The sequence below is a fragment of the Tyto alba genome, unplaced genomic scaffold (genome assembly GCF_018691265.1).
Source record: "Tyto alba isolate M040663 unplaced genomic scaffold, T.alba_DEE_v4.0 Super-Scaffold_9, whole genome shotgun sequence".
Lineage (NCBI taxonomy): Eukaryota > Metazoa > Chordata > Aves > Strigiformes > Tytonidae > Tyto > Tyto alba.
In genome coordinates this window covers 37,876,795-37,937,742 of record NW_024881330.1, presented here as the reverse complement: position 1 = coordinate 37,937,742, position 60,948 = coordinate 37,876,795, and the positions used below count along the sequence as shown (strand labels likewise).

General features: G+C 45.2%; 2 protein-coding genes across 6 annotated transcripts; one reads left to right on the top strand and one right to left on the bottom strand.

Moving 5' to 3' along the window:
• Positions 1–242: 242 nt before the first annotated feature.
• On the top strand, positions 243–41,159 carry TRIM55 (tripartite motif containing 55). 3 transcript variants are annotated; one of them, XM_032995100.2, is made up of 12 exons: positions 243–286; positions 2,478–2,711; positions 3,153–3,325; positions 10,805–10,970; positions 12,683–12,778; positions 16,777–17,010; positions 18,057–18,079; positions 18,179–18,303; positions 20,497–20,714; positions 22,586–22,873; positions 25,224–25,314; positions 39,951–40,011. In XM_032995100.2, the coding sequence occupies exons 2-12, from the start codon at positions 2,523–2,525 to the stop codon at positions 39,959–39,961; spliced, it is 1,614 nt and encodes a 537-aa protein (XP_032850991.2). In that variant the 5' UTR covers positions 243–286; positions 2,478–2,522; the 3' UTR covers positions 39,962–40,011. The 3 variants fall into 3 exon arrangements, with proteins under 3 accessions (XP_032850991.2, XP_032850990.2, XP_032850992.1); XM_032995099.2 differs by lacking the exon at positions 25,224–25,314 and having other exon boundaries at positions 39,951–41,159; XM_032995101.2 differs by lacking the exons at positions 22,586–22,873; positions 25,224–25,314 and having other exon boundaries at positions 39,951–41,159.
• A 1,119-nt stretch (positions 41,160–42,278) lies between these two features.
• CRH (corticotropin releasing hormone) lies at positions 42,279–44,272 on the bottom strand. 3 transcript variants are annotated; one of them, XM_042786031.1, is made up of 2 exons: positions 43,898–44,272; positions 42,279–43,307 (listed from the first exon to the last, which is right to left on the bottom strand). In XM_042786031.1, exon 2 carries the CDS (start codon positions 43,290–43,292, stop codon positions 42,759–42,761), a length of 534 nt encoding a protein of 177 aa, XP_042641965.1. In that variant the 5' UTR covers positions 43,293–43,307; positions 43,898–44,272; the 3' UTR covers positions 42,279–42,758. The 3 variants fall into 3 exon arrangements, with proteins under 3 accessions (XP_042641965.1, XP_042641963.1, XP_042641964.1); XM_042786029.1 differs by having other exon boundaries at positions 43,902–44,272; XM_042786030.1 differs by lacking the exon at positions 43,898–44,272 and adding an exon at positions 43,691–43,868.
• Positions 44,273–60,948: the final 16,676 nt, after the last annotated feature.

Sequence of the window (60,948 nt, the reverse complement as noted above, 5' to 3'; positions counted from 1 at the left end):
ATTTGACAGAAAAGCCTGTACTAATTTTTCATGTGTCTGAACTACAAGTTCCTGCCAGAAAAATATTTCTGCTTAGGTCTGGCTGCAGAAGGTGGGTTTATCTTTATCAGCTCCTTTTTGTGGTTGTGCTGTTTATTATCTGTTCCATGTTAGCGTGCTTCAGCACACGGGAAGAGAAAAACCAGCAGCAGAGTGTCCCTCACCTTGTTGCCATCAGATGTCCTCTGCAGATGAATCAGGTGTCACGCTCAGCCTATTGACAGAAGGCTTTCATGGGCTGCCACAGGTAAGGATAAATTCACCAGAATTACAACCCAGAGGCATGTTACACCCTGAGAGGTGCCTCAGTTCATTGTCCAAAGGGTCGGCACAGCAGCACAGTCCCCCAGCTTTTTTCCATGCTGTGAACACCCCGTTCCCTACCTCACCGCCCAAAGGTGTTTCTGTGCACTGATGTTTCCAGCTTTCAGCTTTTCCTCCCAGAATTTCTCTCTTTCTGCCTGTGAAAGTGCCTGCCTCACTAAGAGAAGGACAGTTTTCCTCATCTAATTCAAAGCCCCTACTTATTAAGGCAGGTTTTGGTGATCAAGGGGCAGCTGACTCAGAGTTAGGAGGGTAGGAATGAGGCATTCAAATTCCTCCAGACACGAAAGTCACCTCTGACCTGGCCACGGAGGGGAGGGGAAGAAGAGAAATATTTTCTGTCTGCTGCCAGGAAAGTCTCCCCGCCAGCCCTGCCAAAGCCCCAGCTGTCCGTGGCTCAGCTGCCAGAGCCGCTTCTCCCGCTCGGCTCCGGGCTCTGGTCTGCACCAAGCAGTCAAAGCGAAGGTGTGATTTCAGACGGGTTTAATTAAGCTATCACAAATTTCCCGTGAGTGCAAGACTTCAGAAAAATCTATTTGTTTTTATGTGACTGCTGAGAAATGTGTACGTTTACGTAGGGGAAATTCCAGCTTGGTGGGCTGCAAATGGGTACAGGATTTCACCCAATCACTTAAAAAGTATGCGAGGCATTGAAAATAAAGTAGCCAATAATACATTTAATGTGATTCATTGCCATTGCATGCAGAGAATAGTATTAATTTTAATACGGAAATCAATGAAAACCTTCATTTTTATGTTTCCCTGAAGTTCACATTTCACAGACTGATGTTGCACGCAGACAAAGGGCCCTGCTTTGGAGTCGGGATCTGCCCCTGGACACGTAGGGGACTTGCTCAGCCACTCTACAGTATATTTCAGATGCAAGCCCTCTACAGTCACGAGGTAGAATAAACATGAGAGCTTTCTACGAGATATTTAGCAGAGAAAGTATTGTAGTTATTGATTAAAAGAGAAGACAATATTCTGATTACATGTACAGTACAGTGGCAAAGTGATTTTATACAGTACATGCAGGGACTTTGGCTTAAATTTGAGGATGAGATATTTATTACTTGTACAGTTGTGTGATAAATTATTGGCAAGTAGAAGCACAGATGGCTTTCCCTTAAGATCAGGCATCACATGCCACAAATTATCTGGGAAATTGTCATTTTAAAAATAACTCTGGAACAAGTGCCAAGCTGAGAGGGATATCAGTGTCTAATAAACAGATATAAACACAGCAGTGCCCAAAACCAAAATATATTTGAATTAAACTATGCGGGGAGAGAGCATATACAATTAGCACCTATTCTCTTGCAGTACAAATGAAAGCTTTTCATACTGTATTTCTTCTGCCTCTTTCTCATCAGGAAATTCAAATACTGATTTCGGTGCATATTCAAGCTGCTGGGGAGTTAATGGCTTGAATTGTCTTGTTAGATTCTTATGTTACAGCACCTAAAAAAAAAAAAAAAAAATCATACCGGAAGAAACTTAAGCACAGTTATAGGCAGGCAATTTTTTTTTAAACTGGTTTCCAAGGTGGTGAGATGTTTACGCCCTGAGGTGGCTTAGCTCCAGCGCAGCCACCTCTCCTATTGTCTTCTCCATCAACCTGGTGTGCTTCACACCCTGGAAAGGCAAGGTCCTGGACCCTGCCAAAACGCACAGGCAAAATTACATCCTGCATCTCACGGCTGTGGCTGCTTGCTCGAAACAGAGTATTTGTTAGGCTGCAGCGTGTGGCTGGGCAGATCGGGGCAGCCCCACACTCCCCGCCGCCGTGCAGAGATAAGGGGGGGGGGGGGGGAAAGCGGGTTGCATTTGCTTATCACTCGCCCTCCTCCTCCTTGAGGGGTGAAGGCTGCCATGTGCGAGTGAGGAGAGCCAGGGCCCCGCCGGCCGCCCCCCCGGCCCCCCCACCAGCCGTCACCTGTCCCAGCCTGTCCCCTTCTCACGCGCTTATATGGGCACGGCAGCGTGGCATCTTGTGACGCCGCGCTGCTAAAAACAGCCCCGGCTCCCTTCGGCCCCTCGTTTAAACAATGTCCTCCGGCCAGAGCGACACAGGGAGCCTCTGATCGCAGCGCAGCCTTGGCCTTATTTCAAAGGAAATTAACCCGGAAACCCCTCCGCGAGGCCGTGATCCTGAGCGTATGCCCCTGGAAAAGCTAGGGATGAGCACCTCCCTGAACTACAAGTCCTTCTCCAAAGAGCAGCAAACCATGGATAACCTGGAGAAACAGCTGATTTGCCCCATCTGCTTGGAGATGTTCACCAAGCCTGTGGTCATCCTGCCCTGCCAGCACAACCTCTGTCGGAAATGTGCCAGCGACATTTTCCAGGTAGGTTTCTTCCCGCACAGAGCTCTGCTTCCCAAGCAGCACTGGCTGAAATGAATGAAAAGCAGATTTTTTTAACATGTGTCGGTTGATTGCTTTCAATAGTAAGGGGGGGGGGGGGGGGGGGGGGGGGGGGGGGGGGAGAGGGGGGGTAGCGACTTAAAGCAGAAGTTGAGTGTCCCCGGGAGCCATGGCTGAGCCCTCAGCAGATTAAAGTGTCGCCTGTTAGCTGTGGGACACGGCCACCCGTGTGAGCTGAGGAACTGGCCCCTCACCCAGCAGCTACCGGGTGCTTTCCTGGGGGTTGGCTTGCTGGAGCTACCCTCCCCTTGGGCATATTGACAATTTCCTACAAGCACGTTTTTGCCCTGGTGCTTCTGAAAGAGGTTTCCGTGGTTTTGCATGGCCTTACTCACCTCTCCTCGTGCTGCTTGGCAAGAGCAGGCCTCCAACCCTTACCTGCCGACAAGGGGAGGCACAACCGTGGCGTCGGGAGGCCGCTTTCGCTGTCCCTCCTGCAGGCACGAAGTGGTCCTCGACCGGCACGGCGTCTACGGGCTGCAGAGGAACCTGCTGGTGGAGAACATCATCGACATCTACAAGCAGGAGTCCACAAGGTAACGAGTGAATGCGTGCCCTTCAGAGGAGGTTTGCCACAAAAGCAGGCGTGGCTTAAGAGACCGCTGGCCTTTGGTTTTTCCATTCGGCACATGTGAGGTTGATTTAGTTGTTTTCTTTCTCGGAAATGTGGAAAGGGATCGTGCTGCCATGCATGCCTATCTGTTGTCTGTGCAATGAAGTCAGCTCTCACTGAGCACAGAAAACCGTTATCCAAATAGATGCTGGATTTTCCTGCTTCCACTTATAGCAGAGGATGGTACCATGCTTATTCACATGAGCAACACTTACCCATGCAAGCAAAGCCCTTGAGGTCAGCATGGCAACCACATGAATAAGGGAAAAGTAGCTAGGTTCACATCGTTTACTTTAAAAACAGTTCAGATGATTCTTATTCATCTTTAACCTGTGTGTTCTCATGCTAAAGAAGGATAAGAAATTTCAAATCTTGTTAGAAAATCCTAAGGGACAGGCAGTGCAAACAAGAAGAAAACCAAATTTCACACAGAAGATACCCTGAATCATAATGTCAAATCAAGACTCAATAAAAAAAAAAATCTCCATTGCTGTCAGCTTGGGAGATGAACCCATGAAATCAAGTCTTATTTAGGACTCCATAAAAGAGAAGGAATAGCCAGAAATAATATGTATCAGTGCTGTGTGTCTGTGTACAAGAATCAGAACCTCAGGGCAGAGGAGGGGATTCATCCTAAAAAGTAAGGTTACTCCTGAGTGTTAATCGCCTGTATTGGATGTGTAATGGATCCAGCAATAGAAAGATGTTGTGTTCTTGTCTCTCTTGCCCTGGGTTGGGTCGGATGCATGGTACCACCATCGGGAACTTAGTAAGGGAGAAGCTAACTCTGGCTTCGGGCCACCAAGCAAGCATCTCTCCCCCAGGGAAGCTGCCTTTTGTCACCAGCGTGGATCTGTAGGGCCAGCTTTGTATGGGAAGGTGTTCTGTACACCTGGGATGGCTCAGAGCACTTCTACCCTCCTCTGGCAGAGGAGGACAGCCACCAGCACAGAGAACATTTCAGACCTTGACGGCAGCTTTGGCTATTCTCAGCTGTTTGAATCCCTTTGGGGACTGTTGTAGCTGGGCATAGGTTGGAGCTCCAAAGCATGGAAGAGCACAAAGTTGGCTTAAAATTGTCCTTTCTGCTGCCCTTCACACTCAGTGCCAAGGGAAGCTCAGCTACCCTTGTATGTGTCATTGATACCCAAATATTATTTTAGTCAGGAAAATCTCGGAGGAAATGAATCAGCAAAGCTACAGTGCCGGACTTTGCTTTTGACCAAATAAGCTGGACAGTGTGTGGCCTCATGTCTTTCTTGGGTTTGGGATTTTTTTCAGCCCACAGCTGTATTTAACTTAAAGAAATGCAGTTCCTTTTCCCATGTAGTTTGTGGGTAATTGGAACAAAATTCAGTTAAACAGAAATGTAAGAGATTTAGTAGATTTTTTTAAAATTTCATGAAAATAAACCACATAATGAATAAAAGGGGAGAACAGAAAAAAAATACAAATATGAACATATGTTTGCTTAGATATTTGTCCAAAAGGTTCCTTTATTTAGTTTGTTAAGGTGCTTATTTAACCTTCATCTGTGTCCTCAGAATGAAAGTTATCGTCAGGGTTATGTAGCAGCGGCAACGCATTGCAGCATTATCTAAGCTATTTGGCACTTTGTAGGCCTCAGCTGCTTATCTCCCTCTGCCTAATGTTCCCCAGGCTCCCACCAGAGTGTGAGCAAGATCTGCCATGGCTTTATCCTCTGCTGTCCCACTGAAACCAAAAAGTCAAAGGAAATCAGTTCTTCTCCACTTCTTCCTTCTGTACCCGTCTCTTCCAAACTGAGGGCTGGGGTCTGGCAGAGGTACATAAAGGAAGGGCGAGACGTGACCTTTTCCTCCTTGCTTCTTCCCAAGACAACCTTTCAAACTGGCAGCACCTGTGATTTCCAGACAGAAGCCTCCTCCCCTCAAGTCATCCTGTGCATATAATTCACCATAACTGTGTAAGCCAGAATGATGCCAACTCCCAGCTTCATTGCAAATTAAGTTAGGAGAGTGAGGGAAATTCAGCTAGAGAGCAAGCTTTGTCTCCTGCTTAGGCAAAAATAATTTATTTCAAAAATATTTTATTTAAATTTGAGTTTCTATTTCAATTAAGGAATTAGGCTTTTTGAAATAAAAGCTAGGACAGGAGCTGGGCTATAGGGTTGGGAAGTTCTGCCCAAGCCCTCACGTGCAGCCCCTCCTATTTCTAAAAATCACATCGTATGGTCTTTTATCCCATTGCTCATCAAATTCCAGCTGATGACAGTGTAGCCTGTTGCCTAATTTAGAATCTATTAGCAACACAAGGAAAGAAAACTTCAAGCAGGACATGGCTCCTACAAAGCTTTAAAGGACAGCAAAGGACTGAACCCTGTGGAAATAGAGTTGGCTAAAATACTAAACCAATCTTTGAAAGTCTGTAGGCCACTGATTACCTGAACTATATGAGGAACATCAGGGCGCCTGCTGCCACCAGGGAAGGGTAGCAACAGTGGGCTGTGACTTCTCGCAAGCTCTGGCAGCCTCTAACAAGCTCGGCCGGCTATTCCTGATCAAAAGGCACTTTGGGCTTTGTTACCAGCTGAACCCTGATCAGGGAGGGCTGAGCGCTCTTTCTGCCTCACACCTACCCGGGAGAGCCCTAGCTACAGGCTGTCCCCACGGCCCCGAGCACGGATGGAGCACAGCAGGGACCGGGCGCTGTGCTGAGAGCGTGGTGCGTGGGCTCTGCAACGGTGGTGACGTGCTGCGGGACAGGGTAGCCGGCACTGCCAGGAGAAGCTACCCCTGACACCTCGGAGGCCTCAGCCAGAGCTCCCAAGGGAAGACGTGGCTCTCCAGGGTGGGCTGCGGGGATGCCTGGGGATCTCGGATAAGGTGGGCCAGAAAGATGGGCTCCCTGCCTACAGGTCACCAAAGCAAGGCAGCTTCGGAAGGAGCCGTGCAGACTATGCAGCAAAAGAGATGAGGAGAGAGATCACCTGGATGTTCTCCAGCTCCCCATGGAGACAAATCCCCAAGCTCACCTGCACCAATGGTTTTCTTGGGCCAGACATTCACAACCGTACTGGCGTAATGGAGCTGCAGGAATCCCTATGTCCATATGAACTTCTATGGTCTTCTCACTTTTCAAGCCCCATTTCTACCCTGGATATGGATGGGCTTTTCATTGCTTTTGGCAGAGTCCAGCACTGGGATTGATTTTCAAGGACCATCTTCTCCAAGCTCAAGAATGGTCTGTCCCCATATAGAGAAACTCAAGCAATGGTGGCAGGATACCTGCATTGATTGACAGGGAGTTCCTGATAAAAATAAGACAAAAAAAGAAGCAAAAAGAAGTTGAACATGTGACTTGGGAATGTTTTGAGACACTATCCAAGCGTGTACAGATGGAGTTAGGAAAGCCAAAACTCACCTGGGACTGAATCTGGTGAGGGACATAAAGGCTAAAAAGAAGAGCTTCTACAGGTACATCAGCAGCAAAAGAAAGATTAGGGAAAGCATAGGTCCACTTTTAAATGGAGCAGGGGCTCATGTGACAAAGGACATAGAAAAGGCCAAGGTACTCAGTGGCTTCTTCACCTCAGTCTTTACAGGTAAGATCAGTCTTCGAGAATCCCTGGCCTCCAAGACCAACAGGAAAGTCTAGAACAAGGAAGACTTATGCACAGTGGAAGGGGATCAGGTTAGAGAATATTAAAAAAAAAAATGGATATCCTGATGGGAGGCATCCATGAGTGGTAAGGGAGCTGGCTAATGTCATTGCAAGACCACTCTCAATAATCTTTGAAAGGTCGTGGTAATCGGGATAGTTTCCTGAGGACTGGAATGGAAGAAAGCAGATGTTGCTCCAATCTTCAAGAAATGCAAGGAGGAGAATCCAGGGAAATACAGGCTGGTCATCCTCACACTGGTCCCTGAAAAGTTGTTCAAGCAAACCCTCCTGGAAAGCATTTTCAAACATATAAAAGATAAGAAGGTGATTAGAAATAGTCATCACAGATTTACGAAGGGGAAATCAACCTGACCAACCTGCTAGCCTTTTATAGTGAGCTGACTAACTCAGTGAGTGAGAGTAGTGGATGTTGTTTACCTAGACTTTTGACACTGCCTCCTGTAACATCTTTATTGACAAACTGATGAAATAAGGTCTAGAGTGGACAGTGGACTGAAAATTGGCTGAACTGCCAGACACAAAGGGCCATGGTGAACAGCATGAAGTCAGGTGAAGGTGAGCCATTAGTGGTATATGACCGAGATTGATACTGGAGCCAATAGAGTTTAATATCTTCACTAATGGCCTGACTGTGCCTCATATAGTCATGTAGATTCTCTCAATTCCCTGACCAGGTGCAGGCAGTAGGTGATGCGATGATACAGGAAGGGCTACAGCTATCTTAGGGTCTTCAGTAGAAACACTATAAAAGCTGGATTCAGGATATCAGTAGAAAGATTTTGGGATTTGTAAATATCCTGAGGAACACATGCCTTCTAACTAAGCGTCAATTTTCCTAAGGTCTTACTATGTCCTTAATTAAAGTGTGCTCCTTTATGTGCTCAGCAACTTTGCATTTCCTAACCAGATCATGTAATCACAGAATGGCTGAGACTGGATGGGACCTCTGGTGGTCGTCTGGTCCAACCCCCCGACTCAAATAGGGCCACCCAGAGCCAGTTGCCCAGGACCATGTCCATATAGCTTTTGAATATCTCCAAGGATGGAGACTCCACAACCTCCCCTGGCAACCTCTGCCAGTGCTTGGTCACCCACACAGTGAAAAACTGGTTCCTGATGTTCAGAGGAAACCTCCTGTGTTTCAGTTTATGCCCATTGCCACTGGTCCTGGTACCGGGAGCCACTGAAAAGAGTCCTCGTTTCACCCTCCATTCAGGTATTTAGATACCTGAAGGTATAGATAAGATCAAGGTCACTGTTAAGATCCCTCTGAACCTTCCTCCCAGCTCTCTCAGACTTTCCTCACAGAAGAGATTTTCTAGACCCTTAATCATCTTCATGGCCCTTTTCTGGGGTCTGTCCTTGTCTCTTGTGTACTGGAGAGCCCAGAACTGGACCCGGTACTCGAGGTGTGGCCTTGCCAGTGCTGAGAATCCTCCTCTCCATAAAACATGCACAACACTCCACGTATTAAGGTCCGAACCAAATTTTAATGGAAAAGAATAAGCCTTTAGCAGTCGAACACAGGCTTAGCATCTCGAAGAGCAGAGTCAGAGAACAAGAGCACAAAGCTGTTAGGCCACTTCTGCAACCTGCTGCTTCTTTGGTCACAAGCCCAGCTGTGATGGATCTTTTCTTCTACTAAAGACATGCTGTCATTTCCCTATCGGCTACTCCATAAACTCTTGGTTCAGGAGCAGCCACCATTTAAACTTAGAGGTTGTGTTTTGGCCTTTGCTACACCAACACAGACCTAGAGGTTCCCTTCTGAAGTCAGGGAATGTTGTGCTAAAAATCTTTCCTTTTGTACAGCCTAGGAAGGAGACTGTAGATCTGTTTACTTCTAGTCCTCTGTCACTGTCTTCAAGGCCCCACTAGTTCAGGGAGTTCTGCCAGGTTTCTTCCAGCTCTTTGCGGCACCTTTGAAGGTTGGCTACTTCTGGCTGAACTTGCTTGACACCATCACCTTTTTACCCTGTGCTATGTGTCTTTCATGCTAGTGGCACCATTCCAGTGTCAAATAACATTCTAGTAGTTTCTGGTTCTGGTCTTGTAAATATTTGCAGGAAGAGCAGCTATTTCAGGATTAATTAATCACTTTGAAATTCATTGTCTGTTATTGCCCTCACATGCAGGCCCTCCCACTGGTGCACTATAACATGAATGTATTAGGGGCTGTTTGCAGTCATGTTCAAACAATATAAAGCATTTTTTTTTTATAGTGGAGACACACCTCTCTTGACTATCATTGAAATAATGCTGGATTTAACACACTGAGTGCCTTATGTAAATCTGACCCAAATAATACAGGCTTCCTTCAGAAGTGTCCATCCTGTTTTATTCTGGTATATTGTTATATTTCAGATTACAGACTTTCATTATGAACCCTTTAAATTCCAGTTGCCTCTTGAAATTAAAAAATATGAATGCATGAGACATTTTCTTTGCTGCTTGATCTTTTTTCAAATGCATCTAATTGATTCCATTCCCTTCAGAAGAGAAAATCTGTACTTTGTAATTTAAAAATAAGTGCCATGTCCACTCTAACAAACTATATGGAAAAACTCTGCTCTAATATAAGCTAAAATAATGATTTTTTTCCATACAGTTTTAAACTTGAATAGAATGGCCAGCTGCCTCCTTACTACAGAGCTCTGTGGAATGGCTTTAAAAAAATGTTTCCATGAAATTCCATTAAATTCTATGATTTTGGAAAATATTTTCTATCTAATGATGAAAATATATATTTCTATGATGCCACTGTTGCACTTGCTACAGGTAAGTAATAATTCTCCTTCGAACTGGTAGCAGAAGGGGATAATGGCTAATGTTGGGAATATCTAACATTGCCACAGTAGGAGTGGCAACCTTTGGAGGCTCGAAGCTACAACTGAAGTAGTTCCTGATATAGCATGGATTGCCTTGTGGTATGTATGTGGCTAAAGCATTTTGGTGAAGAGAAGATCAGGACTGAGCTATAGTCTTGTGACAGTTCCTTGTTTAGCACAGGAGAGGAACACTTCTTGTGTGACCCATGCCCTTGGAGATGAATACAATCGAGTATTCATCTGTATATACTGTTAAAAAGTTTGACACTGTACAGGCTAGACGCATGCCACCTATCTAAAATTAATTTGTGTGAGACCTTATTTTGGTTGCTGGCCTAGTGTAAAGGCCATAAGGACCCAACCAGTTTGATATTGACAGTCCTGACCTGGGCCTCGCAAAGCTCATCAGCAGAGTTAAAGAGTTAAGGACATAAAGGTCCATCAATATCTACAACTCTTGCTTCAAATTAGTCCACTGCGTAAGATCTTTGCCGCATCAAGGCCAAGGGCCCAACATTTTGAGTGATGAAACCGAAAGAAATTACATACGTTTCGTATTTCAGACAGATGTTAGATAACATGCTAATTAAAGCACACGAGTAGTCTGAGATCAGTCTTAGTGAGGTTATTTACATTTTTAAATATGAGTGAAGGTTCAGCCACACTCCCAGCTGGAATCCCCATATGAAGTCATGTTGCTATATTGTCATCACAGCCTGTTGTGTCAGGACATTAAGTTGTACCGCTGCCTGTTTAATCATCCTGTGTGGCGGGTTTAAGCCTACGCTGCATATTCAGGTCAGCCTTGGACACTGCGATATGAATGTGCCGTATTTCCTGCTGGTACCCTACGTGTTGTTGTCAGAAACTCATGAGCATCAAGTTTGTTCTAAACTTCTTTTCTTTTGCAGACCCGAAAGGAAGTGTGACCAGCCAATGTGCGAAGAGCACGAAGATGAAAGAATTAATATCTATTGTTTGAACTGTGAAATGCCCACTTGCTCCTTGTGCAAAGTCTTTGGTGCCCACAAAGACTGTCAAGTTGCTCCTCTCACAAATGTTTACCAGCGACAGAAGGTAAATATCTTCTTGTATCTCATAGTCCTCTCAGCAAATGACGGGACTATGGACAGGAAAGCATTCCCATGGGCTTCCTGTGAGTTTACAAAAGGGCCTGAGGGTGCCTTTGCCATTTCTGTGTGTGAGTGAAAGGCTCATACAAATCTGTAGGAACTGTTTAGAAACACAGGAAAAAAAATTTATGAGAGGTCACACAGAAAGATATTACAGTGTTCCAATTTTTGTTAGTATAGTGAGTAAACATTTTAGGGAGTGATTTGATGTGAAGCTGAGGTTCTCTCTTTCAAGGTTCCTAATCTCTTTTTTTCAGTGCTTTTAGACCAGAAAAACAAGTGGGGTTTCCAACACATGAACTGGAAAGAGAACAGACCAGTACAAATCAAATAGTCATCTATCAGGCACTTCTGCTTTTAAGCATCCCATTTTTAAGAAAAGTTAAGTGAAAAGCCTCCTCCTGCAAGTGAATGCAGGAATATTCAATAGTTGGCAGCACAGGATGTACCTAACATCCTCTGCCCTTGCTGTCACCAGTAAAAGACTTGTTTATTTTTAATACAGTATTAATTTAAAACCTGACTCACTGGGTTATCCTCCTGAGATAAACAGCTCATTTTTCTGGAGGGCCTCAGTGGGGCAAGCAATCAGACAGGCCAAGTTTGCAATCCCAGCGTCCAACTTTGTCACACAGATGCTTGTGTGTGGAAACTACAAATGAGAAGTCGCTTTAGGAAAGTAGTTACAAACATCCTTTTTAATCAAAAAAGGAGGGAGAAGGGGGAGAAGTTTCTTGGACTGAATCCATGCCCCTGACCGCTCCCTTTGCAAGCAGTAGCTTCCTTCCACGAGCACCTGTGGAAAGGGGCTGTCGTGCCCAAGACTGGAGGTGTAACGCGGAGGCTGCAGGATGCATGCTTCAAAGGATCCTTTACAAAGCTGTGGAGGCCACGGACAGGGCTGCTTTGGTCACTACAGCTGTATGCCCAGGGCCACTTGCCCTCCCCAGCACGCTCACCAAGTTTCCTAGGGACTAACTTCTCTGTCTCTCCTCTTCTAAGGATACCTCACAGTCATCCCCATCCCCACACCCGGGTCATTTCCTTCTTCCACTCATTTCACTCATGCCAGTGGCTCAGCCTCCACCTTCTCCCCCTCCCGTTCTCCCTTCCCCTCTCACCACAGCCCCAGACCCACTGCCCTCACGCCAAGGGCTCTGTAGCACCCTGGTCCCTCCAGGTCCATAGGACACCTCTTCTCCTCTCCAAGGCCAAGAGCTACGGTCCTCAGGGAGATAGCACAGTGGTGTGATTAGACTCAGACACTAAAAAAAAACAAGCCTTCAAAAGACAGTCTTTTCTCTCAGCAAATCCAAAGGGAATATTCTGGGTCTATTGAAGCATAGTGCTTCAGACAAAAGCATCTAGAAGAGCCTCCTAGAACAAAGTGCTTCCTCCTTTACAAACCACAGTTTCCTCCCCATGAAAAGTTTCAAAATGTCTATGTTTTTGTAGTGTTGAGAGAGGAAATAAATGTCAGAGTACTGGCAGGTAACTTGTAGGCAGGTAAAGCTCCAATTTTCCTCAGTTCCGGTGGGAAGAAGAGGTAATACCCTGGTATGGCTCGTTTGTCTCCTGCTCCCCGGTGTTAGATGTGCCACCCTGAAGTGGGACAGTGTCTAACACGCTCCTGTTCACTCTCCCCTTGCTGCCTAGTCCGAGCTGAGTGATGGCATTGCAGTCCTGGTGGGGAGCAACGACAGAGTGCAAGGGATAGTCACGCAGCTGGAGGAGACCTGCAAGACGGTTGAGGTAGGTACCACCTCTTTAAATTCAGCTATTTCAGTGTGAAGTCGCATCTTTTAAACTGCTGGTCCCAATAATTCTTTACCAGGCCTCACTTTACCCAAATGCATTCCCATGCTGTTTCACTAAACGATTACCTGTGAATTTGTACAGTATCAGCTGTACTGCCTCAACCAAAGGATACATCCTGCTCACCACCCTGCCTCGGCCATGTGGTCGAGGACAAAGAGTGAGGATATCAGCACATCATGTCCAGCATTCTTAATGCCATAGGATATCACTGAAATTAAAAGCAGATCCAAGAAAATGCAATGAACTCCCAGCTCACTTAACACCTAAGATTAGGTTCTAGAGCTGTCAGAGACCAGTCTAAAGCCTGTGTAGTCCTGTGAACAGAGCCTTAGTCTCAGCCACACTGTAGCCACAGCAGAGCTCCCAAGTATGTCAGTGAGCTCCGTATTTAGCTGTTTTTCCTACGGTGCAGAAGTAGTTTTTTGATATACTTATGTTGTCTTTTAAGGAGTCTTGTTTTGTAGCTCATGGGAGGGAGGAGTTTGGGTTCTTACTGGATTTTCTGGTAAAGGACTTACTCTGGCTGGAATTAGTTTTGTTCATTCAATAGCAGAAGTGGCTTTCATTTCCTCCAAGAGGTTTGCACCAGCAAAGCAAATATAAATATCAACTCTGACCAATTTGAGCATCACAGAGCAATAAGCTGAAAGGACCTCATGTGAATTGATTTTATGATCAGAGTTTGATGAAGCATCTAGTGAAGGAGTTGCATCCCTCTCAGCCCAATTAGAATTATATTGACCCTTCAGAGCTGGAGCAGAAAAGAGAAATGGCAGAGAAAAATAAATTAATCCAAGATGTATAGATTCTAATTGGTAAGAAAAATGGATTCCACAATCTGTGTACACAATTGCCCGAGGCTACTATTTCCTCAGAACAAGGAAGAACAGAAAATGTCCAAGTTTGGTTCAAAGAACATAAAACCATTAGCCCAAGTAAATGAGAGAGCGCGTTAGCAGCAGTCAGAACTTTGTAGTCAGGAAGCCTTCACGTTGCAAGGATGAAATTGGCTGCTATCAGGACTTTGCAGACAGAAACAAGCCTTTCAAGTAGGTTAACTGCAGAAATTTGAATGATGGAAAAGCAAAAGCTTATACTCATTTAAGTTGAACTAGCTGAACCAGAAACAAAACTTCAAACACCTACTCTGAAGTATGGAGCAAACATTGTGCTAAAAATACCTTAAGTACAACAGTTTCTGAAACTAGCTTCCTCAGAGTCATCCACTCAGTTTAAAGTCTAACCTTTAAACTCAAAGCCCAAAGAAAGTGCAGCCATTTTACCTTCAGATGTTTTAACAGGCTTTTCACCTTTAAAGTCAAAGATTGCAGAAAATAGATCTTAGAGCTTACCTTGGCACTTCCATGTTGCATTTCAAGCAAATCACATTTCCTACCATACAAGAACTTTGTCTGAATTGACATCAGTTTGTCCTTGAAGATAAAAAGCAACAGCTGGAGCTGAGAAATGTGCACACATGGAAATAATGCTTACAATCCAGGATTGTCTCTTCTCTCTGCTCAACACTTTGCAGAGAACAATAAATATCTGCTTTAGCAGAAAATGCATGATCATTTTCCTTTCAGCTGGAGTAAGCAATAGCCTACAGTTCTACGTTTAGCTATTGCTCCTATCCAACCCTAAAAAACAGAAAACCAAAAAACCTGATTAATACTTGTATAGCTTTTAACTGATTGAAAGGTAAACCAAATTCACGTATTATACTGAAAATAATAAAAAAAGGAATATAAAATGCTAAATACTGGAAAACCAAAATAAATAATTAATCAGTGTTTAGCCCTGTAAACAATATGAGTCAAATAATGAAGGAAAAATTAGTGTTTCTTTCAAATGCTAATAGCGTAAACCAGTCAATACAGATACTTCAGAACAAGCAGTGCGACTCATGCTCAGTGGTAAGGGCTCCCTTCTTTTTGCTGCAGCTGTTCTTTAAAACACAAAAAGGCTGAGAACTTTTTAGAATGGAAAGTCATGTATTTGCTAACCTTTTTCATTACTCAGAATCTGATTAGGGTAATTCCATCACATAGAGACTTCATACAGGAACATTTTATACAGAAAGAGAATATTTCAGAAATATTTCAGCATTTGCAGTTAGGAATATGTTTTGTACTCTCACTCTAGAAGTTCTCAACTCTGTAATATCTGCTGGCAGGAGATATTATATATTAGAGCTTAGAAATAGGGAAGGATCTCTCAGGGCACCCTGATATCACTCTCTTGCTCTTCTTCCCCTACCGCTTGTCCTGTGTCAAATGGCAAAGATAGCACACACCTGTCTTGTAATTAAGGTTGTTTTACAAGTGATCTGGATGACATTTCAGAGGAGGTCATGGCAGACTAAACCGAAGAAGTCTGGAGCAAGCGGAAGTGCAGGAAACCCTGGGAGAAGGCTAGGAGAGAAGTGGAAGACTAGAATAAGATTATTTGAGATCTGAACAATAGAATGACACCCAGGAACCATGACTCACTTGGTTTGAAAGCTGCCTTGCCCGTCCCCACCCTATAATTCACTAATCAGGAATTTCTGGGAAGCAGCAAGGACCTCCAGAAGAGCGGGACAAGCCTGCCCCCTCCTCCCCTGCCCCCCCGCCCCCCCCCCCCCCCCCCCCCCCCCCCCAAGGAGTTTTAAATTAGGAGTGCCTGTTTAGCCTAGTCTTTCTCATTGGGAAGCAGAGGTGGATACTTGGGTCACTGCAACAAGATCTGTATTCTGCCCCCACCCCTCAATGTAGACAATGATTTTTGGCCACACATCCATCTTCAAAAGGTTTTCTCCTTTTGAATGATACAGAGCAGACTGTCACCACTTATAGGAAAGAGCTCTGGCAGAAAGTCAAGAAAAAAGTGGGATTCTCTCTGGCCCAGTGCTATGAATAATCAGTCTTATCACTTCCAAAAGTACTGTGGGACTGTTAATAATCCTGTGCTGCCAGGATCTCAGCATTACGCCTCAAGGGATGAAGATGAGGAATTGATTCAGCCTCAGTTCCTAGGAAAGAGATTTAAATAATCACCACCATCCGCAACCATATATAACCACAATAAGGTTATGCCCATCTGTGTGCCCTGGGGCATGCAGATGACTCAAGTACTTTTATTTGGTAGACCTCAGACATTATAGATTACCTGTCTCCGATTTCCTCCCCATAAATCCTCCCTTGCAAGTGCAGTGTGTTCTTGTTAGAGAGCACTCAATGAAGCAGGCATCAAACCCATCCGCCTTACTCAGTGAAATATGCTGTGTTGTCTAGTTGGAAGGACAATAAAAGTGTCTCAAAAAATGATGTGAAAATCAGTGCTTGAAGGTAGAGTGGAAACCTGATTCCTCCTTCTTGTCTTCGTGCTTTTGTCACACACCATTTTCTTCATGGTACCTTTACCGGATTCAGTGCACAGTAAATGGAACATAATGGACACCTATTGTCAAAATAGAGTCTAAGAGGGTGTATGTGAAAATCAAGCCCAGCCAGGACAGTTCCAGGTTCTCTGGTAGAAAAAGAAAATTGTCCAGAGCTGATCTGAGATGCTCACTCCTTTAAAAATCGTTCTGTTCATGCAAATGAACCTAGCTGCTAATATGGTGGGGATTTTTACTTTTTCTGCAGACTTTCGTGTGTCTCTACAGACATCATAAATACCTTTGACAATTTTTTAGCAGGCTAACAAGTTATACAGTAACTTGTTTGGGGGCTTTCAGTGGCTTGAAACTCAGAGTTTGAGAACACTTTTAAAACTTTTGTTCCAATAGCTCGGACTTTGAAAAATTTTAAAAGTCTCTGGGGTCATTCAGAATCCTTTGCACTGTTCAGAAAGAGGAATCTCTTTGATGAAAATGCTTCCAAGTAACTGTAAAAATAGAAACGCTTTTAAGAACATAACATGTTTAACATAAACCAAATGATTCACAGGAATGCTGCAGACGACAGAAAGAGCAGCTGTGTGAAAAATTTGATTATCTCTATTCTGTACTGGAAGAAAGAAAAAATGAGATGACACAAATAATCACTAGAACCCAAGAGGAGAAACTGGAACACGTCCGCTCCCTGATGAAGAAGTATGCGGATCATTTGGAAGCTGTGTCAAAGCTGGTTGAATCAGGAATCCAGTTCATGGAAGAACCAGAAATGGCTGTGTTTTTGCAGGTATAAAGTCTATAAATAGAGATAGAAAAAGAAAGATGGATTTATCAAAATACTATTTAAGCATTTCTCAATTCTAGGCACATTAAGAGTTTGGTCATCTTTGAGTCAACATTTATACAAACTCATTTTTTAAACACTTGCATCAGCACAGATAAATGATTAGCCTTCTTGTGAATAGTATCCAAACCAAGAATGTGAGTATTTTCTATTTGCACCGAAATATACCATCCTTTGTATGAATTTCTAGTCCCCAAAGAAAAAACCAGGAATTTTAACATTTTCCAACGTACCTTTTTTGTCCCACCACTATAATATATGTGTATATGAAGTACTGTGAGTTATAGGTTTCATTTGCACATCGACAGTGATTAACTTTCCAAGACTTAAATATTTATGTTCTGAATCAAGTTTTTATGCCTTTACTTCTTCCTTTTTTTTTTTTTTTTCCTTTTTTGTTTTCTTATTATAAACTTAGGAGAGCTGATTAAGAAACCATTAGCAGCCTGTCCAGTGAATTCATTGGTGTAGAACTTCTGTCCTGCAAGTTTACAATTGCTCTATATTAAAGGCTGGACGAGTGTTTTCTATTAAAAAAACTCTTTTATTTCCATCAAAGTATTGCCTCTGAAGAATACAATATTCTTTCCAGACAAATAAAATTTTGTGGCTCCAGAAGTATGCCCTTATGGATAGCCAAAGACATGGTTGCTGTGACTAAAGATGGTAACAGAACAACTGCTTTTCATCACAAACACACAAAAAAAAAGAGCAAAAATATTTCCTTTTTTTTTTTTTGTAGAAATTGTACGTATTTCCCATCATACTCAGATTTCAATAAAAAGTCTTCAATGAACTAAAAAGTTTGCTCAGCTGTGTACTAATTACCATCCAAATTTGATCTCATTCATAGATCTCATGGCTGTCATTTATGAGATCCATATTAGTGTGTTTAGAAGCAGCCAGTGTAAGAATTAGATCTCAATGCATAAAATCTCTGAAAAATGGAACCATTTAAGAAGTCAGTTATTTCCTTTTTGTTTTCACAGAATGCCAAAACACTGCTACAAAAGTAAGTATTTAAACTTGAAACTCTTGATCTTTATAATGAATTACAAATTACAAATTTATCTGCAAACCCAAATGCCAATAACCAATTTCTCTGTTTTAGAATTACGGAAGCATCTAAAGGATTTCAAATGGAAAAAATAGAGGATGGGTATGAAAACATGAACCAATTCACAGTGAACCTCAGTAGAGAAGAAAAGATAATACGAGAAATTGATTTTGACAGAGGTATGTAATTTATTTCACCTAAATTGCTTTCTTAAATTGCAGCTGTGTGTGATTTACATGATGATACTGAGTAGGAAAACTTGAATCAGATATTTGTTTCTATCCCAAAGTATAACTAGGCCATTTTGTATAAATTTTGATCAAAAGCAAAAATCCATCACAGTTAAAAAATTACATAACTTGTTGACACCATTGATCTTACCTTTTACGTGGCCTCAACACTTTCTTCAGCCCATGATTTTTGCTGACTCCTCATGTCAAGGGACCACAAAACCAAGGTTTTATCTCATTCTGTAAAGTCCTTTTTTCCCTAAAAAATGTCATTATTGCATGGCCTGTCTGCTCTAGAAAGTCATTAAAGAAACAGAATGCTTATTACTAAAAGAAGTACTTATGAAAGATACTTTTAAAAATTCTTTTATATAATAATTGAGAAATATAACAAACATAATCAAAATTCAAGATCACAGAGTTATAGCAGGAAGCAGAAACTTTCATCATCCTTCATACATTTAACATCTTGTGTCGTGTCATTTGTCATGTCATCATGACTAAACATGACATGACTAGACATTAATATGTCTCTGTAATAATGCAGAGTTGTAATTCTACATTTACCAAAGCAGCCTGAAATCTAGGCTCACCCATGCTTTACCCTACGGAATAAGCCACAGGAAGTTAATGGAGATCAATGTCTCAAATAAGCAGATCTCAACTATTAAAAGGCAGCAGTAACAGTCATCTGGATATCTCTAATTTTCTTGCTAGCGCTGGATTTCACTAGTAATTTTACATTTATCTTTATCAGCCTGGTGAAGTCTCATGTGGACGCCACCCATCGCTTCTCACAGTCTCACGCTTCAGAGAGCGTGGCTGCTCCCCACGGGGGACCCCGCGTGCCCGCTGTGCTGATCCTGCTCCGCAGGCCGGGCCCCGTGGGCTGGCTGTGCTTGGCACGGGGTCCGTGTAGCGGGACAGCAGCTGTGGCACCGGTCAGCAGCAGAGGAGCAGGTGCCATCTCGCAGGGCCGTGAACCCCCAGGGATTTGTCCTGGCAGGGGACAATCCCCAGTCACAGCCTCGTGCCCGCTTCGTCCCTGGGATCAGCCACAGCTGCCACCTCCCTGCCACACACGCCCATCTGCCAAGATCGTGGCCTCGTGCTCCCGGGCACGCACCCCCACCACGTGATGGGGAAAGTGACACCCCCCTCTTGGGGACAAGGCGTTAGCAAGGGCTCTGGCAATCGGGAGTTCAGTCCTGCATTTGAAACTCCTGCTACAGTCAGCGAGGTCCTCTGCAGCCAGGGGACGTGGAAGCAGAGGTTCAGCTCTCTGCTCATAGGACTGTGTTTGCCTGCAGAAACTTTTCTCCGTTATGAGGGCGTTACTTAATTTGCAGATCTACATTCCTTCTACATACTCGGGCAGAACCGTAACCTGTGCGAAACGCACAGCCAGTTTGGAGCTTGGGTTAACGCATCCATCTAAGTTTATTCCTCTGAAGTGCTAGGGTGGCTCAGGATAACGCCCGACGTTTGTGAGGATGGGTAGTGTGATGATGCAAAAAAAAAAAAATGCATTGTTAGAGGGCTCCCTCTGGAAACAAGCCAAGCCACGAATGCTGACAACAGAATGTCAGATGACACAAAAGTGACAGTTTGACCAAGTTTGACAGGCTGGTTTTAGGGAGGTTGGTATTCCAAACCTCCAGTCATGTACTGTGAAACACTCACCTGGTAAAGATTTATTACGATGGCTTCAACGGGGTTTAAAACAAGCATATATCTCAAATTGCAAGAGGGACTTTTTTCCCTGGCAGATTGTGCCAGACCAGCTGTCCTCTCCCCAAAAGGTGCAGAGCCGTGCTGCATATCCCTCATGAGATAACTGCATTGGCAGGACTTTTTGTCCTCCTTCCCACGGAAAGGGCCAGCTTAAGATTTTAACAGGCGTGTGTGCTCGGTGTCCGCCCTGCTGCGAAGGGACTGCTGGCAGCTCCATGGCAGTGCCCAGGCCAAGCTGGTGTGGGAGCAGGCTCCTCACCAACACCCTCTCCCCAGCCTGCGTCCTCCGCCAGGCAGCAGATTATCAGTAGCTTCTCCAGGCAATTGTAAATGTCTTTTTAATTACATAAAGACTGTAGCCATCTTCACGTGGTGTTCAGCCCTGTCCTTTTACGCGTGTCCTATCAGAGGAGGAGGGAGAAGAGGAAGAGGAGGAGATGGTGGATGGTGAAGATTTGGATGAAGTCCACACAGAGTCATCAGGAGAGGAGGAGGAAGAGGTGGAGGAGGAAGGGGCTGAGAGAGCATCACAGCCGCCTCAGCAAGACCCCGAACCACAGAGCGCAGCCGGAGAGCCCCCAGCCGAACCTGCTCCGGTGCCGCTGCCCGCCGCCCCGGCTGGTCAGGTAAGTGTCCCTGGTGCCCCGGTGCCCTGCTATGCTGAGCGTGCCCTGGCAGAGCAAGAAAACGTTCCCCCGTGGCCCGAAGGCGCCCTACGGCAGGAGCACGCCTAAGGGAGTCGGTGCGCTGGAGAACAGAATTTTTTATTGCCCCTGTGCACATATATGCAACTGTACCCTGTCCTCTTGACCTGCGTATGCATCACTCGATAAGCAAAAAGCTATGCTGCTAGAGAAATTGAGATATATGTGGGATACAGAAGATATAAATAAAAGAGATTCAGTTTGGGAGTTAAGTGCATTACAATGGATGTTCTGCTTGCTGTGATTTAACGCAGACTAACTGCTATAAATGAAATGGTTGTTAAAATATTTATACTAAGAGAATTTGGCATTCCCTCTGGATTTAGTGAGCATTTCACCAACAATTTTTAGATCATACTTCTAATCTGTTTTCTGTGAATGGCGGTTTCCACCTTCTGCTCTGGTCATCCTAGGGATATTGTCTAGGTGGATACAAGGATATCATGCACCAAACAGGAGAGGACACTGCCTCACAACCTAGCAGCAAACAGATTCAGGGTGTGAATAACTTAGGCCAGCACTTTTTTTTAGGGAATGCGATTAGAATGAGACCATAATTGCTGCATCTTCTAAAAGTTACATAAAAAAAAAATACACTTCATGTGCTACTTTAGCTGGCCTTACATACAATTAACTTAGCAAATTCTCCTCTTATGCAATTTACCCAGTGAAGTTGCTGAGCGGGTAAAGGCTGCTGTGAAGCTATCTGAGGTGTGAAAACAGGAGAGCACATAAAGAGTCTTTGATTGTAGCAAGCTCCCCACATAAATCAAGGGAAAATAAGTACCATAGAGTCATTCTTGCTTTGATTTAAAAATGTATGTGTGTTTGCACCAGTTGTATGAAGGTACTTTTAAATCAGGCTTCATTGATTTAACCAAAGTTTGTCTTTTGAGGATTTGCACTGACTTACTAAACTTATGTTGCCTAACTGAGGTAGGTTTTTATGCAAACAAGAACCAGACATAAGCAATTCTGCCCACTAACATGAAGTCACTCACTTCTACTGCTAAAATGGGAAAGGTATGGCATGCTGCTGTAGCAACTGTAAAATGCCATGAGGAGATGGTCAGAGGTGGCATCAGACATGGCATGTGGGTGTTGCAGTGTGTGGGATACCTGTATTTCAGCTTTTGCCTTCTGGTGTAAGAGAGGCAAAGCAGAAATGCTGTGGCGATACCAGGTACCGTGCGGGTGAGCCCTGAGAGCCTGATGCAGGTAGAGAGGTGCAGCTCAGCCGCCTGCTCCTCTTCCTGGCAGAGCAACAGTGCTTGGCTTATAGCATTGAGAGCAAGACTGGTGGGCAAATGTTTCTCTCCAGTGTCTTTGTATTCCCCTTATTCTGACTGCTCATATCAACAGACCCATTGGAAAATGCGTTGTTCTCAACTCAAAACCCAACAAGCTGTTCTAAGGTACCTACACCTGTTGTTCATGGCTGGTACCATTTCATGAGGTTCTTATGCAGAACTGTTGTATTTTTAGCATCGAACTGGATGTTTATCTGAATTAAGGAACCACTTGCTCACTGCTTTCTCAGACAGCATTCCCTTCCCAGCTAATTCTACCCTCCTATTCAATTTTTTGGGTAACTTATTTTCTCTCCCACATCTGTGTTATTCAAATGATAGCTGCTTTTGCTTCGTGTTTTGATTGTAATTCTTTCAGACCATATATTAGGACAATTCTTTGCAGTGAGATATAACAAACATGGCATACAGAGCGATGTGGCTATGGCAGGAAGGTAACACGGTGCACTCTGCTTGTTCTTCTCTTTATCTGTCCTGATCAAGGATGAGGTTGTGACACCAGGTGGTCCTCAACAGACCCCAGAGTCTGACATTCCAGTGCCAGCCACAGCAGAAACCATCGATCCCTTGTTTTACCCTAGCTGGTATAAGGCTCAGTCGCGGCAATCAAGCGGTCCAAGCTCAGCCCCGGTGAATGGGTTGGGGAAAGTAGGGCCTCCTGCTGCTCTGGAAGCAAGTGCAAAGAAGGCAGAAGCCCCGGCAGCGGCAGCAATTGAGGAGAGTGCCCTGGGGAGTGGTAAGGAAAGTCATGCCACTGCAGCGACGTCCAAGGTCAGTGCTACCGCGGTCACTCCAGAGGGCTGTGACGCGCAGCAAGGCGGGAACGGCAATTGTTAAGGAAAATGTGACTTAATTTTCCTCTGCATGCTAAAGAATAAGAATACTTTCAGAAGTATGGAAACAGCATAAACCGTAATTTCAGAAACATCCACTGGATTTACAGGTGGTTTCAGTGCGTGACAGGCTGACTTTTCAGCTTCAGAGTAGCATGCTGACGGCTGCTTGTGCTTAACTGCCAGCGCACCTCGCTTGTGCGAGCTGTTATCCGAGGTGCTCACACACGCGCTCAGGAGCTGTTGGAGAGGCTGGCGGTGTCTCTGCCCGTCAGATATTTGCATGCGTTAGTAGCAGCCAGATCCCGTGCATGAGATCATTCTCGTCACCTGTTGAAAGCCTGTGTACACCACAAGCCGTCCTACCACCACCGCGGGCTCAGCAGCTGCGGCTTGGCTTTGCCTTCCGCCGCTCTGTGGCTACACCTGGATTGTCCCACGCGGGCACGAAGCTATGCAAATACCCGGAGCCTTCTCGTGCGATTGATTGCCTCTCAGTAAGCAGTGTGACTTACCGGGTTCAGATCTGTTGCAAAGAGTTTCCTCCAAGGATTCTTGGGACTTGATTGAAGGCGAGCATGAAGATAATTATATTCCAGTTCTGTGTTAGACTACCAGCAGCATAACGGGATAAGAGAGACTGATGTGTTGGGTATGGGAGGCTGTTTTCCTTAAAATTACAATGATAGAGTTGGTATAACCCAAATCTGAATATTCCTTCTTCTGCATATGTGTACAAACTCCACATGGGTCAAAGATCCAAGGAACAGAGCTGAGGGAGCTGTGTGTGAAGGATTTGCATGCTATACCAGCTCCTGCTCTAGTGCCTGGCTACCAGCCCATGAGCAGCACCCTCTAAATTAAACCATCCTGATTTACAGACTTAAGCCATATGTTTTAACAAAGCAATTACCTGTATGCGTGTGATGAGAAGAGGTTGTGTGTGTGTGTGTGTGTGTGTGTGTGTGTGTCAAAAAGCACAAGTGGATAGTATTTCATGCTGTTTCCTTTAAAGTTGAAGTCGGCCATCTAGCATACATAAGCAGCCCTACCATGATAAACCATCACGTGGCGGGCAAAAAGTTAGAAGAGTTCATACAGATATGCTAAAAGGGACACTTATTTTTTAGCTGGAGGATTTAGTCAGTGATATTTTAATTAGGTGGTGGAGGGATTCTCGCTGACTTCAGTCTTAACAAAAGCAACATCTGACCCCCAAATTTCCGTAGCTGTTTTTCAAGTCAGGGTTTCATTTGAGAATATTTGAGTGGAATTAAAAAAAAAAAAAAAAAAGGCATTTTAAAATTATCAAATATGCTGTGACCTTGTCTTCTTAAGTATATTCCAAACAAGCTGGCTAAAGCAGGTAAATTCACGGTGAAATTAATTGCTGCTGTTTCTTTGTATCAGTTCCACTAATGACTGGGCAGCCCAACCTCACCACAGGCAGGTGAAATCCTTACTGGGTAAACTCTCTGGGAGCTTGCCTGCCTGTGGTCTTCTTCCCTGGACCCTAATTTACCAACAGCAACTAAAGGATCAAAATTGAGGTTTGATCTGGCCAACTGTCTGAAAAAAAACAGTGGCGATGGTTTTCAGCCACACCAAAGCAACAATTTGGTACCCAGCTCTCTTCATCATCAGGTACCAGGAATAAAAACAAGCGTGTGGGAAATTCCTGTTGGTATGTGAATTTGGGGGTGCTGGGTTTCAATATTTTCCCAGATCATGAGTGACACTGACACTGTGGGAGGAGGAGGATGTTGAGAAGAGTAGCACATGGTGCTGGGGATGGGGGGAGGAAGTTAGCAGGGGACGCAGCTGAGGATGGGGTTGCCCCTGGGCTGGAGGCAGAGGAAGGGATAGAAAAGCTTGGGAAGCAGGACGGTGCTGAAGAACAGAAAAAGCAGAGTCACCAAGCTAGGAAGGGTGATGGCCACGAGATGATGCCGTGGTCAGACTTGCAGATCTGAGCTGAAATGTGTCTATGTCACAAGCAAAATGGCCTCTGTCGTGTGACAGTGATCATTTTTAAGTATGTGAACTTCAACTTTTTTTTTTTTTTTTTTCCTGCATGTGATTTTTACACAACCCACTCTGAAATTCCGTATTTGTTTATTTTCTAAAAACCCCGGCTGATGTTCCTCACACCACTGTTTTTACTCCCTCCAATTAAAGGATATTATGGAAAAGTGCTGTGGAAACAGAGCTTTTTCATTGAATGTAGTGTTATTGACTAGTTCATGTCATGACAACACTGTTGAAGCACTTTTCTTATTTTCTCACAGGAATTAGCATTCTGCATATCACTTTTGGCATTTCTTATCATACTACATCATCTTTGGAATCTGATTCAATACATGATTTGTACTTTCATGGGTAGGAAATATTTTGTTTTACCATTAACTAACAGTTAAAATAGTGTCTCTGGTGATGTCCCCACATGGTTTTAAAGGATTTTTCTCCCCTTTCTTCCAATCCAAAACCATCATGCTAGTTCACAATACAGGCTGTCTAAAATATTTCTTCCTCGCACCTTTGAAATGCCACCCTTCAGCTTACTCCTGCATGGTTAAACATTGCATTTCCCTGGTTCAAAATGAAAAGAGCAGTTACTCCCTCAGATATATGGGCTTATATTTCAGTTGCTGTTCAGGTGACCAGCAGGACGGAGAACCTGTGGGTTGGCAGGAGATGTGAAGAGCCCCAGGTTTGTTCAGTCCAACAAATGGGGGAGGAAGGTCTGGACAGTAATGGTTGTCATCAGAGGGGTTAAACATCAGGAAGAAAAATCCACTCAGTAATCCTGCTGCTGGGATTCCCACTGCAAGCAAATCTCGGGTGCTCCCTCAGGGGGATGGCTTGAGCCCTGCTCCTGGGGGGTCCCCGTGGAGAGAGCCGAAAGAGTCCCCTCACACCTCAGCCCGCACAGCACACCCCACACTCTGGAGACTCCTATTCAGGTCCTTTTTCCACCAAAGGGCATCCAAATCCATCTCCCCCATGTTCCCACTGAGTGTGGAGTACCAAATGTGTCCCTGAAATGCATCCCCATGCAGCTGGGCGGGATCCCAACCATTTAGACACCCGAGGTTGTGTGTGTTTTTAAATATCTGTGCTTTAAAAATGTTTTCTTGTAGGCAAAGGCTTTTTTCCCTTAGGTCACAATAATTAAGAGCTGAAATATCTACAAGATCAAGGACTAAGAACTTCACTACCCAGTGAAGTTGTCCTGAATGCAAATACCGTAAATTAAACCTTAATTATTCCATAACATCTCTTCTGGAGTAGCTTCTTTTTGGTAGATATTGTCCATGATTTAGTTCTTCCAGCTGTGAATTCATACCCCTCTTATGTAAGACGTACATGTATATTCAGTTTCCAAAGTGATATGGCTGATCTGCAGAGAATTCGGTGTTACCACTGGAGCGCTTAATCTTCTTTATTGAAGAACAAAGACCTCTGACAAAAACCACCTGTAGTTACCTTTGGGTATTTTCTTTAATGACAGAAGAATTCAACTTTTGTCTATTCTTCAACATAAAAATGCTTGGTTTTCCCTGCTCACTTTCTGTACTGCTCTCTAAGCACTGTACAACGTGATATGGTGCAACTACAAAAAAAATGGTAAATTATTATTCAGCTTTTACATGCAAAAATTCCAGTACTATGAGTGAAGTATATCTCTCAATAAGAAAAGGGGAGAGGGGAGAAGCTATCACCTATGCTTTAGCTGAATAAGTTATGCAAAAAGATGCACTGTCTGGTGGTGATTTGAATTTGAAAAGCATCAGACACTGTGAGTCTCAGTTAAGTTTATGGATCACAGTTTAATTTTCATTTATTTGTGTTTAGTTTTGAGAAATCATTTTATTGTTACAAGAGGATGTAGAAATTGTTTATACTCCTGGGAAATCAGGCATGCAAATAGCATTAGGCTCTTTTTTTCCCTCTCTTCCTTTTTTAATTCAGAATACCTTTTGAAATTAAAAATAGACAAATACAGAAAGCCCTCATTTCTATCATTTGAGACCTCTTTCTATGTGGTCTCTAGTGACAGCTTTATGATTTATTTAATCATGAACTAGAAAGGAGGTGAGGGAGAAAGGCCTTTTGGTCTCAGACTCTATTTGCATAAAAATTCTTTTCTTCTCCATCTGTAGCGAGGCGGCTGTTTAGACAGTTTATGTGTCTTTATCTTTCATGTGAGATATCAGGTCACTGCCCTTTTTTCTTTTTGTGTGATAAGCCCCTGAAAGTCAAATAACAATATTGCTTGAAATAACTGTAGTAATAATAATTTATAATAATAATATAAATCACCATGACTGCCATCATAAAAGCAGCATATAATTTATTTTCAGGCTACTTGAATAGAATGCACTGATAGGGATTTCCTTGTTTTTCGGCAGCAAAAAGAGGTTAGTTACACCTATGAATCCCCAAAATTTACTTTATTTAAGGACTGCTTCACTCTAAGAAACCGTATCGATGCATGAAGAAATTTTCTCCGGAGTGCAGGAGGGTGTATCAGCAGGGATATGGCAACAGGAGGTGCAGCCCACAGGTGTACAGATTGCTTGGTCTAAAAAGGGATGGCAGGAGATGATTCAGCAGGAACAAAATAGGAAACTCTGCACTAGAGAGATGCATCCCACTTGAGGGAGTGCCTAAGTCAGAAGTATAGTCACCGCAGGCTGCTTCTGCATCTGACGGAGGACGAGAGGCATCGCCAGTGAGACAGTTCACCAACTGCTGCTGGGTCATACTTGGCACCTCTTCACATCTGCCTGCTGAGTGTAAGGTGACATTGCTCTCAACCCAAGTGCCTCTGCTCAGTGTCTAAAGCTGGGGAGGTCTTCTGAAGCAAATCCGAGCCTCTGCAGATGACAACAGGGAGACAGTGATTAAAACACGTGGAGCGGGAATAGCATCAATGAACTGCCTTGCCACCACAAGGAGTAATATATTAGTGGAGGGTCACACAGACATTAACAAGCAGCCCTTTCCAGTGCATGGAAGAAGCAGATCCTGCAGTCCAAACCAGAAACTTAGAAAGCTTAGAGACTGTGCGATGGGTTACAGAAGGAGGTGAAGCAAGCCTTAAGTTGTCTTCTTGTGTTCAGTCTCACAAGGCAGTCTAAGTGAGCTAGGAAGAAGAATACGTGTTTTGTGCATTAGACTTCAGAAACTCATGCACCCATTTGGCATTTCAGGACTCAGGCATGTGGTTTTGTGCTCTTTATACCCGAAGGATGCAACAAATGGCATATAGGTGCGGAGCCTTAGGCACACAAAGAATGATGTGTGCGTTTTGCAAATGCTCGTGGCACCTAACTGTCAGAATGGAGCACTTGAAGGGGCATATGGCCCTTCAGGCTCCAGGAAATCTGACTTCTAAATATGCATTGAGTCATCGTTAGTAGTAAGATTAGCTTGCAGGAGCTCTGACCATCTATCCCTTCTAACAGTGCAAATGCTCAATACTCCCAGCTAACAAGTGAGGGATGTAAGCCCCTCTTGCTGCCCAGATTTAAGCAACCAAAAGTGAAAAGTTGGCCCTAAGTTCTGCTCTTCAATTCCCTTGTGCAGCCCTCTGATAGCTAGAGAAAGCCATGCACATCAAGAACGGTAAAACCACTTTCCAGGAATGTGTAGTCCTTAAAAATGTCTTCATATGCCGAACCCTCTATCCCTTGGTTTGCAATAGAGGAATCCCAAAAATCAGCAGCAACAGGTACTTCATAGCAAAACTTACTTGTGTTGTCACTGGAAGAATGCAGATCCCAAAATACCTTACACCTGCTCTAATTATTTCAGTCTGGTTAAAATATGAAGGGCAGTGGATGCATGAGAAAAAGTTTGATCAGTTTTTTCCCTAATCAGATTTTTGTAGGCAGCATCTCTCATGCAGTGACACTATATACATTTGTAAGAGTATATCAAAGTCTTGTATTCACCTGGGTCTCTGGTTATCCAGTTTATTTCACCTAAGGTGAAGTACTGGACCCTATATTCTCTTGCTTAAATTTCCCGTCAGTGTCTGGCTGTGGTTCCGAAGGACTCAAGCTCATACATTTAGTTTGAAAGGAAATGCAAGTTAATCACCCACAAACAGTATTCTGAAATAATTTCCCTTTGCTGCCAGTAAGTACAGTGCTTTAATTCCATGAGGATATAAAATATAATCAGGACTGAGCTGTTTGGAAGGAGAAATACTAATGGAGTGGCCTATGTTAATCTTGTTTCATTGGTTTTAAAATTTTCTATTACTTGCTTGCAACCTTATGCCATCTGCCAGAATTACCATAGGGACAGTCCTCTCTGTATTCATGTGCTGTAGTTCTATTTGCCCTGCTGCTGAATGCTTCAATTTCAGCTGGTGATCCTTCAAATATTTTTCCATGAGACAGCTTTAAAGCACATGTCAGAGAGGTCATACTTATCTAAGTTTTAGCCGATTGGTCGTCATGTCAATATGCAGACAACACAGACAAAATATGATCATTTAAAACCAGAATTAGCTCGAGAGAGATCACACAGTGCTTGTAGCCCATGTACCTCTGCTTCTTCACCTCTCTATAAAAGGTACAGTCCCACACTCTAGCTCAGCACTGCTCTGGGATGGTTGCACGAGTGTGGCAGTGGTACGCAAATAATAATTTCCTTTCTCCTCTCCAGATTGGAAACTCAGTCTTGCCAATCTGTTCAGGTAAGAAAACTAAGTCCCCCCTTCAAGCCAACTGCACCAAGAGAGGGGACTGCTTGCTCGACAGAAGGCAGTCTTGCAAGGCTGGATCTTGTGGGAACTGTGCTAAGCAAGGGTGTCCCTCCCTCCCTCCCTCCCTCCCTCCCTCCCTCCCTCCCCTCTGGCCCACCCGACACGACATGGGCGTCCCAGTTTGCCCCCAGTTTGTTAACATCAGCAGGGGGCACAGCCCAGGCAGCTCTCTCCCAGGAAGCCAGCCTCTGCTCCAAAAGCTCTCTGCTCCCTGCAAACTGTCTTTAGTGCTAGTGAAGGATCCGAGAATGAGGAGAGCAAAAGTCAACTTGATATTTACCATCTAGCTCTTAACGTGCTTGTACTGTGTCTTCACTTAGGTAGAAAACTGGATGGGTTTATTTCTGTACCATGAAAAAATCTGCAAGGTTTGACTGAATGAAAAATGGGTCAGCTCCGTGAAGCTGAGCCTTTTGTAGAGAACCATGAATCAGCTAGCATACAAGCCCAAATAAAATTCTGTCTGAAGCTTCTTCCTAAACATCTCTTAAATTTTACTTGGAAAAAAGGAAGTGTTCAGCATGTAGCTGAAACACAGGGCAAACACTAGATGCAAGAAACTCAGTTAACGGTCAAAAAATTCTGCCTTTGCTTCCATGTAATTTGTCTTAGTGAGTTGGGACTTGATTACAGAGGCAGGGTCTGAGGCCTCTCAGGCTGATGTTTAGTTGTTGGCAAATTCCGCCTGTAAATTTCCATTTTGCATTTTTGACTTTGTGCTTCAGGTGAGATTTTTTTTTTTCCTCAGTTTAGCAAATACATGCATAGAAAATCAGGAAAGTCTTGATTGTTCCTCTTTTAACACCTCTTTCCCTTGCTTCTGAGAATTATCTGGGTGATTCAGAGTCAGCAGTGATGAGTCGTGAGGGCAATGCATTAAGACCAGCTTTCAGACAACAGTTTCTCATAATTAATATGAGTGGCAAATACTTCACCTGAAGTTTTACCTTGAATAGTCTGCTCTGTGATTTGTCTGGTGAGTCATAGATACCATCTGATTTATGTATATTTCATTTTTTTCGGTCCATTAGTAGCAAAAGGACCCCCACAATGAGAGCATGGACAAAATTATTTCTCCTGATCAAATGAATCCAAAGCCAGGCTCACCTAGACATTGTTTTTCTGTGACTAGCTCATTTAAATACTTAATTCTACCTCCACTCGACCTCCTCCTCCAAGCATCGCTCGTTCTGCTCATTGTTAAGGCGTTTGGAAAGGAAAATAGAGTGTAAACAAAAAATATTTCTTAATCGTGGATGAACTGTTGATGGTTTACATCACATTATGTTAGATTTATGTCACAACAACACAAGCCATCTGTTTGTGAAATACTTGGTTAGTTGTCATCCTACTGCCTTGAGACAGTTCAGGCTTTCAGTGCAGCCGTACGCTCATCTACGGAAAGCAGAGCTTGTGGTCCTGTAACCATGAGAGGTGGATCAATATTTAAATACCAGCCTGTTTGACTGAAAATCCCGCTGGCGGTAATTAGTAAACTGGGCCTAAATCCTTGTGTTTGGATTTTGTATCATGTCACTTCCAGGTTTTCCTGAGCTGTGAGGAGGCGAGGGGCTGGACCACAGCACCCTGCAGGATTCGGTGCCCGGCCACCTGGCATTTGAAACAGAGATATAGGTTGGGGGGCTGCAGGTACAGCCAAAATGAAAGGGGAAAAAAGGAGAGGGACATACCAAACAGCATCGATCCAGTCTTAGATCCCTTTTCAGGAGATACATATTCCTGACATCTTTACAATAATCTTCGGGTCATTAAGTGAGACACCAGTGACTAATTCAGAAAACCTGTTGTCCCAGGCTACCGGCCAATGCAGATAGGTAGGCGCCACGATGTTCAAACCATGCTACAGATGTCCAGCATAGATGTCACACCTTTGACTGAGCAGAGAATGAGGATCTCACAGTCCCAGAGGATAAGTGATTTGAATTTCTCATGACTCTTTTTAATTGAGAGAGCACCCTATAAAATCTGCCTGAGCCGTTCTCATCCACTGAAGGCAGTGATTGAAATACAGACCCCATATCTCTTAGAGCACTCCTGGGTCAGCACTTCTGCATACAGAAGAAGTGGCTTTTTTTCATGATGAAACACTTGCTGTATGACTTGGTCTATTACAAAATGCTTTACTGGGGAAAGGTAGCTGTTGTTTCCCTCTATCAGTGTTAGTGAGCCGTTTCAACGTCTGGCACCACAATTATTTTTTAAATACATTCATTTTCATAGTTATGCACAGTTCCATAATTTAGTTTTATAAAATAAATAGATTCCTTTTTTTTAAAAAAAAAATGGAACTGGTGCCTGCCCACATGCAGGTCAGTTCCAGGCTTGTCTCTGATGACAGTTGCCTGTGATCTGTGCTTTATACTCCATAACAACCTGGTCAATAACTGTGATTGAATCTGAGGCTTTAAGAGCACCATTTATCACAGCTTCCTTAGGCTTCATCTGGGAACAGTGCAAGATGGGCAGAAGGAAACTTGATTTAATATCTTGCACATAGGTTGGCTGAGTGCTGTGCAAGCAAGCCAGCATTGCTAATGGGCAAGCAAAGATTACAGTGTGAGATGAGATACAATAGACATCTGTCCAGGAAGTCATGGTGCTGCTTACTGAGCAAAGTGTTATTGGAATAGAGTAATTTCTTGGCTACTGGCTTCAGTTGCTGTGGCTGTAGTAAAGGAGAAGATTCAGGCAACTGAAGACATGGAAAAATGAGCACACAATGGAAAAGGGGCAGCAGCAACGGGTGATGAGGGAAGAACTGTTTTAACTGTGGCCAAGACTTTCTTCTTCTGTTATGTGTTGGCTTTAAAAAATAGCAACTGGTTGCTTTAGCTGACATTCCAACTTTTCTTCCTGCATCTCCATCAGCGTGGGTTTTGTCCCTCAGGGAAGGTGTGCTGTGTCCACAGCTCACATACACCACCACCCCCCCCATACTTACAACAGCCCAAGTCAGTCAGTCACTCTGGATGTGAGCAGTGCTCCAACCCCCAAAGCATGGTATGTGTTTACACACCTCCCAGCTATGCTGGCTCCGTTATCTGATCCTGTGAATGGAGCTCTGGGGTGAGTCACAGTCTGCACTGGCACTCTGTCTCATTCATTGGATTTGCAAAAATACCATTTGCAGAGGAAGAAAAAGCTTTCATTTACAACAATCAAAAGAAAGACTACCTGACAAAGACAGACATGACGTTAAACCATTTTTAGGTTTGCTGCTTCTCCCTGAAAGCTAATAGCAAAGTTTTTCTCACATGGATTAGATAGGTTACTGCCACAGAGAAGTTATTGGGAGGTCTTCATGTTTAACTTGTTGATCTGAAGCCATATCTGCTTGTCTGATGAAGCAGCAGGAGGAGGAGGAGGGGAGAACTGGTAGCCATAATTAGCTGTCTGGCACTGGTGGCCAGCAGGTACCACTTATTTGTACAGCCTCTCGAGATGATCCTTCTGTTGCTAGACAGTTTTCTAGCAGGTCTAGAAGGGCGCAGAAATTATAGATGGCTGGTAGATCAGGAGGTCCTCAAAAACTTCACTCTGAGAGGAATGAAGAACGATGTGTGGATAGATCCAGAAAAGACTGTTCTGATCATGCAGCCTTAACATTCACATGTTTGTAAGACTCTCCTCTTGTGTTTCCTTCATTTCCCTGGACAGTGGAAGGGCTAGATTTTATGCAAATCTGTAGTTAATCACTCTCAATAAAAAAGTAATGCCAGTAAGGTGCAGCAGTGAATGAAATATTACACAACTGTATTATTTCTGGGGGGTTGTGTTTTTAAGTCATGAAGAAGATAGATGACATAAATAAGGGAATTGTATTTCCTTTGATTCAAGTAACAGTTAGAAAAAAGCTGCTCTCTCACACCTTTCTCTAAAACCGTTTCCACCACTGGTTCAAGTGCCTGGACCTTCATATCACATGGGAGATGTGTGGATCCCATACCAAAATAAATTAGTTGGGCTGTTTTCCTCTGAAATATATTCAGTCTCTTTAAAGTCATTATGTAAGAGACATTGCATTAGACATTATCCACATAATGTTAATTGTAATATGATGAAAATCTATTGAAGAAAGGCATTTCCTCCCAATGGACTTTTAAAATTCGTTACTGACCACTATTAAGAGAGTCATATATCCAGTACTGACTGATGGATCTTGCCTGTGCATATTATTTTGTCTGCTACCATATGTATTCCTGTGGCAGGTAATAGTAGCAATTATTTTAGAGAATATTCTGTTGGTTCCCACTATTAAAAAAGAAAAGATCCATACAAAATAAGCAGCCTCTTAGCCTGAAACAATATTGTTGTGATGTGTGTGACAGCTGCCAGATGTTATGCTGAAGGAGCTAGACTGCATAAAAATATGAAAACAAAATGCTTGAACTAAAGTTTAAACTATTTAAAAATAACCTGTTGTGCTCCCTTTGTTTCCACTGCCTGCAAGTGTTGAGTGCCAAAAGTGTAACACTTGACATTTGAGGCAGACAAACATAGCCTACAGATTCTGTGATTGCTTTGCGATCAGCTAGCATTTTTTAATCATGCCTGTTCTTGTCAACACCGGGGGTTGTTTCTAAACAAGCCAGATAAAATATGGGCATTAACTTTTATTTCTCACTCGGTTTTTGAGGCTACAGAAACTGTAGAGGAAATAAGTTTGTATTTTCACTGCTTTTCTCTCCAAGACCCACATTTTCTAACAAATTCACACTTTTGATCTCCTGCTGGATCAGGAGGAAGCAGCGAAGGCACTGGGTAGTTCACGTGCCTCTAAGGGTGTCGATCCATTTTTCCCTCTGGCAGCAGAGGTGATCTAGGAGCTGTTTGCCAAATGGCCCTGCTCCTTAATCCTGCCCAGATGCCACCACTCACGTGGCATTTGTGCTGAGGCAGCTGTTTGTTGGGCTGTGTTGGAATCAAATCATTCAAATGGTGCAGGTTTAAAAATTCCTTCCTTCACCTCAAAAAAACAACAAAAAATTGATGTCATTCCAGCGACATTCCCATTTTTAGCACAACCCTGCAAGCAGCTGCAGCAGTGCAAATGGGCTGTGGACCATGGAGGCAAAGTGGGAAGAGGTGGATGGGGAGCCAAGGGGCAGGACCTGCTTTGGCTAGTGCTGTTGTTCCAGAACATATTCATATAGCTGCACAAGAGGGCTATTTGTAGCCAAACATCCCATCCATCTGCATAATTGTGAGAAATAACCCCCTATCCTACTGACTTCTAATAAACCACGTGTATTCTTTTCTTACTTATTTCACTGTAAATCTAGACCTTTCTCATTAATTCGCTCAAAGCTGAGACCACGACTCCACAAGATGGTAAACACAGTTTTGGAGAATTCAGCAATAGGTCAGAAATAACACACTCAGGTGACACAAAGTGTTCAACTACTACACATTCACCAGGTAGAACAATATGTGTTCAAAAAATGTGAGGAGGTCGTTTTTGCTTTGCCAACAAAGTTGTCATCTGTTCTTTTGTGGCCAGTGTAAAACCAGCAATCATTTTGGTTTTCTGATTAATTACAAGAAATTGTGATCATTTACTTATGATCAATTCAGATAAAATATACTGCTGAGTTATCTGCAGCCCTGGAAGAAACAACCATTTCAGCAGGTGTGATATAGCCCCTGAGAGGGATGTTATAACAATGGTTCCTCCAGATCCTACCTCACCAGAAGTCACCAAAAACAAGCAAAAAATTGCCAAAACAAAAACCAAATAAAAGAAGACTGTGAGGACTCTTCACCTTTCCTCCCCAGTTCCTAAATTTAAGAGTTACTGATCTTGTATAAGTAATCGTGCAGTCAAAGTTCTTGATTCCTATCAAGCAGTTTTCTGATATCCTGAAGTATTTGGCTGGAATCTTTCTTGTGTAATTACTTAAAAGCCAGATCTAGTCTAACCTGATCACTGGGAGTGTCTCTAGAGTCAGTAGATGAAACAGGTAACTCCAGAGGGCAATCCACCCTATAGACACTTCTTTTAGGATGGGACAAATCACCCTCTGGTTGTACCTTTCTCTTATCACTCCCATTAGAGGGGATGAATGCAGTTTGCTTGAGTGAATATCTCATTTCTGGATGACTCAGGTTTGGTAATATGGATCCCAGTCTTTGTACCTAAAGGCTATGGAGATTAGCGGTGGTAAAGCAGAAAACGATGTGTAGACTTCATCATGTTTCAAATATCTAGAAGGCCTAGACTAACTATTTTTCGCCAGCATAGACAGAATAACTGCTGGGCCCTGATAAATGAAAACATTACAACAAAGCCATCCCACTCACCCCTTTCCTCCCCTCCACACCCTTTACAATGAGCCTTACACAGTTTTAAGTAGTGCTCTGCTGAAGGAAGCAAATTCTGAAAGATGCTGAATACCTGCAACTTTGATAGGACTCATCAGGTTAAACTCTGAGGTCCTTATACTGTTTATTCATGCAAATTCTAGTGTGCCAGATGCTGAGGACTGCTGAATGGCTGCTCAGTGGGAGTTGTGGTTACTCAGCACCTCCAAAGAATTGGCATGTATACTTGAGCCTGGACTTTGCTTATGGGAAAAACAAATCCAACCATCAGTCATGCAGGGTGTGCTTCCCTCCCCACTTCATGATCTAGCCTGGTGAAAATTCCTGGTGCCTATTGAAAGCATCATCTGATGTCACTCGACACCACAGGGGAAAATATAAATCAAAGTGTAAGTATTCAGCACTCTCTCAGCGTTGGCCTAATGTGATTAATGTAATCTGAGGTAAACACTTTAGTTATTCCTTATTACTGTTAGGGACCCAAATCAAGGGCTGGGACTTGTTATTCTAGGTAATGTGAGAAACAAGCCCTACCCATGAGATCTCCAAGACTAAGATAAAGCTCAGGTAGAAGCTTGACAACAGTTACATAATAGCAGTGCACAGACACAATGAAGTGTTGAATCTGAACTGTCTGAAAGGCCTGTGGCAAGGGCTGTGCCGTGCTCAGCAGAAAGCTTTTCTCTGGCAGCAGAGTAGGGCTGCAGGGAGAGAGAGGTGATCCGGGATTAGACTGGAAGGACCTACAGAGGGGTCAGATGCCCAAATCCCGTTGACGCTGAGGAGACCTGCTTCTGCTTTCTGCCTTTCCGAATCACTTCCTGGTTCAAAACAGTTGTTTTCTGTAAAAGTCTGCCGCTGAAATCTTTGTCTCAGACAATCCCGAAACAGCCAGGAGCAACCGTGAGTTGTGTGGGCTGACGTTCAAAGGGGGGAAATGGACTTAACAACGTGGGCAGAGTTGCTCCTGGCACCTTTTGATGGTCTCTTGCCTCACATGAGGGTAGCGTACCTCAGTCACTGCATGACTCAGGGCACAAATACTCAAGTGTCACAGGTGGGAAAACACGAGTCTAAAAGCCGAGGAATGGCACCATTGTCAGTTTGGGGCTTGCTTCACTCCCGGCCAGGTGTGATGGCAAGCGATTGCTCTTGGAAAGGCCCATCGAGGTAGTGCAGACTGGCAGCCTGCTGAGTCCAGCGAGCAGCAGGGAGTAAATGCTTCATCCAGCCAAACCCACTGGGAATATGTTGGAGCTCTAGCATTGTTTTGCTGACACAGGAAGATGTCATCACAGCAGAATATGAAGGAGTTAACACATTATGAAATATTTGGCAGTGATGCAGACAAAGATTGTTTTGTTCGAAATGCAGCAGCAGCAGTGTTGGTTAACAAGGTAATGCAGTCACCTTGCCAGTCTAAGTCATTACGTTGAGCTTTTTTTCTTCTAACATGTTAGGTCCAAATCCTATGAAACAAGCTGCTTAACCTTAAGCCCACAGATACTTCCTTCCTTCAGAGTTAAACGTAGTTTAACGTATATTTTGGGATAGTGGATGGTTGGATTAGCAAGTGGAAGTGCTAAAGGAAACCTGTCTTGCACAGGAAGGGAAATGACAAGGTATCAGTGTGGTTTTAAGTAAAAAAGAATAAAAATGAAGGAAATTATTTTTTAAAACTCTTGCCAGTCCTATTCCTTTGCAGGGTGGTAAGTGAGGAGGTCTGTCCCATGCCTGCTTACACACACTACTGAGGGCTCAGTGCACAAAATTGCACAACCAATTTCACAATGACTCTTAGGTAGTCCAGGCACTCCGACTGTTCATCCAAAAATAAAAGGCAAAATTTTCAGCACCGCAGAGGACTCATAAACTGCTCAAGCTCCTGCATCTACCAAGATCAAGAGAGCACAGAATCCCTTACAACTCCGAAAGTGTAGCCATGTATTTACTGCTGATACCTGACTTTTGTAATTGGGTTGGAAGGTTTGCATTCAGCACTTTCCAGGGCTGAGAGGCAAATCTTCTGTAATTGGGACTCAATTAGCTACCTGCCTTTTCAGCTGAAGATCTGGCCCTGTGGGCCTGATTCTTTACAATACTTCTGCATAAGCCTGGGAGACAACCCTTCTCACCAGCATTCCTGAAAATGGACTTTTGCACTCAAGTGAGCAGCTGTTTCTCCCAGATTTTTCACCATGCGTGTGCTCTCATTAAAGTACATGATACAGTTAGCAAACAAAAGCTATATTCTTTTGCAAGATCCTTGTCCATAAAAATCCTTCCTGAGCCCTGTATTTTGCTGTGAGCAGCAGTGAGTGCCTTGCTTTGAAAATATGAATCTAAACCAAAGATTAGTCCACATTTCAAATATTAAAGCAGAGTCTCAAATAGCATTTCATTGGAACAAGTAGGGCTATTCCAGTCTAGAGCAACTGAGGATCTGGGTCTAAAATAGGAGCTATAGAACTCTAATTAGATATAAGTAAAGAAATAGGGAGCTACTGTTTTCAGACCTCCATGCTGTCTTGTTTGTTGGTGTCACAACACTTAAATAGATAGTAACTGGAATGAAGCCCAGTAGCCAATTTATACTTAACACACCATTAGTTCTTACTAATTCCTGTGGTACACTTTAACATTAAGCACTTACAAAAATGCTTAGGAAAACCATCCATCCCATGCTTCAGTTCCTCACAAACATCCCTGCTTCATTGTTTGTTCCTGGATATATCTGTTAGCACCACTGCTTTGGTAACTTTTTATTTTAGGGCAATATTACAAATGATTGAGATGTTAAAATTCAGAGGACGCTACTCTGTCATTTTCCCTCTATCAAGTAGTTTCTTGACATCAAATAGTTCTCCTGAGCTCATGCTGGAATTCCCAAAGTAAGGTGAAACTCTGCACAGAGAAGGCTGGCTAATTTAATTTTAAGAATGTACAATAATGTACATGCATATCTAGGAATATAGAGGGAAAAAAGTATCCTGTATACTGCAAGTTAAACTGTGGTTTTAACGATGAAGACACAAGGCATCCCTTAGCTACTAAATCACCCATTTTAATATATTTATCTTTAACAGGATTTCTGACACTACTACAAAGCCAATCTTAATTTTCTGCCAAAGGGATCTGAAAACACTGGAATTAGTAAAATATTTCTGCATGTTATACTGGTCTGTTAAATATTCAGCTAATTTTTAAAAATAGCGATAATACCTGTGATTAGCAGCTACAGCCTATCATGTCTAGATTCATTTTTTTACTGCAAGCATAGGAGACCTGTGCAAACAAAAGCAGAATTTGGCCTGATATATAAGCAGAAGCTTATATCTCTGTATTATTTATTTCCTGTTCTTTGGCTGTGTGAAATAGAAGTGAAATAAATATTAAAAGACTTTAAAGGGAAAGAAAAAAAAAAAAACAAACAACAACAAAAAAAAAAAAACCCAAACCACATCTAAGGCAGATTTCATGACAGCAGAACAAGTATCATTTTGAGTGGCACTGCACTGACAATAACTTTTGGCTTTGGTCCACATCAATCTGGAGGCCCAGCTACACAAGCCAAGCTGGCTCAGGATCACTTCTAAACAGGCAGTTATCACCTTCGGTGCAATAATATTCCAGAGGTCCAAATCAGGACTAAGCCCTTTGCACAGGTGCGACACACTCACCCACCATAATCCTTCCTCTGCCGTTGTCCATAGCAAAAGTCCCCGTGACCTCTGGCAGTAGAAGTCTGGCTGGCCTCCCCAAATTTTCATGCTCCCTGCCTTTTCCCCCTTTTCCCACTTCATTCTGTTTTTCTGCATGTTGTGAAACCTTAAGGATTTTAATGCAATTCATCTTTTCCTCTTCCATTTGTCAACCTTTCCTTCCTTTACAGACTGGTTCTGAACCATCCCCTCAAGGTCGAGTGGAGGAAACTCCCGTGAGCAGTGAGAGGGGTGATGAGCCGGCTCGTCATGTCTTCTCCTTCTCCTGGTTGAACTCACTGAATGAATGATGACTCACTCCGGCTGGCTTCTGGGGTGCCTCTCCTCGGAGGGACCGCGAGCGCAGGCAGCCTGGCTGCCATCGGCAAAGAAACTGGCCTGGAAAGGGACATCCGAGCAGGTTTATCGTTCCCAGGAACTCGGTTGACCACGTCGTACCCAGCCCTTGAGATGACAGTCCTGAGAGGGATGGGAGCAAGGGGAGACATTACTATCCTGTATTGTAGTCAGAGTGTTTTCCAGTAATTTCTTGTTTCCAAGGGGAAAATAGCATCTCTACAGCTGTAGGCTGAGCACCGCTAGTGTTCTGTTACTCACTTTTTGGCACATCCCCGTGTAGGTGTAAATGCTTCACCGATGTTGTTAGCTAAAATGCTGGTATGATATTCACTAGTAGCATCCTTTGCCAAAACAGCGTTTCTCCTCAGTACCCTCCTGTGTCCCCGCTCGTCGGTGCTGGTGGCTTCAGTGAGAGTATCACACCCGGGGTAGCCCCAAGTCAGGGGCTGTGTCTGAGCACCTCCCTGCAGTCACTCACGGTCCCCACGGCACCGGCACCTCACCGCCTGTGGAACGCGGGAGAGGAGAGGGAAGCTGCCATTTCTTCCTTTGCTCTTCCTGCTAAACCACAACAGAGAAACGGATCATTTGTAGGGAAGGTGCCCGGTGGACGAGGGAGCTGCGCACGCCGAAAGCACTGGCCAAGCCCCCGCGCATGGATGCGGGACACAGCTCTGGTGCACGTGGGGCAAATGCCAGAGTCCTGCCCACGCCCGTCCAGCTTTAACCTGTGTCTGTGTCTTCTCAGTCATCCGTGCATGTAGGAGAAGGGGCATGTTCTTGCACGAAACCAGACCGCGGTGAGGTGGTCACAGGTATTCATTCCAGGTTTAATTTGAAGGCCCTGTGGCGCGCTGTAGAAAAGGCGAACGCCTGTTCCTTGTGCCTGGCAGGCTTTGAGCGGCCTAATGAAATCCAATTCGCGTCTTAAAAGAAGCTCCACGAGTTGCGCTGGAAGCGACACGGCAAGTTTTGTCACCGGGAACAGGGTGTCAGCACGCCGTGTTTGAGAGAGACCGGCGGGTCGCCGGGAGCGCGCGGTGCCGTCAGGGACCAGCTCTGCGCTCGGGTTAAGCCCGGATCTCTCCAGGAGCCCCGAGCCAGGCCCCAAACCCACCGGTTTGTCAGGGGACCACCGGGCCGGGCCGTAGGGCTGCGCCGTGGCCCCGGCAGGGCTGGCGAGCTGGCAGCGCGGGCGCAACGCGGCGCCCGCCTAGCAGGCTGTGGGGGTGAGCCCCAGCCCTGGCCATCCCGCCCTGCGGGGCTCGCTCACACCAGGCCCTCACGTCCAGCTCTTTCCCCTGGAAAACCCACCCGTGGGAGAAGTTTTGGAGGGCTGCAGAGGCGAGCTCTGTGCCAGTGAGACTTGCCCAGCCCGGAGCGGGGGCCGCTCCGCACCGCCACTGCCACCGCGTCGCCTCCGGCTGCTGGAGCAGCTTTTCGCCGGGATTTGGTTCGGGGTGAGGGATTTCCTATTTCCTCCCGGTCATCCTGGAGGATTTCCCTCAGCTCCTTCCCGGGAAGTTTCTCCACATGCGCCACCACCTCACCGGTGCCCCTGGGAAGGACCCGGCTCGGGCACCGCCAGAGGGACGGGGAGAGCCGATGCGGGGAGGAACCTGCCCTTTTTGGGGTGCGGGGAGGATGAGCAGAGCTAGAAAGAAAAGAGGCAGAACACAAAAGAGTCCCGGGAGCACCTCACTGGCTTCCCATCGCTGCGCTCCGGCGGGAAGAGGCTGCCCGGTCCCGGTGGCAGCGGCAGGAGCCGGGGAGCTCCCTCGGGGGGGGGGGGGGGAGGGTGTGTGTGTGGGGGGGTGTGTAGGGGGGCTGCTGGGGGCTGAGCTGAGGGCGACCGACCACCCCCCGACCCCACATCCCGCCCCGTCCCCGGGAGCAGCCGGTGCCGAGGGCGGCGGCGTGGGGAGCCCCTGCCCGGCGGCACGTCGGGGCGCGTCTCGGGGAGACCCCCAGGAACGGGGGGTCCCCGCGGCGGGGAGGGGGAGAAATAGCCCCCGGGGTGATTTAGGGCTCCCTGCGGCTCGGGGTGTCCGCGGGTGGATCCCCCCTCCAACCCCTCATCCCCGCCCCACCCCGGGAAAGCGCTGAGGGAGGCGGAGCAGCCCTCAGGCGTCCAGGCAAGAAAGTCTATCAAGCCATCGTTACTTTGCAGCTTTTATTAAAAATATAAATATTAAACATTCTCTTACACAACAAAATCGACCGAGCGCTGAAAAGATGTTTTATTGTGAAAATGTTTACAGGAAAAAAAGTGGATTTAAAGTAGCTTACAGAGATTCCCCCTCCCACCTCCCTGCCCCCAGCAGAAAAGTTATCTGTCTCCTTGGCACCATTTCTTCCAATGCTCACACATCCCTACGTAGCGATGGCACTAGAATAACTGGGAAATGGAGAAATAAATAAAGGTAGGGGAGGTTACGAACGACACTCGTGTTTCTGCACTTGGTACACGGTTGTGCATGCTAGTCAAGGGACAGAGGCTGTTCGGAGTACACCCTTCTAGGTTTAAAGCTATATAAAAATAAAGAGATGACATCAGAGCAGCACTATGGTACATCGGACGGTGTAATTATTCTTGTGCTAACTGCGGAATCTCTTTGGCAAGGCGGGGAGGGGCCGTTTCATTTCCCGATTATCTCCATCAGTTTCCTGTTGCTGTGAGCTTGCTGCGCTAACTGCTCGGCTCGGGCCATCTCCAAGACTTCTCGCAGGAGGTGGAAAGTCAGATCCAGAGAAATAGGGGGCTCCTCGGATCGCTTCTCCCTCTCCACGGCCTCACCCTCGGCTTCGCCCTCCTCGGGGCTCCCCAGCGAGCGCTCGGGCAGCGGCTGCAGTTGTTGCACCGTCGCTCGCAAAAAGTTGCTGGCGGAGGCTTCGGGCTGTAGGTGGCTGGTGCTGCTGGAGGAGGCGGAGAAAGAGCCAACGGGTCTCTTATTGAGGTTGCCCAGGCGGAGGAAATACTCTTCTCCCATGCGGAGCAGGACGGGCAGAGTTTGCTGCTGCTGCTGCTGCTGCTGCTGCTGCTGCTGGAAGAAATCTGGCTGGTGCAGAGCCCCGTGGGCGGCTGCCGGGCTCTTGCTGAGAGCTCTGCACTCCTGGCAGGGCAGGAGGGCGACCAGCAGGATTCCCGTGGAGACCAGCAGCGGGATCTTCATGGTCGGGGCCCAAACCTGCGGGGCAGACGGGGCGGGGGACGGGGGAGGAGGGGGTGCTGTTAGGGAGCCGAGCCGCGGCGGCCGGGAGGGAGGCGGAGGGGGAGCCCCCCCGCCGCCGCTGTCCCGGTGCTGAAACGCGCCGCTCCGCGCCCCTCCGCGCCTCTCCGCGCCCCTCCGCGCCTCTCCGCGCCCCTCCGCGCTCCGCACACCGCGGCCCGGCCGCGCTCAGCCCCGGCCCGGCCGGGCCCCCCCCCCCCCCGCCCGTCGAGGCGGCCGCCCCCCGCGGAACGGCCCCGCGGGGCTGCTCCGGGCTGCGCCGGCACCGGTTCCCGGGGCCAGGGCTGCGCTCAGCAGCCCCTGCGGAGAGAGTCCGCGCGTGTCCGCGCCTCTTCACCCACCCCGGGGCGGGGGGGTGAGAGGTGGGGAGCGTGGGGTGCCTGCGGCGGGGCGGCCGTTCCCAAAAGCTGCGGGGTGCGAGCGCCCGGCTGCTCTGCGCCTCCCCGCTCCCAGCCCGGCCGGGGGAGCTCCCCGCCTCCCTCGGGCCGCCGCGCGCAGCCCCGCGCAGGGCCGCGCAACCCGCTCCGCGCCCGGGCGCGGCCCCGCACCTACCTGGGGCGGCGGTAGGACAGGGCAGGGCAGGGCAGGCGGCGGGGCTCGGCGTCCCTTCCTCTCGCTCTCCCTCGGAGCCGGCTCCTGGCGAACTTGGGATCAGATTTGGTCCTAATCAGAGCCGGGGCGAGGGATTTTTATAGCTTAGACCCTCTCCTGGAATCACGCAGAACTTGCCTAATAAGCTGACGCTCTCCTGACAGCCCGATTGCGTGCCCCGATCCACTGCTGAATAAATCATGGGGGCCCGTCGGAGCGGCGATGGGCCGAGTTTCGCTATCGCAACCCCAAATCTCACGTCCAATTATATCAACAGATATTTATCGCCTCTGCAGTGACGTCAGCTGGGCCGGGGGCCGGGGAGCAGGGTGCCCCCCTCCCCCCCCCCCCCCCCCCCCCCGACACACACACCCCATTGACAAAAATACTTGAATGAGATTTCCTAGCGGGCGCGTACTATGAGAGGTCAATCCGGGGAAACTTTCCACTCGCGGGGGCCGGCCCGCGGGGAGGGACCCGACCCGCCCGGGACCAGGGCTGCTACCCGGGGCTGTCTCCTTCCCCCCTCCCCGGTGCTCCCCCCTCCTCGCCACCTCCGTGCCCGCCCGGGGCGCGGATGCGTCCCGCCCCGTGGCGGGAGGCTCCGCGGGGCGCGGGTTTTGCGCGGAGACCGCTTTTGCTCCGCGCCCGGGACCAGCCCGGCCCGGGGCAGCTCTTTCCCCTGCAAAGCGGGCGGGTACCGGTGCCGGGAGGGCACCGCCGGCACCGTCCCGTCGCGGGGGCTGCCCGGAGCCCCCGCCGCCGGGCGAGGGGGCGGAAAGCCCTCGGTGACCGCCCGACCCCCCCCCCCCCCCCCGCTCCGGGGCCGGGGGCTGCGGGGAGGGCCGGGGGGGCCGGGGCCGCCCCGGGAGCATCTGCCGGGGCAGGGACCGCAGCCCCGGGGGGGCGACCCGCCCGTTCCTCCCCCTCGGCCGGCCCGGCCAGGCCAGCTCCCTCTCCCTCCTTCTGGCCCTTGCTTCCCTCCATTGTCTTCCCACTTCTGGCGTGGAGGTGCCAACTGCTCTTTTTTCCTTTTTCTTTTTCTTCCCCCCCCCCCCCCCCCCCCCCGACACTACTAGCTGCTCCTTCCCCACCTCTTTGCCCCCATGGCCATGTGTCTCCCCGTTCGCCCTTCTCAGCTGAGGCCCTACCCTCCCCCTAATCCCAAATTGAGGTCCCTTTGAAGCGCTCTCCCGTCTCCACTATGTCCGCAGGCTCCAGACCATATTCCACCAGTGTCTCCAGCTGGGTTGCGACTGCTTACCCTCTATCTCCTCTTCCAGGAGGTAGTGCTGCCTATAGAAATAACTTCTGCCCAGCGCCCATCCCCTGCGCAATGTGTGTTCTTCGGTGTTTGCATCCCACCAGCCTTGCCACAGCACCTCAGTCCGGCTTCTCCACTGCCTCGGTCACAACATTAATCATGTCCTTCCCTTCAAATCGGAAAATTTTACAGAAAACCTACTGGTTTTATCTTGCCTAGACTGTAAATGCTTGGGGTCACGCACTTGCACGTCTGCTATCACAGTGAGGAGTTTCAACAGACGGCGGAAGGTGGTCATGTGCTACCGATGCTAAATAAGTGATGAACCTGAAATCCATTTCCTTAATAAAATAACAAAGTTCAAACAACTTAATATATGAGGTTGGCCACAGCCCAATTCTGAGCATCTCCTTAGGGATGCTATGCACTTTAATTTTTGCTATACCTACCTCCAATCTCAGATGCTGTTGGTGAAGCGCCAAAGAATCAGATCTTGTGCATCATAAAGAGACGAATGGAAAAACAAGTAGTAATACCAGAGACTTATCTCTACATTACCTCTGTTAGCTCAGGCATTCATGAACTGAAATGCGTATTATGAAAACAGAACGGAATATATTGTGTAGATCGTCACAGCAGAAGCTATTTGTATGCTTTTAAAGCATGTCAGCACGGCTTTCAGTGAGAACAACAAGAGGTTCAAAGAAACAGGAGCTAAGTTCAATCAGTTGATGGAAAATGTAAGAGGCACCTATTAAACCCTCCAGATGAGCTCTGGGGTGGGTTTTATCACAGTGTCTCCACTTTTAGGTTTAATATACCTTTTAAAGACATGAAACCTCTTAAAATAATGTGATCATAAATGTAAAGAAGGAGGAATTTTGATTCAAATACCTTTTTTTTTTTAGTGTCGTGGGTGAAATCTGAATAACACATAGAGCTGCATCTCTCCAAAAGATTGACGCCAGTGGGAATTGGCTCAGATTATTTTATGTTTTTCATCATTTACAACATTATTTAGGTCCCTTTAGGCAGACAGTTTTGTTCCTTGAAGAAATCCAGGGATAGCAAATACAGCCTAGGAGAGGGCTAGGAGAGCTCCTGCAAAATTCACAAGAGCTGTACAACCTGCCGGGTTCTTCTCCCCTTTTTCCTGACCCTTGGCTCTGAGCAGGGTCTGCAGTGTCCCACACACTCCTGTTTCTAATCCAACATGGTCATATTACCCCCCTCTCCCCAAAGATCCCGAGTGATGTGTGAGAGAGCTTGCAACAATTTAGATGCAGGGAAGACCGTAACACATTTGGATGCCTTCATAATGAGGAATATAAAATATCACGGGTATACAAACCAAAAAGTACTTCCCTCAGTGTTTCAAATGAAGAGCTGACTGCCGAGGAACACAGAAGTCCCTTCTCCAGGGTCACCAGTTTCTGAGTGAAATCTTAGCCGTTACTCCTGCAGGAGCTTACAACAGAAGAAATCCTGGGTTCTCAACGGAAGGGTGAAAGAGAGAGAGAGACAAGGCAGGTATATCTGGCTTAGAGTTTTATGTTTAGTGGTAGGGTTTGAGATTAGCATACTCTTCATAGGAAAAGTATTCATATTTGACTCATTCTGCAAACATCAGGGGCAAACAGAATTTTTGCAGTGAATCACAAAATAACGCTGTCTAGAAATAAAAAGTGCTAGTGAGGCTCACCTCCCCTCTGCTGACTTGGATTGTGTGCACCTGCCCTTTAGCCTTAGTGATCTTAAACTCAGGCACCTACCAAAAGACAATTATAGCTGCTCTGAGGTAGCTAATGGAAAGCAAAATCATGCCCAGAGCATGATACATCCCATTGCAAAATAGTACCTTGAGGCTTCTGGAGAAGCTCACTTTGTTCCCTTGTCTATAAAGGGAGTGCAGGCAACTACCTTAGCCTAGTCACTGAAATTTTAGCTAGCTAATGTGAGGCCAGAAGAATCCCCTCCTCAATGATTGACCATAGCAGAGAGATCACACAGTTCTAAAAATAGCAATACAGGAGGGATGATGTTAAACTGAGGGCATGGCTCTTACCCCAGGTATTTTTGAAGATGTCCAACTACAAACATGGAACAACACACAATAGATGTAGATCAGCTTTCTGCTACAGTGCAATATTTCATTACAGCTCCAGCTTTCGCCAGAAGGTGGTAAGAATTACCGGTATTGTTGCATTCAGCAAACATTTCCATGTCATCCCGCATAACCACTTCATGTGATCACGGTCGTTACTCGGTCCCTGTGGTCATCTCTCTAACATGCAATCTTACATTCTGTGACTATTTCAGGTGAATTCAGTACCCCTTGCCCACTCTGAGGTGCCAATAATCATACACTGACACACCTATACATTACATTTCCATTTCACCTTCTGGTACTCCTGATATGAAGAAATCTAAATCTGATGGTAGTGAATGTTATGGATTCTAGAGCAATCTAGAGAAAAAGAATAAAAATTCAGGGTATCTTACTATGCCTAGATGTGACAAGTCATTTTAAGAACAAAATACATTTGCCTATTATTCCTCAGCAGTCTGAATTTGCCAGAATAATCACAGAGAATCTCAGAAAAAGTGAGTTATAAAAATAAATCAATTAAATGCAAAGGAGTATGTTCTAGGTCAGGACAAAGAACAAAACTGTTAAGGACCTCAGCTATCTGACCTTTCTTCTGGCTCTAGAAGTCTTCAAAATTCTTTCATTCAGTTTTAATTTCTCTTTCCATCTTTCAGTGACCTCTGTCCAGGAAGGGAATCGCATGCTCCTGTCACAGGGATTTTCTGTTGTACGTCTCACCATCAAAGCAGAGCAACACCTATAACAGGTTTTCCTAGAGGCTTGTGAGAGAGGGGAAAGCACCTTAATTTCCCAAACTCTCCGGTGGGCAAAACCAGCCTGAGATGGTGAAGAGATTTATCCAGTATCCCTCAAGAATTTGTGTACGAGGCAGGAATTAATCTTGCATTTTCTGAGACCTGGTTTATAAGCTCAACCAGAGGATTATTTTCATTCATGACTTAATGTTCATACTCTTGATCCCAGATGGCTGCCCACAAGACACAATTTTACAGGCTGGGAGTCCCAGCAGAAGGAAAAATTCCTCCGGAATATCCTCTCAGTTCCACCGCGTCTGGGGAGAACACAGCCCTTCCCAGCAGCTCACACACGGGTGGATTTGCAGGGATGGTTTTCCTCCCAAAACCTGACCCCCGGCTGAGTAGAGGCCAGAGCTGGCTGCTCATGAATCTCAAGTGTGGACCCTCAGCCCCAGCAAGAACCTTCCCTGTGTCCGAAGCCCCACGCACCCGTGGGGGTATTCCCACCGGCACATGTCACACGGAGGGGGGCTGTGCCCTTACCCTCTTGGACATCCCCAAACAAGCGCTTTGGAGGCCTCACAGCCTCACTCTCTCCTTCCGAGCAGCGAAGGGCAGTTGCTGGGAGATGCATGCAGGCAGCAAGGGCTGCGCCTCTCTCCTCCTGACAGCCCTCATCCAGGCAGGCAACAGCTGACCTTTATATTTACCTCACAAGACTTGTCAGTTGCTATTCTTGCTCTGGAATAAGGGCCGGAGAAAGCTGCGTGGGTACGTGTGCGAGCCCTCTATGCCATTAATGATAATGCTGCAGGAACTCATCTCACAGTTATTGGCAGCAACAAGGAAAACCATCAAACAAGCACTCCCCAAGAGCGCCGAGCAATTGGTACTCCCGGTTGTCCTGGTGTCTCTGTACCTGAAGCCGTGAGAGAAATTTTGCTGGTTAGCTGAGCATCCAACCTGTGTGTCTGTCTTTGGCACAGACCGGGGAGAGGACAAAGGGTTTGGGTTTGCATCTCGCGCCCACCCGGAACAACCCGCTGACATCGCCAGGCTCGCCCGCGTCGGCAGAGACAAGGACACACACAACCCGTACGGGCAGCAGGGTCCGGGCTCCCACGGGTGGGACACCAGGGACCCTGCCTTGCTCTCAGCACGTGTGGCACCAGGCCTGCAACCAGCCGTTAGCACCAGCCACACTTGAGCTCGTTCAGCTCTAAAGGTGCAGCCGTCTCACAAGCGTGGGGAAACCCCGGTTGCAGGGGTGAACGATCTGAACGTTACTAGGAAAATCAAGAGAAGCATTTGGGCTGGTGTGGCATTTTCCAGCATCCAGGCAGCAGTAATTCGAGCAAACTTCTGGGGCTATGGTTTTTTTTTTTTTTCCAGTGGGCAACCCACTGCTTTCCCACCGGAGAAGATAAGAGAATAAATGCTGGAGTTTGAATTTGCAAAAAGCGAAACACTCGCTCAGTTGTAAAACATCCACTGTGCCTGTTTGTTGTGAACCAGGTTTTCCTTCGTAATGTAAGACCTGTGATACGTTCACATGGAACAGTGTATACGAGATGAGAATGAGACAGAGAAACGAAAACTGAGTAGAGAGGGAAAATGATCAATGCGATTTAAAGGAGGTTTGCGATACCAAGGGCAACTCCTGCTCCTGGAACCCTGTTACAACCTCAACTGTTGCTAAAAAAAAAGAAGAAAGTGTAGTCTTCAAGCTTAAAGACATCATCCAGCTATACCCTCAGGGCTGAGAACCCCTAAGTAAACACCAGAAGAGCTGAGAATGTAATCTCGTTTCAAAATCTCATGATTCTGAAAACAATCTCAATATCTGGGGGAGAAGGAGATGGGGACAGCACAATTTTGGAATACTTGAGGCTAGAGATGTTGCAACTGCCTTCTCACTCCTTTCAAGTGAGGAAATATGGGAAGAAATACAAACGCTATCTGTCTTGAATGGCTGGGCAACGGGCTATATATAGAATCTGCTCTGTCCTACTTAAGTTATGACTAATGCTAAACAATTAGAAATTCAGATGTCTGCATATTTGAAGGAGCAAACATCTCTAATGCACCATTTGTTGTTCATTAAAAAATGGAAGAATCAAAGTCTCTCTAAGCTCCGACTAGGCTTTGCTTATCAACAGGTGCGTGTTGCTGGAAGTGGAGCCCCATGAGACTAATTGCAAGGGATAATGAACAAGATGAGGCGTTTCTTGGAAAAAAAGATTGTTACCTTTCTAATGACCATGCTCATGCCAAAGACTGCAAATTATTTAAGGAAGGGACTTTCTTTTTTGTTCCGTGCCTGCCTGGTGTCTAGCACAGCGGCGCCCTAGTCTGTGACTAGGAATCCTAAGTGCTACTGCAATTCAGGCAGTACATTATAGTAAATAGTAGTATTAAATTAACTGGGAACATGAAGGTGGTTTTCATCAGCATCTCTGATGTACATGATCAACAAACATTTCTCTAAGCCAGAGGCCAATGGAGTTTTATTTGAAAACACTTCATTTTTAGGAGGAGAAGACAATGCTACTACAAAACTACAGTTTACTCTCAGGAATTTGGCAGGACTTTTTGTCTGGTTCCTCTAATTCAGGGCTGCAGTGTCTGGAAGCACTGGAGTAGGTTTTGATATAGCCAAGATGAAAGACTGAGTGAAGGAATCAAAGTACAGAATAAAAACACAAATCATGCCAGCCAATAAATGGAAGAAATGATCAGTCTCCACCAGACAAAATATCCAGATTTCTCAGCTGTTCCCATTCTCACTGTGGATTACTGTTATTGCAAAGCATATACTTAATGAATTTACTCACTGGATGTTTTCCTTCGTCTCTCTTCTGCTTTGTTATCATTACGGATTTAATGACAGGGGCTATGGATGGCGCTGCCACACACACATCATCATATATTATTCTTTTAGCAAAAGATGAAGGTTTTAGTCTGGAAGAAAATATGGGCTTTATTCTTAACTCCTGATGCTGGGAGAGCAAAGGTAAGTAGCGACGGAGGTATTGTAGCTGCTTCTCTACAACTAGGAGCTTCCAGTAAATTTAGAAGCAGGTGTATCTTTGGCCTGAGGATGTCATTAAAAAAACTCCCTATTCCAGGCTAGTGGACATGAAAATCAAGTGAGACAGATTATGAATATTCCTAGGCACTAGGTTTTTGATTTCTCCTTCAACAGGAAACAGCGGTGCCAGTGGCCTGACTGATAAGAAGCAGATCTCAAACTGCTTTGCAAATATTACCACTGAAGTGAATGAAGTTAATGAGTAGCCATACATAACTAATTTTGTTTAGCACTGAAATGCATTCTGTACTGAGATAGTCCAACACTGCCCAGAATTCAGGCCCACAGTCTGGGCTAAAACTAGCACCAGGACATGTGTATGAATACTGCATCCAAGCAAGGCTACAGGATGGGGGTGTTACAGGCAAGTCTCCCTCGTGGAATGGGCGCAGAGGTGCTTGGACTACCCAAGCTTGCATCACACTGCTTGGGCAATGCAGTGCCACATCTCCTGTAAGAGTCTCGCTGAGGGCTGGTGGCTCCTCGTTTTTCTTTGCAAGAGCAGGCACGTGGGCTTGGAGCCGCCGTAGCTCAGCACTCCCTCACTGTGCTCTTCTGTACGTGCCCTTGGATCGACAGTGGAACTGAAACTTGGCTAAAACCATCTGGGTAAATGCCAAGAGCTCTTCAGCACCCAACTCTGACGTAACCTGTCTCATCCGGATGAAGTTTTTACGAAATGACAGAGGAAGGATGAGATTTTAGTGAAAAACTAAATGATTTAGTGAATAACTAAAATAGAGAGCCGTAGGGTGGCCTCAAAGACATTAGGAGCTACAAGTTCACAGCTCCTCCTAGGACACTTTCAAACGGGAGAAAACAGCTGCTACCAGAGGAGCCGAAGCTTTCTTTAAACTTAAAAAGTAAAATCAGAGCTGTAATCAGTAAATACAGTCTAATTTTAAGCAATACATGAGTTGATATTGTCTCTTTTGAGGCAGCCACATATATGGGCATACAAAGGTTGGGAATGTCCCTATAAGGCTTTTTCAGTTCCCTTAGTGAAGGCTGTGTGAAAAATAATTTTAGAGCAGCCAAATTTAAGGTGTTAACAGTGAGTGCCACTGACCTTTGGGTGTTGCTGTAAGACAGCAGCGTGAATAATAATAAACTCCTTGAGGTTGTCTCTCTTCAGTTTTCTATGAGTATCTTGTGGTCGGGGAAGATTTTAAAAATCCTTGGCTCAACCAGACAGTTCATCTGAACCTCCAAAGGATACCACCCCAGGAAGTCTGCTCAGCAACGCCTCTACCATGGGAGAGGGATTCAGAGGAACCTGGAAACACACCTAGTAAAAGGGTTGACACAAAAGCACTTAGAGCTTAGTCAGACTTGATCTTAGGCTTGAGAGTGAGAAAGGTCTCTTCCTCTGCTAGTAGGAGAAGGAAGAGGGTCCCTGGGTGTAATGTGAGGAGTACATCTCAGTCCTTCACTTGTCCTACCTGTATTAATGATCCTCAGGGAGAAAAAGTCCTGGTTTCAATTCAGAGGGGATGAAATTTTGCATCCTGAAATCTAAGGGTTTGACACTGACTGTAATTAAATTTGTTTTGGCCCCAAACTGAAAAGCACACACTTTCCTCCTATTTGTCTTGGCAGAGCTTTTGGCAGAGCTGTGTGATGGAGGCTGGCTGACTGTTGCAGAACAGGAATGGAAAGGAGATGCCAATAACAGGAAACTGGTGAGCTGGAAAAGAAGGGCAGCAGTAAATGAACTGGCTTCTACACGGCAGAAGGTGACTGAACTGCACCGTCATGTCTTTATCATGTCAGCAAGAACAATGACAGCAGGTAGGTATGTCTGACTCAAGATATCGTCCAATTTCGCTAATACAGTGACTGTGTCTAAGAGGTGGAGTTTCTCTCTGGATCCTTTTGCTATTTCTATTAACAAACATACCTCGAACTAAAGAAATGAGCAAGAAGGAATATCGTGCATTTCACCACCAACAAACGTTTCCAGCCCAGCTCTGTCTAGACCCAGGAAACACTCAGGTCGGTCCTTCAGGGAGCAAGGAAAGGAGGTGTTAATCCACTCTGAGTGAAGGAACTGTAGCACGTTCTTCTGCTGCAGCTGGGAACTGTGTCTCTGGTCACAGTCACAGGACTGTCCTCCCTTCTTCAGTTGCTTAGTGACACGTGACAACAAACTTCTAATGAACCACACATCCTAGATATCTATCTAAGGGGTAAATATCCCAGTTTTGGCCCCTCAAAATGGTCTTAATTTCAAAAAATGAGTTACATCATAATCCCTTCAAAAATCCATTAGAGTCAACACCATGCAGAGTCAAAATCAGCTGATGGAAAGCAAGGCATTATTTGACTCTTACTTTGTAGAGAATGGAAACAAAGTCCCACTTTGGGATCAAAGCCAGATTTCAAATCTTGAACACCATTCTGATGTGAAACCCTGTCTCTGAGTGATTCTGCTTGAGATACTACAGGGAGCTTTAGGCAGAGCCTCCTCACGTTCCAAATAATGAATGCCATAGCTTAAGTATCTTTACATGCTACCTGTCATTATGACTGGAGCCACGAGGAATAAGTTTTCCATCTGCATGTATTTCCACCACAGTATCACAGAGATATTATTCAGTTTGACTTTTGTCTTCTAAGAATTGGACATGAAATGATGCCAACTGCAGAGAAGTTGCAGACAACAATCTGGTGAATCTTTTCGCATTCATTGACACCTACTGATAACCAATCTCTGTTCATTACCAAAATCAGATAGCCTACTTATTCTTCAGCCTTCAGTTATGGATAGGATGTGGCTTGAGACAGGCTAAGAAGTTTTCAAGAATCTAAACTGAAGTAAATCTTCCAGCGCCTCCTCTCTTCTGACAGAGAATGAATGGAGTTGTTGTGAACTCATGACACGTATAACTCCTGGTGGTTTTGGAGAGATAAAGTATTATTTTGGTAGCACAGTTTCAGATGGGGCACATACAGATTTTATACTCTAAATAACCCAGTCTTCTCCAATCTGCCAGGCACAGCATCAGTATCATGCCATTACCCGGAACACCAGCCTTGGACTGTATCTCCCGACTGCGTTCTTCCCGAGTTCATTTTCCCTTGGGAACTAACAGATGCCTCACTTAAACCAGCTGTGTCTTCAACTGTACTGTGCTCCTGAGTGCTGAAGAAGTAACAACTATTACACTGCTTGCCCTACCTCACAAATACAGCGCGGGTCTGTCATTTGTTTGCCTGAGCCTTCAGTCGGGAGGGGCTCCCTGCCCCCTGCCCCACGTGCTGGGGCCCGACCACGCAGCTCTGCGCCCAGGGGCTCTGACGGGAAGCAGCCTGCGGCTTAGGGACTTTGTGATCCGGTGACAGGTTTTGTGTTTAACAAAACAGAATTTTAATAGAGTAATATAGAACTTTCTTTCACGAATCTGTCTGAACAAAGATTGATTGAGAAGTGCTCTGTCTGTGATGACATCTGCATTGAAAATAAACAAGCCTCCTAGCAGATCATAACATGTAACGTGACTGTGATGAGAAGAAGAGAACCTCGGTTATACAACCCATCCATAAAAGCAGCAGGATCCTTCTCCTATGGAAGATATCTTTGCATCTGACATTGCTGCCCTTACACTGGAAAAGGAAGGAATTGATTTTATAATTGATTGTAGAAGTCCTGATTCTTTCACAACATAAACAATGCAGGTGATCATCCACAGCTCAGATTTCCAGCAGAATTACCAGAAATTTCAGCAGTGTTTTGTAAGGCTGGTAGATTGCTTGCTTTGTGACTGTAGCTGAGGAAATAGCATCTCTCTGAGAAGGGGAGAAGAATGGAATGATCTTTATCTGTTTATTCTTGATTCCCTATTATTCATTTATTTAGCTTGAATTGTCCCATACCTACAGGTGGGAGCCAAGAGGTGGTGCTAGAACTCAGCTATCTTGTACCCAGCAAACATCTATTCCATCTGGTTTTCAGGTGGAAAGATGTAAAGATGGCTGTGCTCACTATCCTTTATAATATTTCCAACCTATGTTGTTCAGTCTCTGTCAGCCGTCTGTGCTGTTAGGAGGGGCGTATAACCTGTTTTGCAGTTTTAGGGGCTAGCTGTTCTGGAAAGCAATCATCCTCAATTCTTCCTGCTCACTTCCTAGAGTTCTTGAAACTTTCCACTCCTCTCCGACATCCAGAATCATTCATTATCAGTATAACGAGAACAACTACCTCAGATGCAAATATTCATGAGTTAATCTCATCTCATTGTCCCCAAATTGAGCACTAAAGCAACACACTATCAAATACATGTGAGTCAAATCATGCTTAAAACTAACACCAGGACTTTCATCGGTGACAAAGATCCTACTTGGGAGATGAATTACCAGAAACTCTTTCAGTGACAGTGAATCACACTTACATTTGGGGTTAAGGGCCTTGAGTAAGAAAGCAAGAATAACACCGGAGATACAGCATCACTGACAGGGGCATCTGCCACGGCTGAACTTTTCTTGCCCTCCTGGCGTATGGATGAACTGGGAAATAATCCCCTGGGAATTGTTCCCTCTCTGCAGCCATCCTCAAAGGGAAGTTTTGGTGCTGCTGGTGGAAATTTGAGCAATTTTAGGAAGAGCAGGTACTTCTCTGCTGAGACAGCCACACAGTGAGGTTTCAAACACAGTTTTACAGTGTACACCTTGCCAAGTCAAACAAAGCAGAGAGCATGACAGCAGTGAATAACCATTTTTGTTATCAGCTAACAGTACTTAGCACTTGTCACCTGCACCATACTTTAGCGGCTGATTTTAAAAGGCCCCCAAAAGAACCCTCCTCTTATAGCCTCCAGTGTGTTTTCTGTATTTAGCTCCATTAAAATCTGGGCAATTAAGCCTCCTTCGTCAACTTCATTTATTCTATGAAAACAGCCCACTAAAGACAGTTACTTCAGAATCAACAAGAGGTAGGTAATAAATTGTAGCATCGCGATCAATGATTAGGGAATTTCTTGAAGAGCCTCCTAAACAATTAGCTGATAGAGCACTTGAAAGGAAATTTTCGTAAGATGCTCATGAGTAAACCTGGTTTAATTTCATCATAAAAAGAGCATACTGAGATAACAAATTCAAATATTAGGATATTACGTAATTTGTTGTTATTATATTCTTATGTAATTTGTATAACATTGCATTGTTAAGCACTCGACCAATTTTCTTTGGAATAAATGAATGTAACAGCCACCTTCCATTTTGGGATAAATGGAAGCATCCATTAGAGTACTCTAGGGAATCACACAATAAACGATACTATTTTCTGTCCCCCAAATGAGCACACGTCACCAGTAAAGCCATACATCAGCATAACTAACAGGGGAAGTTTACTGGGTGTTGTTTTTGTAAGGCTATCCATCTGAAAGAGGCTGAGAAGACTAAAGCTGCTGAGAAAGAATCGCAGAAAAGCTCATGACATGATCAGAGCAAGCTCTGGGCACGCAGCTCTGAGTACTCGGTACTGCAAATCTGACCTGGCGTCTGCCAGTTTTGGATCAAAAGTGTTGCAGCCACCTGGTGCAAAGTGCTGCTGGATCAAAATTCTTCAAAAGCAAGTTAATTTTGTACCAGCGGGGTTTGTGCTGCTCTGGGTATCATCTGTTCCCCCTAAAGCTGGCAAGGAAGATAGAGGCAGTATAAATACCACAGCACGTGATGTGAGTAATTTGACAGAAATGGGAGCATATATTCGTGCTCCAGCTGGATTAGTGGGTGATCTGGTGGTGAGCAGTTCTACCAGCAATGAATGTGGCACCACCACCAGAAAAAGAGAGGGGACTTTCAGGCTAAGAACTGTCTGAAAAAGGAGTCCAAACTACAAACAATTATCCTTTGTCGCTTGATTCTTTCACCAAGGTTTTGACAAAGAAACACCATTTTGTCAGCTTTTATGTTTCAGTGGCTACAGACTCATGTCCAAATGGGGAACAATAGTACATTTAGACTACAACAGAATATTTTGCTTAAAATAGCCCATTTGGCAGCATATACACAAGTTTCATAATAAAACAGCAATAGCATAGTTATTTAGTATTTTTAATGAACTGAGAAGACAATGCATTTCAAATAAGATACAAGCCAGCAGATAAAGTGTTTTGAGCTCTCATGGTCCCTCGCTCTGCCAAAGAACACACGAATAAAACTACGTCACAAGATTGGAGATTATTTCTTTCCTTTTTTTTTTTTTTTCCTAAATCAGTTCCGTTACCTAGGTATGTCCTAAAGGCCTTAAACAGATATTACTTACTTTGGTAGAATGTCCTTCACCATTTAGGGCTTGCCCATGACTCAGTGGAGACAAGTGGTGGATATGTTTATCCTATGGGAAATACCTGGAACCAGCATTTCCAGGTGAGTTCTTTCATTAGCAATCGATGACCACTTGCTAACTGAGCATCCCAAGAATTACCACCACCAGAAAGAGAACCTGGGGTGACCTACAGGCAATTTTCTAGTTACTTGTCTGTCCACAGTTGTGTGCTCACTGTTGTCTTTTTTGAGAAGTTTTATTTCTGACCTTTTTGTGAACAGCCACTTCTACCCTTGTGTGAGGATTAAGAAGGAGAGTTAGGTTAGGACTTGGAAGACCAATGCTCACTTCCATTCTCTGGTACTGTCGTGTGACTTTGTGCTAGGTGACTTTGAGCAAGCCAGGTACTGTTTCAGTGCCTGACTTCCTTACCCCTGAAATATTCTTTCTGAAGATGCTTATAGTAAAGAAGATAGGGTACACAGACATTACTGTCCTGGAAGCCCTATGACCCTATATGAGATATACACAGCCCAGTAGCTTCCGAGGTCACCTCAGCTGTGCCAGTCCTCCAGTGCTGTGATCTCTCCTCCCCAACTACCAGGTTTATTTTGGAGCTCACAGATGGATGTCTCAGTAGAATGCTCCTAATCAGGCACAATATTTTGCATGTAGTTAATCATTCATATGGGACTCTACATTTCAAACAGTTCAGATTTTCCTAATTAATGTTTTGCATCATGATCGTATTTACAGTAATTGGGACTGATATTTGAAGTACAGTAAAAGCTGTCATCTCATTCCCTCCTAAAGAAGCCAATTACCTTAATTTGTTAGCAAATTCATACTAACATTTGGGTTTATTACACTTGACAACATAAAGCCAGATCCTTCCATGACACAGTTCAGCAGAATACCATCAGCTCGGGCCTAAAAGATGCTGTAGACCTAGTCCCGGAGGCTAGAGTTGGGATTGCCTTCCTGACTTATATCCTGACAGTGAAATCAATCAAAAAGTGTATCCAGGACAAGAATTTCCCTTGTGCCCATGCTAGACATCAGCTCATCACTACCGAGGAAGATGACAGCTTTTGTAATCAGCCATTTCTCTGACGTTCATGTGCTACAGGAGACAGTTTTTGCCCAGGTTCACTCAGAAAACTTCCACCTAATTTCTCATGCCTACTGTTTTCAATTAGCACCTCTGAAGGCCTACGGTCAGCCAAGAGGAAATATGAGGCACGGAAACTGGAGCAAAAGTCAGACCACATGAACAAAGGCATTAGTCTTTTCGGGTTTTCACATCTCCAGATTATAGTCCTAAAGGACGGCTGCAGAGTGGTACGTGCTACTCATGTCATTGAAAACCACGGCTGCCACTGCATCCAAAGGTTAATTTCATGATGGGGGTGTTAAAATGCACCAGTGTATATGCCTATGTCATATAGCCATATACGCCTCAGCGAGGTATGCTGTACGGGCGCTCCAGAGCGCGTCAGCCATTCCACAGACGGGAAAGGGGATGGAAGAGTGCCATACTTGTTTCTCATTCTGGGAAGTCCTATTTCAGCTACTGATTATTACCTAATAACCTAATCAGCAGTAACAGCAATATTTGGCACTTAAAAACACTTTATATTCAAAGAGCTACACAAGCAGATTAGGTAGAAAATTAATCCCTAACTAATTAGCAAAGGAAGCAAGCAAAAACAGTATTTTAGGATCAGAAAACAGATCTACAGAAGCAAGGCCAGATCATTAGAGCACAGTCATTCATTTGTTGTGGCTTTCTGTAGGGAAACAGGTGTTTTTCAACAGGGAAATAAGGTAAACTATGATTTTAACAGATGTTAGTGGGTCAAGGTCAAGCCTAGCGGGATGCTTTGAGTTGCCTAATTAATAAGCATTTAAGCACTAAGAAAAAACATATTTAGATCACACTCACCTCAGCTACAGCAGAGGTTTAAAATGGGCTTGTTGCAGTGTGTTACTGAGCACCAAAGATGCCTCCCTGCCTGGGGGTAAGCGAGATGTGAATGACAAACAGAAATCAGGAGGTCCCACCCTTCCCACCTATCTACTGAGAAAACCTAATTTGTCTCTGCATAAAATTTCAGCACAAAGTTTTCTGACTGAAATCAGTTCCATGATTCAACAGTTCAATAAGCAGAAACACTCCCTCTCCTTGGTAATTTTCCCAGGAGTTTCCTCCAAGTATTTTAGCTCTTAATTTATATCTCTCCCCCTTTTCTTTTCTTTTTTTTTTTTTTTTTCCTACAAGCAACTTCTTCCCCAAGCACCTATCTACAATTGAATCCTACTCTAAATTCATGTCAAGATCAGCTTATGTATTCATTGCTGAATGAATTTCAAATATGTGCTCCTTGTGTTCCTCTCCCAACAGGATAGAGAGGCCTCGAGTTGCTTTAAATGTCTCATTACAAATGCTTCATTAGAAACTACGTCACAGATTGTGTCAATCTGGTCCACACTTTCATGCCAAAAAGTAAAGACTTTCAAGCTGTGCCTTTCTTACCATTAAGTTTCCAATCTGTTTTTAGAATCTCAATCAGTTCTTTAAGGAATGCAAATGTTACTTCTCCCTTTAGTGCTGAAACTAGCCATTGGGAAATGCACATGCATAATGCTTTCCTGTTCCTGCATGTATTGAAACAATAATCAATGCTGGAAGGGCAGGCTACTATCTATATATTTTCTGAAGGACACGCAGACCTTCTGCGTTCATAGGGACAGACCACCTCCTTCACGTTGTGCAAACAGAAACAATTCAGCTGAAATCAATACTATATGTGACAAGAGTTTATTCAAAATCAGTGTGAGAAGATTAAGTCTATTGGGGCTGAAGCTGATCTTGTGATAATATGACATGAGTCAAGATTCTCCGAGCCTGTTTTTCCCCTCAGCCAGACCTGGTTTACACCACCATAAATGTACTTACTTCAAGGGATTACTCTCAACTGCTATTTTCTGCTTGGTGCAACTTGGCTTTGTTATTGTTTCCTCCATACCCAGGAGCCCTACCTGCTTTATAGACACTGTGAACCTCAGTTCTGTCAGTAATTCTTACTATGCTCCCTGATATCTGAATGACAGAGGCCTTCCTGCTTCTGTGGCTTCTGAACCACGTGGTGAAATATAGATTGGGGTTTTTGCTACTAATTCAGATGAGCTGAGTTAAAAGCTCTTATTTGGTGTGAAATTGTAAAGAACTAGCACAGAAAAGTGTTCTCAAGCAGATGATCAGCAGTTAAAATAGAAGCAAACAGTGAAAATATGAGATGGAAAACCCAGCACCTTGGATATGGCAAGCTCAACCCAAGTGAAAACAGGAGGGGGAAGGTACGAAATACACCACAAATTATTCCTTGTTGACTGTGGCGGAGCAGAACATGGACAGGACACCTATGCTGCTGGCAGCTGTGCATTCAGACGGCCTCACCTGTCTGATGGTCCTGGCTGAGATACACCAGACTATCGTCTTGCCTTAAGGGAAGATCACAGAGACTCCACATCCTCT

Excerpts from the sequence above, each read along its gene's own strand:
- TRIM55 (XM_032995099.2), top strand. The coding sequence starts at position 2,523 with ATGCCCCTGGAAAAGCTAGGGATGAGCACCTCCCTGAACTACAAGTCC. Across the intron at positions 10,971-12,682 it reads ATGTTTACCAGCGACAGAAG|TCCGAGCTGAGTGATGGCAT; the intron begins GTAAATATCTTC and ends CTTGCTGCCTAG. Across the intron at positions 18,080-18,178 it reads GCCAAAACACTGCTACAAAA|AATTACGGAAGCATCTAAAG; the intron begins GTAAGTATTTAA and ends TCTCTGTTTTAG.
- CRH (XM_042786031.1), bottom strand. The coding sequence starts at position 43,292 with ATGAAGATCCCGCTGCTGGTCTCCACGGGAATCCTGCTGGTCGCCCTC.